Source organism: Artemia sp. Qi Xiang Cuo, chromosome 19, assembly GCF_049724085.1.
Source record: "Artemia sp. Qi Xiang Cuo chromosome 19, ASM4972408v1, whole genome shotgun sequence".
Classification (NCBI taxonomy): Eukaryota; Metazoa; Arthropoda; class Branchiopoda; order Anostraca; family Artemiidae; genus Artemia; species Artemia sp. Qi Xiang Cuo.
The window spans coordinates 29,161,037-29,221,984 of record NC_142812.1 but is presented as its reverse complement, the minus strand read 5'-3'; the positions used below and the strand labels follow the sequence as shown (position 1 = coordinate 29,221,984).

The window sequence follows — 60,948 nt, the reverse complement described above, 5'->3', positions numbered from 1 at the left end:
CATTTCTCTTTTTTTTATATGAAGCTGCTACAGGACCCAGTTGGCAAAGGATTCGGGTGACTGAGGACTCATTCGAAGAGGAATTTGACCTGTTAGGGTCTTTTTATATTTTCCGACCAAAAACATTTTCCCCCGACGTATATTTACGAAAAACTTTGTTTGCCTCTAAGAGCCCATGTTAATTTTTCCTACCACAACCCCCTTTAACGTTGTCCGATCGGGTTGAAATTTAGAGGATAAGCTTTGCTGTGGCCTGGGAGCTTATCCTCAAAATTTCAGCTCAATCCGATCCTTCCTTCTCTATTTTTCAAAAACCAAATATCAAGTTTTGTGGGGATTTGCTTGCGTCAAAAATAGATACGAGAGACTAAAACAATAGAACTACCGTCTCTGAGGTACAATGGTCGCTGTTCCTTACTGTCAGGCGGAAGATCCTGGTTCGATTCCCTGTGAGAGAAAAATTTTTATATACTGAATTTAAAGTTTAAAAAAGAAACTCAGTTTCTTTTTTAAATCCAATCTATTAAATCCTTCGGCTCAACAGGCGTCTCCAGAAGAATATCACAGTCGGCCTTCAGGTTACAGGTAAGTAACCTGCTAATCCCTGCACGTTTTACGGTTCGAACTTGTGACTCAGCCTCTTTAAATCTTTAGAAAACGTAGTTTTTTTTCAAATAATTTTACAATAAGATTTGGTTGTATTAGTTGCTTTTACAAAATCTTCTGTTTCTGTAAATACTGTTAGATAATAAAAAAAAACTTTGAACTTTTATTTGTGTATCCTCTATTTCAATTCCTTTTATTTACCCTTCAATATACTTAAGCATGGGATCGGCATATGCTTCAAATAAAAGTAGACTCAAAGGAAAAAAATAACTATTCTTCACTTGGTATCTCTTATTCACCTGAAGAGCTGATGATGGGGTTCATAAAGACTGTCATTATGGCACAAACAGTCCACATCTGATTCAGAACTGGAACAAGGTTAACTGGGATTGTTTCTCTTAAGATCCCATAGCACTTAATTCGCATTATGAGTCTCTCAACATGTATTCGGAGGCGGGCAATCTTCTGTGTTTCAATCACATCAGAAGCTGCAATTGCCCAGCATTTTGAAGAAACGGGGGAATATTTAGGCTTACGCAAGAAGGCAAGTCAGTCTGTATGCGGAAACCCTTATCAGCCATTATACTATCACCGTCACCATATGGCATCTTCAGGATTCCACATCTTTTGGCAAGTTCTACATCAGAGATGGACCGGTCGTACAACTCAGATACAAACGTCACAATGCCATTTGGGGCAATGCCAATGAGACCTTTTTTAGTCTGCTGAGTTTTGTATGACGAATAAGACACAGTTTTATTTAGGAATGACAAAGGAACTTAACACTGAATTTCAGTTGCATCGATCACAACACGAGTTGTGGGATATTCAGCTTTAAAGTCATATGGCATATTTCTGTCGTCATAGTGTCTTGCCGGCCAGAGAACAAGTCTTCCCAACTGTATATATAAGAAATTGATCCAGCTCTCAAGGATTTTGCTAACGGTCCCCTGACTAATTGACAAACGGAGTGCCAGGTCTTGTTTGTATAATCCCACTTTTAGCCTGCAAATGACAAGAAGCAACTGATCACGACCAGAGAGCTTTCTGTTGCGTCTCTTAGCTGAACCTTTGGGATCTCTCACATGAGCTTCAGTGATTCTCACATTTTCACCACAGTTGATGAATTCAAAAAAAGACTCAAAGTTAGATGAACAGGTGAACCCAGTATAGACCTGCAGTAGTTTGTTATCCTTTTTCACGTTATCATAAGTAAATGTACTATCTTTAAAAGCTTGATCAGAGGCAACGAGTTTGCTTTTTATGTCCATATTAATGTGCTGCAGTTTTTCCATCTCTTTCTTTTTATCTTGCAGTTCAATTTGCAAATACCTTGCCTTTGCTTCTAGTTCTCTAACTCTTGATAATAAACTGGCAGTCACATTATTGCTGGTACTGCTAACAGTCCCTGAGCTAGTTATTTCACCAATTTCGCAAGGTTCATTGCCTTCACCACTTCCAAAAAGGTCCTCGCTTGTTATAGTGTGCAGTATCCCACTGGCAGACACATCTTCAACTTGAGTAATCTCAGCACTGAGTTTTTTCCGGCCTTTGTGATGTTTCTCACTAACTTGTCTTTCTTTAGGAGCTTTTCGCCTGAACAATGATTCATTTGTCCAAGGAACAATACTTGGGATAGATCCTGGTTTGAGTTCTCTTCTTCCGGATGCAAAACCAGCATAGAAGTCCTCAGTGTTGAAATGTCTAGAACATACTCTAGTGTAGGCATCTGAGATTTGGAACAAGGGACCTTCATCTCTTCGAATCTTCACAAGCCACTCCTTTCTCAGATCCTTATCACTTGGAAGCTTGTCAAAGGAAACCTGAAATATAATTCCACTATTAGAATGATATTTGTAACAAGGGCTGATGAGCGGTCAGATTTTCCACAATCCTCCGAGCTTATCACTTCCCAAAATCTCTCAAGTGGCCTTTGTATCCCAAATCAGTTAATTAAAAATAGAACTGCAAGCTTGAATCCTCTCCAGGGGGAGGAAAACTAATTTTTGACCTGGAACATATTCTGCATTGAAGGGTAGGAAGTGATAGCCCCTAAGGATTGTGAAAACTCTGATTGGATCATTGACTCTTGATTGTAGTAGTGTCCGTGCTCTGCTCACCGACCATGCAAGTCCAGTGACAACCAAAAGGATGAAGGGTAAAAAGTATGGATACCTCTGGGTTTTTCAGAAATATAATTTTTTTCATTCCGTTGAATGGAGATTTTGGTAACAGAGATTTGAAGGGGACTATCTGGTGAGTCTACAAGGGAAAAATTCGTAGTGATTGCAAACTACCGTAAAGAGGCGAATGCAGTGGCGTAAATAAGGGGACAATACGGGGCCAAGGTCCCCCTAAGGACTTTTGTTAGGACATTGCTACTGAGGATTTTTTTTGTTTTTTGCAATAAAGATACTTTTAAGCTTTGTGGCACTAACAGGACAATTTATTAGCAATCTTTGCCATCCAGTGGTCGTCAAAATAGTATGATCGGCACCAAAGAATATAATCTCACTAAAGCACAGGAGGTTGGGTGGGTAGATGAGAAGGTCTTTATAAAATTAGGAAATTACAGCACAGCCAATTCAAGAAAATTTGGGAGGGGGACAAAAACTTCACTTCGGTTTTCTTTTTTGATTTATATACTAAAATTGTAATTTTTCAAAACAAATTCACATCTGTTCCCAAATTATACAAAGAACTTGATAGAACTTTTTTTTTAGAAAAAATGGAGCAATTTTTAGAGCAAGTCACAGATCAAGATGGATCTTAATTTGCTCTGACGTGTAAATTTAGATAACTAATGTAAAGAATAAAAAGATACTTTCAAATTCTCCTCTTTTGATTTAAAAGTAATATTGTAAGATAAAGGTAACACAACTTCATCAGAACCCATCAGCATTCAATTAGATAGATGAGTGAATCAAACATTCAATTGTGGTACTCTTTTATCTTACAATGTCAACTGGGTAATTTAGAATAAGTTCTAACTCCCTCACATCAATCAAATCATCCCCTTCCCACAACAAATCCAACATAGGGTACAAGCACAAAAAATGATAAATATGGCTGCAACTGGCACTATTCATTTTTAAAATGAACAGAGGTTGATTGAGATGCTTAACCCCAATGGTTTTCAATTATATTTAATAGGTACCAAATTTTCTTAATATGATATGAAGGTAGATTTCAAATATATCTAGCTAAGATACACAGTTGTTTAGTATTGAAACACTAGTAAATTGAACAGAGTGAAATGATAAAAAGGATAAAGCTTCAAAGTGAAGTTACTATCAAAGTTAAAGAGAGATGTGAACCAAAACCAGTCGTACTGAATCATTCCCGTCTTAACAACAAAACTATACTTCATTCTCCGGGGGTGGTGGGGGGGGGGGGGGGCCCCCCCCCAATAATGTGGAGAAACACATAGTAGATAGCCCAGGCCCCGTGACTATATGGATATATACCTCTCGTGGACCCCCTCCCCCATAAAAAAAAAGTAGTTCATAAATTATGTTAAATTTAAACAGTAATTTCTTAATTATAAAGGACAAGAAAGTTTTATAATAATTGTTAATACTTGGAAGGCTATGGAGGAGGGTCCTATACCAGTGGTGCTTAAGGCTAAATCTTCCATTCATTTTAAGTAACATTCAAGGGGAGAATTTATCTTTCAGTTTTCTTAAGAGGTTTTACAATGCTAACTGACAGAAATGTAAGTAAATTGTTGAAACTTTTTGCTATCTTGAAAAGGGGTTAGGTTAGGAAAATGAAACTTTCAGTTATGAATCCAGGTACAAAACCATACTTTGGGAAGGTATTACCAAGCTTCCACATTAACCATCTTATGATTTCTAAGTCTTAGAAATTTGCCTGCTTGACAGGTCTATGGTCTATACCATTTGAAATTTCAACAAAACAACATTTTACCTCAGGGACGACAGGTAGATTAAAGTATGTCATAGAAAGGTATTTTGAAGTTCCTGCCTCCACTCCTTCCCCCTCTAGAGAGCAGTGACCTTTGATGACCTTTCAAAATCTTTGTGCTCTAACACCGAAACCATGCAAAACAGATCTTCTGCTTTAATTAAGTACATGAAAACTATTTTCACCTTCAGAACTTAACTCAATCCAAATTCATGAGGTTTCAACGATCTGCAAATATATTTCCTAAATTTAGAAAAAACGCATTGATATGGCTTAAAATTCTGCTCAAATAATAAGATTTCCATTTTAATAATTAAAACTACAGAAAAAGAAACTGATGACTGAAAATTAGGGTAATATGTTGTTTTGTCAAAATTTCAATAGTTATAACCTGCCAAGTAGGCAAATTTTTAAGACTTTGAAATCAGAAGAGGGTTAACATGGAAGCTTAGTAATACCTTCTTAGATTGTGTTTTTGGTATTGGATTCATTACTGAATGTTTTATTTACCTAACCCCTTTCCAAGACACCAACAAGCAGTTAAACTAGAATTTTACTATTAATTTTTCTTTCGGATAAAAACTAGTGGATGTTGTTTGAGGATGGCAGGGGAAAAAAGAAAACACTAAGACCATAACATCCTTTCTTTATAAAGGACAATACACTTTAATGATTAGCCTACATTAACATATTTTTTTCCCATAAATTGGACAAAATAAAATCTCCTTTCGCCCCGGCCTCTGGCCGTTTTGCCCCCCCCCAATAAAGTGCTGGAATAAAATTATACTTTAGCTACTTTTGGCTATCTTGGACAGGAGTTAGGTTCGGACAATGAAAATTTGTTTGATGGGTGGATCTACAGGATGAAGTACGTGCCAGGAGGGTATTTTGGAGTAGCCTACCTACCTTTGCTCGTTCTCTCTCTAGAGGGTCCTGAAATTTGCCTAAATGACATGTATATGCTTATTGAACTTTAGAGAATACAACATTTTACATTAATTTTTAGTTATCAGTTTCTTTTTCTCTGTCTTTAGTTCTTAAAATGCAATTTTTTTTATTTGATTATAATTTTAAGCCATTGTTTTTTTTTCAAAATTTACGAAATGTATTTTCATTACTTTAAGACCTTATAAATTTGGATTGATCAAAGTTGTTAAGCTAAAAAAATCTTTGTTTTACTTGATTTATGCAGAAGAAATATTGTGCAAGTTTTCAATTTTATAACACAGATTTTGAAAGGTCATCAAAGGTCAGGACTCTCTAGAGGGGGGAGTGAAGGTAGGTACTCCATAATATCTTCCCATGACACATTTAATCCTGTAGACACATCCCTGAAAGTTTCTTTTTCCTAACCAAAACCCGCTCCAATATAGTCAAAAGTAGCTAAAGTAGAATTTTACTAAAAAGACAGATGGATCTACAGGCTAAGGTATGTCCTGGGATGGTATTTTGAATTACCTGCTTCCACTCCTTCTCCAACTAAAGGGTCCTGAAATTTGCCTACATAAAAGGTAGAACCTATTGAAATTTTACAAAACAAGTCTTTACCTTAATTTTAATTTATTTGTTTATTTTTCTCTTTCTTTAGTTCTGAAAATACAAGTCATATTAATTTAGTATAATTTTAATCCCTATATATGGTTTTTTTTTAACAGTAAACATATGTGTTTATATTTAAAAAATTAATAATTGTTATTGAGCACAGTTGTGAAGCTGAATATCTTGTTGTTGCAATTCATTTAAGCATAAGATCTATTTTACAAGGATTCACTCAAAATCAAAGGTCAGGGCCCTCGAGAGGGAGGAGTGGAGGTAGGAACTTCAGAACACCGTCCCAGGACATACTTTAGCCTGTAGACCCAGCACTGAAAGTTTCATTGTCCTACCCGCTCCCCTGACCAAAATATCCAAAAGTAATTTATGTATAATTTTATCAAATTATGGAGCTATTTCACTCATTGTAACAATGTTAAAAAAAAGAAATTTATAACATAGTAAAACGTTTTTACTATTCCTAAATGTAAGAAAAAGTCATATTACAACTAAATAATGACAAATGTCTTTACAACTTGACATTTTAGATTCCTGACTTTATGCTTTCTCATCATAATAGTTGTCGCACTGACAATAAACCTCTCATTCTGAGTGGGCAAATTTTTGACAATTCATATCATTGACTTACATATAAAGTAAACATACTAGATGATGCCTTTTTTATGCTCTTTCCAAATATAACAATAATTTTTTTCAGAAATGAATTTTACCCCCACATTTATATTGAATAATTCAGGGTATATATTTGAACAGGAGGGCCGTGGGGGTCCAGTTTATTTCTGATACAAATGAGAGGTAAGTTTAAAATCTACCCCCCCTTCCTCTAATGTGCAAATATATACCCTGAATTGGTATATATAGCCTAGGGATGAGGGTAAGATTCATTTTGACAAAAATGATCATTATATTTGTTAAGAGCATAAAAAGGGCATAAAGTAGTATGTTTACTTTATTTGTAAGTCAATAATATGAACTGCTGAACATTTACCTCTGAGTGTCTATCAGATATATTGTATAATGGGTCGGCCTACAAAAAGAAAACAATAATACAGTAACATTCTTCCTTTGTAAAGTGTAATTCACTTTATTAATTAAATGACCATAGTTTTATTACGATTTATCTACGTCTTAAAAAATATTTATTCAACTATTCCTTTGAAGTTCATATATAGGCAAGAACCATATTTGGAGCCACTAGGAGAGGGTGCATTGCCTGCACAGCATAGGCCTTAACAAGTTTATCAGGCAATACCACAAAGATAGCCCTTTTAACTACTAGTATTACCAGCCCAAGGTTAAACACATTTAAAAAAATACTTATTCAATAACTTCTTTGAAATCCCTTACAGCCTACAGTGATTTTTATGGTTACAGCAAACCTGTATTCTCAAAGGGACACTAACAAATGGCCTATATAGTTCAGGACCATATCTGAACCATTGGGAGCGAGGTGCATTGTTTGCATAGCATAGACATAAGCATAACTTATCAGGCACTACCATGTAGATAGCCATTATAAACACTAGTATTACCAACACCAGTTTAAATTACAGTATAGTCTACTTTTTATAATTTGACTTATTTACAAGTCAATCAGGCTTTTTATAACCTATAACTCACAAAATACTTCACCAGGCTTTGGTGCTGAAAATGCTATGTTAGGGCTAAATGCTAAAAGAAGTTGTTTTTACTCACTCTGTCTGGTCGTTTAGGTCTCGTGATTTTTTCAAAGATTCTTTGCACCAGGGACCACAACATTATGGTCCTTCCATTGATAAGACTCAAAAAAGACCACAAAAAGTACAAATTAGTTGTTATTTTCTTCTTTATTCCTATTAGAGATGAGCGATTTTTACCAACAACATGGCTGCCACGAGTAGTTCTTTTTCTCTCCGAGGGTGGCGCTTCAAAAACGAATAAGGTCTATACATCTCTTATACTGAGTCAATATCCAGCTTATACTGAGGAGCTGAAGACAGTAACACAAGGCTTGATAAAGAGTCAGAATAAAATATAATATTATTTGAATTAGCAATCAAGGGTTTATTTTCCATAAGGTGTTCTAATGCCATGATTATGGCATTTAACTCTGCAGACATTATTGATACATTGTTATACAATCTCTCACCCATTGCAATTTTCAGGTGAGGAAGGAAGGCACCACTTTCTAACTTCTCATTCATTTTGGACCCATCAATAAATATTTGGAAATGGTTTTTATAAGTAATTGTATTAAGTTCAGCAAATTTTTTCTGGACAAAATCAATGGGGGTTAAATCTTTAGTCTACTTTGAGAAATCAGTATTTATTATGAAGATTGACCAATTCCATGGAGGGGATTGGGGGAAAGTAGGTGCAATAGACTTTGCGGGTACAAGGAACTTCTTCTGAATATTGGCATACTCATCTGCAATGCCTCTATACATTGCTGGATTTCTTAACCAATTATGTAGGGTGTGTGAGCTATTTGATTCAATTTTTGTAAGATGTTTTATCAAGAGAAAGCTACGTCTCTCCCTTATTGTTGTTAATCCACTCTCTATAATCAGAAAATTGGTGCTTGTGGGTTTCCTAAGACCATATATGAGACGTATTATATCGTTTTGTATTGTTTCAATTTTTTCATCTGGGTCTTTGCACATGCACCATAGACGATGAGCCCATAGTCAATATGGGGTCTTATATGTGATTTATAAAATTGGAGAAAGATTTTCTCCTTACAGCCCAAGGGTGTAGAAAGAAGTCTTTTTAGTATAATTGATATTCTATAGCATTTTTTATTGTGTTTGAAATGTAGAGGTGGAAATTAAGTTTTTGGTCAAGCATGAGACCTAGGTAATTAATATGATTATCATCTGGAATAGTTGTTCCATTTAGAGTTAGTCTTGCATTAACATGATCTCACTTTCGGTGAAACTGGATTATTTTTGACTTGGTAGGTGCAATGGGTAAATCTGAATGTTGAGAAAAATTTTCAAATTGGAAAAGTGACTTTTGCAGCTTTGACTGTGCAATCTCAAAGGTCTTGCCAGATGACCATAGTACAAGATCATCAGCATATTGTAGACTTGTATAGGGGAGATTCATGTCCCAGAGATACAGCGCAAAAAGGAGGCAGCTGAGGAATGCTCCCTTAAGAAGATCTTGGGTTATTGTATTTCGGGGTGAAAAGGCTGGACCTACACAAACAATGAGACTTTGCAATTCTATGAAAGATTTTATAAAAGATACTAGCTTCGGGGGTAGTCCAAGGTTTGCAAGTTTAATTAAAAGGATTTGGTGGTTCACATTGTCATATGCCCCTTCAAAATCTAGGAAAGCTACAACTAGGACATTATTTTTTGAGAATGATTCATTCATTGCATTTGTTAACAATATGAAAGCATCTGTCGAGGAATGGTGTTTCCTGAAGCCACTTTGAGTGTTAGGGATCATATTATTTTTTTCAACAAACCAGAGGAGTCGGTAATAGATCATTTTCTCCATTATTTTCCCCATCACAGGAGTAATCATTATGGGCCTATAAGACTCCGGGTTATTTTTGGGTTTATTTTTCTTTAAGATTGGTAAGAGGGACGAACATTTATAGATATTGGGGAACATAGATGAAGCCCAAGCATGATCATAACAATTTAGAAGTTCCTATTTGTATGAAGGGGTGAGATTCTTTATCCATGTATGGTGTACATTGTCATAGCTGCCGCTAGTCTTGGTCCTAATATGATGTATTGCATTTTTCATTTCCTGGATTGAAAATGGGCTGGTTATATACTCGGATCCTGGGCGAGGTCGGTAACTTGGGTTCATAGGAATTGAGGGTATTTTGCTACAATTATTTGATGTTAACTTATTAACAAAAAGAGTGGGAAATAGCTTAACTTTTTCATTATTGTTGCCTTAATGGGTATTATTATGTATAAGCTCATACAGGAGTGGGTTGGGGGAAGTATTTTTCCCACAGATGTGGTTTATAACTTTATGTATTATTGTATTATGTGTTTCTCTGGAGAGATTATTTGCAAAATTATTCCAGTAGTTATATTTAGCATTTATTATGGTCCTTTTTAGATTAGATTTTGCTTGAAATTTTTTTAGATATGTAGTAGGTGATGGTTTATTTAAGAATGTTCTCCAAGCTGCCTTTTTGTTCTCCATTTATGTTGGCACTCATTTGTCCACCATACTTTGGGAATATGTTTAGGGAAGGTTTTCCTGAGTGTGGTCATGGGGATAGCATGATTAGCTGTATTTATTATCAACGATGCCAAAACTTCAGCATGTGTGTCAGCTGTTGCGTTTGAACTGCATGAATTTTGGGTGAAACTTGTAATTTCATCATTTAGCTGATTTTGGAACATAGGCCAATTTGCTTTAGTGTTGATATATTTGGAGGTATGTGATAGGGTTTCAGCAGGTTTGTTTAGGGAGCAAACTATGGCAAAGTGGTCAGTACATAGACTATCAATTTTATTTATATAAATTTTATTCAAAATATTTAAAGACACAATTTGTAGGTCAATTGTTGAGAAACTGTCACTTTTGGGGTTGAAATATGTTTTCAGGTTTGGAGGGGTAGCAACAGCTAATTCATTATTATTTGAAGTCATATGCTCAATGAACTTAGCAGCTTTTTTTGCTTGATTATTCCCCCAAAGAAGGCTCTGGGCATTAAAGTCTCCACAAATAATGATATTTTTCAACATATTAGAATTATTTATATAGTTGAAGAAATCCATGGCATATGTAGTTTGGCCATTAAGGTTATAAATGCTTATTTTGTAAGTTTTTGTATTATTCAGCCGAACACTGATACCAATTGCATCAACATCATTTACAAAATCTGGAAAAATGATGCCATTGAATTTTATATTATTATTAACTATTAAAGCTACTCCACCTCCTTTCTCTCTGATGATCTATCCTTTCTCAGGATAGTGTATCCCAGAGACTTAATTTGTTGATTTTGGGTTAAATGAGTTTCCTGGAGGCAAGCAATATTGATGGAATTATTATTCATAAAAGATATTAGTTCATTTACTTATTTTTTGTAAGTGATCTTACGTTCCACTGGAGTATTGATATGTGTTGTGTTGTTGTTTTATTTTTCATATGACTGTGTATCAATGTTCAGCTTTGTTAATAGTAGAGCAAGATCTTTTTTTGCTTGAATGAGCATATGATTAGGGATGTAGATTTTTGCCGATTCAGCAATGATTTTTGTTTTCTGTTGTTGTTGTATATTCATGGCCTGAACTGCATTGAAGTCTAGAATGAATAAGCATATATTTGGGGTTTGCATGTTTAGCTGTGCATCCAGTTAGTGAGTTAAGGGATTAATTCCTGGTAGTGTTTCTGGTTTGTTTCTTGTTGGGAGGGGGTGCCAGGCCGACCTTATCTCACTAGGCAAGGAGGCTTATTGGCTTGGTGATTCTTTCTGATAGAGATGTGAGCTGGGGGGCTTAATGGATGGTGCTTTGTAAGGAGTACTTGATGCATTGGGAGTGTTTGACTTGGGAGTTTTGTTTAATTTCAATATAGGTTTTATTTGGTGTGATTGGGCAGCATTTGCTTCCATAGCTGCAAAAGGGTATGGAATGGCCTTCTCTGTTGCTATTTGGAGTGTTAGTGCTCTTTTCGTATATGCAGGGCATTGTGATTTATTGGTGGATTCATGTGGGCCTTTACAATTGATACATGTAGGCTGAGTGTTGTTGCAAGTCGTCAACTCTTTAGGATGGGAGCCTTTACAATTACTACAGGTTAGGAGAATTTCATTGCATTTATTTGTTGTGTGTGCCCGTTTCAGACACTTCTGACACTGGATAGGCTTTGGCTTGTTTTCCTTGTGCGGTTTGATTTGCCCAAATAGGAATAACTTTTCTGGGGTATTAATTTTTTCCTTCAGTGTAAATAGGAAAGATCTACTTGTTTTTAATCCATTAGAGTTGGGTTTACCCAGTTGGTTGACATCTTCTACAGGGATTGTGTTACCAGCCCTATCTGAGAGAATTTTTTCACTAGCTAACTTATAACCTTATAGTATCACACACTTCAAGATTTAAATCAATAACCAGAGTTAGGATTGCCAGAGTCAGAATTCGTGGCTGTTTCAGTCAATCAGAATTATACTCCAAAAATATTATTATTTGTTCATAAACAGCCGTGATTGGTCAAAAGTTCTCTTCTCCCAGGCATATAAACATCGCCATCGACTGATTATAATAGCCTAATTTACCTTTCTCACATCCAGCCAACCCCAATTTTAGTCCTCTTATTGGGTTTAATTATTATTATTTAGTTTTTTTACTGATGCAAAGACAATGCAAAAGACGATGCAACAGTGCTGGTAAATCTCTTCGTCTAACCCTTTCCCTCTAACCCTCCACAATTTTAAAGACCGTTTAAAGTCAAAAAACCTCACTTTTTTTCAAAAATTAGAGTTTGGCCGCTGCTTAAAGCAGGCCAGATATGGACATCGTCAGATGTTAATTATATTCACCAAGTCAAACCAAATCCAACTAGATAATTCTTTTATTAGCTTTATCATTATTATTTAACGTTTTTTGCATGCCTAGTTTTTATTTTATAATCATCGTTATAATAAAGCGGAATAAATAAGCAATTCCGTCATTGAGCAGGATCATTCAACTAAGCTAAACTAATTTTGTAGGTTTTTGGGTTTCTTCATTAAGAACCATTTTAGTCAAAATACCTGAACAGCAGTTACAATACATGTGTATTTTGCAATGGATATATAGTCCACTGTCAATCCGAAAGCCATTTGGTAGATAGTTATAGCTAGCTATATGAAACAGATCTCGATTTTTATAATACAAGAATAATATATATATATATATATATTTACTTACAATCAAGATTCTTTTAGAGTTCTCCATTGAAAATGGATAAATTTAACAATAAAAGTGTTATTTCAAGTTGTTTTTTCAACTGATCCAGAAAGAGTAATTACATCTTTATTTATAGTGAAAAAACATGATTATAAGCCCTCCAGGTGAAAACCAGTATTTTTACAAAGAGGTCATCTTTGAACACATAATTTCAGGAAGTTTAATTTTGACTATTGAACCTAGAAAAACATGGCTGACAATGCCTATAGTTGTGAAATATATAGATACCCATGGTAGGGCATGAACCCGTGAAACTACAAAAAGGTTCTTGTGTAAACCCCTATGCATCTCTGATTGCTCCTAGAAAATGGGTGTTAACCGTCTGGTAAGGCATATACCACTAGTGCTAATAGATGAATGACCAAAGTGCTAGAAGAATAGATGAAGTGCTAAAAGACGAAAAGAGTGAACGACCATAATTTATAACAGAAGGAGTGAGTACGCTAAAAGACATCTATGGTGATGAAATAGGTGTGAATTTGCATATGTTACATTTTAATAACTTCGATAACTTAAACATTCCAATATCCTATCATTAATATTACATAGCAAACATTCCCAATGAAAGTGTTCTATTTTGTAGAAACAAGATTTTATATTTCTGGTTACTATGGGCTGTTTTGAGCCCTTTTAGAGCAGTGGCCAGCATTTACCCCCTCCCCAAAAAAATGGTTCTTTCATTAAATAACACCCCCCTACAGCTGGTTTGTCTAAAATCACTTTTGACTTTAAAAAAGGACTTGAACTTTCAATTTCTGATCTAATGAGCACCCTTTGCATTAGGTTGAGGTGTGGATGATGAAGGGGCAGTCCCCCTTCTATACAGAATAAAGTCTGCTCTTTTTGGAGTTTAATGTTACCCATGACTTTCATAACAAGAGAGTAGACCAGAAATATTCAATAAAAGCATAAAGGGAGTAGGTATAAATTTCATATTTTTATGCATTTTTTAAGATTTCTTTTGTACTCCTTCCCTAAAAAAATGGTAAATATCTACCAAATCATATTATTGACTTGCACATAAAGTGAATATAGCCTACCACTTGATGCATTTTTTATGCTGATTACAAATATAATAATCATTTCTATTGGAAATGAATTTCAGCCCCCCCCCCCTATATATGCCAATTCAGGGTATATATTTCTACATTAGGGGGGTAGGGGTAAAGTTTAAACTTACCTCCCATTTACATCAGAAACAAAATTTGCCCCCCCTTAATGTAGAATTATATACCCTGAATTGGCACATATAGGGGGGGGCTGAAATTCATTTATGATAGAAATGATTATTATATTTGTAATCAGCATAAAAAAAGGCATTGAGTGGTATATTCACTTTATGCACGAGTCAATAATATGATTTGGTAGATATTTACCCAAAAAATATCTTAATTGTGGCTTTGGGGTTATATACCAAGTTCTACCTTTGCACCCCCCCCCCCCCCTTAGACTAATTCTACATTTATCTGATGTAAATTTTAAGGTATCTCGCTCCCTCCCAAACTACAAAAAATCAGAGAACCATATTGTAGAGGTTCTAAGTGCCCTTTTAAGTTATATAATTTGTCAATTGCTTACAGTTAGTATTTGTTATTGGGAAACATGTGGACATTTTTGATGGAGTATTCTCCATTGGGGGGTTTGATTGTCAGGGGGAATTTTCAGTAGGGAGTAATTTTTTTGGAATAAATTCCTTTCAACAAGGATATATTTTCTGGGGGGTAAATGCCTAGAACCATGTTAGCTAATTAATTGCTTGAAATATAATTTTCCCCAGAAGCAATTACTAGATTAGGAAAGAGTATATAAAGGGCATCTAGCCATTTATTAACATTTTTCCTAGCTAATTTTGTAAACTTAAATAATTTTTACCACACTGCTTTTCCATTTATGAAAAAATAAGCAAGAAAAAAGAGGTTTTAATTATAATAAAGTAGTGAAACAAAAATAAATACAAACAATTCAACACTTTAATTAAAAAAATATTCTGAATATTCCAGCCATATGTCCAGGAGCAGTTCTCAACAGGGGAAAAAAAATGAAAAACAACAAATAAATTTTTTTTTTTTTTAAGTAACACACATAAAAGGAAATACAACAACTAAACACACAAAGAATTTTTTTTAATAAATAAATAAGAAAACAACTCACAATAAGAGTTTGTTTTCTTATTTACATATATATATATATATATATATATATATATATATATATATATATATATATATATATATATATATATATATATATATATATATATATATATATATATATATATATATATATATATATATATATATATATATATATATATATATATATATATATATATATATATATATATATATATATAAAAAAAAAAATATATATATATATATATATATATATATATATATATATATATATATATATATATATATATATATATATATATATATATATATATATATATATATATATATATATATATATATATATATATATATATATATATATATATATATATATATATATATATATATATATATATATATATATATATATATATATATAGTAAGAATACCAAGATTAGGATATTAGAAGCTACAGTGATGACAGTGGTCAAATATAGCTCTGAAGCATGGGCGCTCCAAAAAGCAGATGAAGAATTGCTAGATGTTTTTCAGAGAAATTGCTTAAGGATTGTTATGGGTACCTGGCTGACTGACTGTATTTGAAACAATAGGCTATACAAAAAATGTGGTTCAATACTGCTCTCTTGGGCTATAATGAAAGAAAGGTTCAGGTGGCTAGGGCATGTTGTGCAGATGAAGGATGACAGATTGCCAAAGATTGTTCTTTTTGGCCAATTGTCTAGGGCTAAATGGAAAGCAGGTTGTCCTTGTCTGGGGTGGGAGGACATCATAAAGAAAGATTTAAAGGAAATTGGAACTTCATGGGCAGGAGTAAAAAGGGAGGCTTTGAATAGATTGGGATGAAGGAGGAGCATGAGTAGCTGTGTTGGCCTCAGGCAGCTTGGTGCTGTGGTGAGTTGTTAGTAGTAGTAGTATATTTGTAAATGTTGTAAACTGTAAATTTACCCTTTTATATTAATTGATGATTTGCATTTTTTTTTTATTTGCTTCAATCTTAACAAAACCTTTCTTTGCATTTTTTCAAAGTACTTATTTGTTTTCTATAACAAAAAGATTCTAATTAATGTGTTAATACCATCTGTCTTTTTTCAAATAAATTATACCATTAGTCTAAACATCTAGAAGAAGCTAAAGTAAGAAGCTAATGACATCAGTCAGCATTTAAGAGGCCAAACTGTTTATATAACTCCAAAATTATTAATCCAAATACTAAGATTTTTAATCACTTGCTCTTTTGGTAACACTTAATAATCTAAATCTGAAAAAAAAATTAACTGGGTTCCTTTTGTTTTCACTAGTCATTGCTAGATGACAGTAATAATTAAGGTAAGGTAGGGAAAGAGATATTCCTTAGGCATTCTCATACCTTGTATATTATAATGGCTTTAGATTCAATGAAATCCATTTCTGATTTTCATTTTCAAGGCAAATTCTAGTATATTATTTTATTCTAGTCAAGACTATTTTTTCATAGGAGCAATAGCTGTGTTTTTGCTATCTTGAGGGATCAGCAGCTTTGGGAAGATGTAGCATTAAGGATAAAAGATTATTATATTTAATGACATTTCATTTGAGTGGGGTCTTTCATACCAGGTAAACCAGTTGTTGAACAATCAATAGTCTGGGTAATGTATTTCCTCTGATCCAAATCAATTTTGACCTCTGGTTGGCAGCAGAAATAATACTAACCTCCATTAATACCCTGCTTTTTTCAGAAAGAAGAGAAAAATGTGAGTCTGCCCAATCGTTGGTCAAAAGGAAAGGTAGAAGGGCCAGATTGCCTTGGTAAAGCACATGTTGCTTGTTGATGACAAGGAAAAATTTTTAAACTATACAAGGATCACAAAATATAAGTATTTTTAAGTATTATTAAAAGTAAAAGACAAGCTAACAAGAAATCATACTAAATTTTGGAAGCCAATATCACCTGAAATAAATTTGGCATTAACATTTAGATATATTGCCACAGGTATGTCAATGACATCATAACAGTATGACTTTAGAGTTGGCCTGTCAACAGTATCTGGTATAATAAGAAACGTTTTCAATGCCATTTATGAAGCTTTTAAGGATGAGCATTTAAGACTGCCTGACAGAAGAGATAGAGAAAAAATAATTTAAACATTCAAAAAAAAACATCACTTCCAAACTGTGTGGGAGCCATGGATGGTAAACACATAAGAACTCAGTGTCCATATGATGTAGGCTCCCAATTTTACAACTATAAGGACCATCACAATATAATTCTGCTAGCTACATGCAATGCAAATTGCCAGTTTAAGTTTATAGATGTTGGTGTATATGGGAGTGAGAGTGATAGTGGGATATCTTCAACATCAAAATTTGACAACAAATAGAAAGTGGTCAAATTAAACTTCCAGACCCCAGCCCATTGCCAGGAACTAATGAAAATTTTCCTCATTACTTTGGTACTGGTGAGGTCTTTCCTCTAAAAGACTACATAATGCACCTATACCCTGGGAATAGGCTTTCTGAAGAGCAAAAAGTCTACAACTACAGAATATCAAGTGCCCAGCAATTAATTGAGAATACATTTGGTATTTTTGCACAAAGATTTAGAATATTTTAGACTGAGATCATTCTCCAGCCAGAAAATAAAAAATTACTGGTTTCAACATGTCTATGTTTGCAAAATTTTCTTATCCAGACTTGTGGAACTCAGACTGATCAACAAGAAACAGTAACTAGCTCTGTCTTATCCTAAGGAAGCTGGTTTGGAAGCAATAATGCATCAAGAAATTCCCAATTTCTTAGAGGTAATCTGGCTAGACATTTAGTTTCATCTTCTGGAAGTGTACCCTGGCAAAGGGAAATGGCATTGTATGTCTGTTGCTAAATTTTTGATGGTCTTCTTTTTAGTTACAGTTTCATGGCAGGCATGTCTTTTTACACATTTTTATTTACTTTATGTTAAAAAGTGCCTCTTTACCTTGTTTTTTGCCATCTCCAATAGAATTAAGATGCCTAATTATAGCTGTTAGATTTTTATTTTCAAAGAAAATCTAAAACCAATTACTACATTTCAAAACAAAGTCATAAAAATATTAAAACTATTTTCTCAGATCATGTTTTTATTGTGGTACTTTTGTTATTATTGTTAATTATTAAGATTGCTGGAATATCTGTCATTTTTTAGACAATTTAATGCTTACCAAAGAGAAAAAAGAAAAAGCTTTATTGAGTTTGCCTAAAAAACTGAAAATACACTGAATGATTAAATATTTTTTTAATTGCTTTCATACTTTACATCTGGCACTCTAACTTTGAGTCCTCTGGTACTTTTTTTTGATTGGGTAAGAGTGATTGAAGAAAGTACCACTCTGGATCATGCTGATCATCACCTGGCTTATCTTTTTTTCTATTGTTTGCTGTCTAAAATAATCAGCAAGAGCTTCTTTCAGATCTGTTTGATCTCCAGGCCCAGTTTCTCTTCTTTTCTGAGTTTCATTTTGGCTTGTAGATGCATATATTTGTTGCCTACTAGACGTTTCAGAACTTGGGATATTGTTGATAATATTTTCTGCACTAGGTGCAATAAAATTAATGTTATTCACATCATAATAGTTATTTTGTTGGCCCCTAACTGGAGCCTCTGAAACATCCATATCAATAGAATTGGCAAAAACACTTGTAGTATAGTCCAAAGGATTCTCACTACAGACACTTCCTGTTTGCTCTGAATAAATTTCCCCTGAAATGTTCTGATCTTGATCACTATTTCCTTTTGTTTTACGTTTCCTTTCAATTATGTGCTCAGAAAGGAAATTCATTCCTTGCACAAGCTTTAGTTCTTTTGGCTTTAAGCTTGCACTTGTACCAGAGCCACTTGGAAGAGATCTCCCTTTTAGGTGGACATAGCAGTCTCTCAAGTTTCCCCATCTTTTCATAAGCTCAGTAACTAGAAAAAATAACAATTATTACTAAATTTTTTAATTCTTAAATTTTAAACATGCTCATTTTATTCCCCACTTTTTATTGCAGCTTATTTGTGAAAAGTATTGAGAAAATTTTTTTCAGGAGTATAATTTTATTACTTTTATATTGTAATATTTGTATGATAATTCTTATGTGCTTATTAAGTGGATGTCACATATTTCTGATTTGGTAGTTGTTAGGAAAGGCGTTAGACAGGGAGGTGTTTAATCTCCTTAAATATTTAAATGTGTCCTTGCTACTTGTTTAAAACATCTATTTCCTACTGTATTTTTTTCATTATATCAGTTTAAGTCAGATTGCGCACGCCAACAATGTCCTTTTAGTTAGTTTTTCTTGTCAAGGGCTGGCTCAAGATTTCTGTAAGCTGTCTTCTTTACTTAGTGATATTAGCCTATCTGTTAGTGTGGGAATGTGTGAGTTTAAGTGCTTTAATAGTAGAGTTTCTGTATCTCCACTAAACCTTGGTTTGATTTCTTTACCTTGTTTGGATAATGTTAAGTGGCTTGGTATATTATTTTGCCCCTCTGTTTCTGAAACTTGCTGAAACTAATGCATTAAAAAATATTTGTGTGTTTTATGGTAAGATATCTCCAAATAGAGGGTGTTATAACTGTAAAGGTCTAGCTCAGCTTTATAATAGTTTTTGCTCTCCAGGAGTAAATTTCCTATCTGGATTCCACCACCTGCTGAGAAAAAAATTATTTATGGAGGCTTAGAAGTGGTTACTTTAGATACTATAAATATCTGATGCATTTACCTGGTCATTTCCAAATAGAAATATTGTATCCCATTATGGTGTCATTGATGCTTGAGCGCGACTGGTCAGTGTGGCTTCTAATATGACTACGAATATTTGTAAGGTTAAATTGTATTTTTGTTGTTTTTTGTTTGTTTTTGTATTGATGTTGTTTTTTTTTCTTCTGTATCTTCTTTTACTCTGCAGTGTCATTTCTAATGTTAATTTGTGGGTTATAACTAAATTATTATTGTTATACTATTCATTGATATTGAGTTAAAGTGTTTATTGCAAGAATTATTTTTTTTGAAAAGAGCAAGATGCATCCTTCTGCTTTTGTTTCTTAGCACTGTGCTTGGTAAAATTTTTGTAAAGTGTTATAAATCAGTTTTTTAGTTATTATATGTTTTTACAATCAAAATGTATGATATTAGCAAATAAAGCATGATGAGTCAATGTAACTGTGTTAGTTTCTGATTTAAAGGGGGTAAACTTGCCAAAAGGATGGGGAGAACTTATCCTTGGGCTGGCTGGGCTCAAAATTTGAGCCCCCACCCCTCACCCCAATTCAGCCAAAATTCAGTTTCTATACAGAAAAAGCGAAAAAAGCAGATATGAGGATACCCATATCTCTTTTAGGCTCTTTGACATAAAGGTACATATCTCAATAGGCCCTACATACTTTACCAAATTCACCTTTATTACTTTCTTCACAATATTAAACACAAAAATTATGCCAACAGTAAGTGGAACAATAGAAGTATAGAGGAAAAAGATATTACTACTCTCAGCATATCTGCAAATAGGGAGATAGATAGGGGAAGTGAACTATCACAATTTTTAAAGAATATGCTATATCCTCCTTAGACCTTTACAGTTAGGCAAGGAAGCAGTATACAAACTTGTTTGTTGTGAAACTATATTTTTCTTGAACAGCCTTGGAAAGAACTAATAAAATTAAACTGAATATTTGATGCATAACAATATTAATTAATGAAAGCTCATCAGTTAAAAGCTTAATTTTACTCTAGTTTTTGTTTATTTTCAATGTTGTAATAAGTACAAAAGAAAATATTTGTAATATAATTCGTTTTCAGTAAAGTGCCAATGATTCAGTAGGTTTTAGAATTTTACAGCGAGTGAAGGAGGCAATACCCAAACTCTTGTTTGTAGTAATTTTTGTTCGCTTGATTTTCACATTCAATTTAAGTTTTGCTCGTTTTAAAATTTACTTATTCATTTATATTTAAACCTATTGTATATTTTTTTGCTATGATTGTTTATTTAATTTTTGTTCATTTTGGTTTCATTTATTCTTTAGTAGTAATCTCTGGTCGTTTTGAGTTTGAGTTATTGTAGGTTTCTATTTTTTCTAATCTAAGTTTAATATGGCCTTTACTTTTCTTTGAAAATATTATTTTTTTGGAAAGCCATTTTTTATTAATTTCTGTTCGTTTTTGATCGCCAAAGTTTCAAGTTTTTCAAAATTCCCTATTTCAAAATACTTTTTTATGACAAAATAAATTCCTAAATAAAACTATGTGTCTAGAACAGAATTGGCAAGAACTAATAAAATTAAAATATCTGATATATAATTATATTAATCGCTGAAAGCTCATCAGCTCTAAGATTTTATTTCACTCCAGTTATCATTTTATCTTCAGTGTAACAAGTCCAGAAGAAAATATTTGCAGTATAATGCGCTTTAGTAAAGCGCCATATATGCAATAGACTTTATGCTTTTACCATCAGGGCAGTACCCTAACTCTTGTTTTTAGTGAAAATTATAGGTGTCTTGAAAAATCTTGGAATGAGCTAGTAAAATTAAACTGGATTCCCATGATTTTTGGAATAAAATATTGTTAAAAAGTTTTTTGTGTGTGAGGGGGGTTGGGCCATCAAGGGAGTGCCAGGGGTCAGCTTCTATGATTTTTGGAATACAAAATCGTTAATTAGTTGTTTTTTTTTTGGGGGGGGGAGGAGTTGGCCGAGGAGGGAAAACCAGGTGTCAGCTCTGATGGTATTTGCAATAAAATGTTGATTTTTTTTGTAGAGGGGGGAAAATCGAGACAGGGGTCAGCTTCCTTGATTTTTGGAATAAAATATCGTTAAGAAGTTATTTTTTGGATGGAAGAGGGGGGCATGGAAGGAAGCCGAGGGGACAGATCGCATGGCTATTGGTATAAAGTATCGTTCATAGGTTGTTTGTTTGGGTGGGGATGAGGGGACATGGAGAGAGGGCCAGGGGTCAGCTCCCATGATTTCTGGAATAAAGAATCTTGAATAATATTTTTGGGGGTGAGGCGTCGGGCCAGAAAAGGAGGGCCAGGGGTCTGCTTCCGTCTTTTTGGAATAAAATATCATTAATAAGTTTGTTTTTTTTTGGGGGGGGGGATCCAACCATGGAGGTAGGACAAGGGGTTAGCTCACATGATTTATTATTGATAAGTTCTTTCGAGAGGGAGGATCTGGCTACGGATGACCAAGGGTGAGTTCCCGTAATTTTTTATTCCTATAATTGGAGGGCCAGGGGTCAGCTCCCATGATTTTTGGAGGGGGTCGGGCCATGGAGGGAGGACAGGGGTCAGCTTCCATGATTTTTAGGAATAATGAATCGTTAATAAGTTTAGTTGCGGGGGGGGGGGAGATAGGTCCCATATTTTTGGAATAAAATTCGTTAATAGCTTTTTTGTAGGCAGTTGGGCCATGGAGGGAGGACCAGGGGTCAGCTCCCATGATTTATCAGTGAAAAGTTTCTTAGGGGGAAAGGAGAAAGATCGGGCTATAGAGGAACAGGGGTCAGCTTCCATAAGTTTCGGAATGAAATATTATTAATAAGGTTTTTGAGGGGGGGGGGGCGTCAGGCTTATCAGTAGGAACCTATCATGAATTCCGACGAGTACATAATTTATGCATGTTTTTATGGTTTTTCTCACTGAGGATGTTTTTTCATGGTTTTTCTCACTGAGGATGTTTTTTCATGATTTTCCTCACTGTTGATGGATGTAGACATCTGTTTGTCGATGTTTCTTGGATGGTTATGAGTGTTGGTCAATTTATTTGTTGTTTTCTTGGATGTCATCAACAATTGCTGAATTATCGGGTCTAACGGGTCAATGACACCTCTTTCAAGGTCAATTTGTTTGTTGTTTCTAAGCGTATTGATAGAGTCTAACGGTCCTGGGTCACTTGTCTCTTTCTAAGCCAATCAGGGAGTCGGAAATATTAACGGGACAGGATTGCAGTGAATATAAGGAAGGATTTTTTCTATAGTTGTTATTAGTGTGAGAATGGAATTCAAGGAGCGAGAACAGTTTGACTTTGCTCAATAGGATATATTTGTAATAATGAGTGGAATGTTTACACTATTAGAAGTTGATAATGGAGTTGGTAGCAATGACACAAGAGCCCCAAACATTGCGGTGGAAATCACGAGAGGATCACGGCTTTGTCTGGAATGAGAAGAACTATATTCAAGATTTGTGTTATCTTTGAGCAAATTTAAAATGTAGGGTCGATTATACTTCGCTGCAAAAGTTGATATAGCGCATCGGAATAGACTTCAAAGTGCTTTAAAGGCAATAGTGAAACATATCGAAGATAATAAGCTGTATCGCTAATTGCACATGTGTAATAGTATTGTTGTAATTATACAATAAAATTGTTTCGAAATCGAAAATGTTCCCTTTCTTTTTGTTAGAATGTTAGGCTAACGAATCATGGTCAGTCTAGAGTCAGCAGTGAGATTGATAGGAATAAAAAATGAATAAATTCGAGAAAGAGAGAATTAGATCGAATCTTATGATTATGGAAAAACAATTGATTTTGGATGATGATTTTCTCGAGTTATCCCTTCAACGGGACATATTCTTACAGGGAGCACTTGACAATATAATGAAAACTGATTCTCCCCCATTGGACTATTTAATGAAACTTTTACAATGTGACTCAAATGCTTATACTCAATTTATTGATATATTAATTGGGACAAAGCAGAATAATATCGTGGATATACTTTTGAAAACGTTGCCATAGATTCAATGTAGATGGCTGCCCCTTCGAAAGAGGTAACGTCACAGAGTTACTCCTCTCTCTATTCCTCCCTCTGAATTTATCGAACGAGGATCAGTTTCGTTTTAGCTGTGAGAGAGTTGAAATCGGAAACCAAAAATGTTCTGTACATGTCCACTATGCATGTACACTCTTGGCACAGTTGGTCATCATGTACACAGTTGGTCATCATGTGAGAATTGTACAATTATTGATGACTATAAGGAAAAGTGCAAATTATGTAATCCTTGTAAATTAAATAGAGGATATGCAGTACAAATTAAAGGATGTAATTCATGTCTTGAAGAGATTTGTAACTCTCACCCTAGAGGATATCTATGCTGCAATTGTCACCATGACAAATGTGATCAGTGGGAGAATTCTTACCCCGGTATGATTGGAAAGAATCCCAAACGTGATTGTAGTTTATTTTTACGAGATTGGTATCGTCGTGGATTTAAATTATTTTGGGATGAAGAATCTGGTCTACGATTCAACTGTTGGGGTAAGATGACAAATTGTTTTCTATATGATTGTTTTAACAACACTGACTATTATGATTATAAGCCTAGTGATTTTTATTTGACAGTTACTGAACGTAATTCACCATTTGAAAACATTGTATGTAATATTGCATCAAATAGACATAATTAATCTCATGAATTTCATAATATGAATGCGAATGGTATCATTGACTATACAAAGAGATATGACAAGAGTGAAGTTACATTATACTGTAGAAAATGTGACCCTGACTTTGCAGCCAATCAAGATCAATATATAGTGATTTCAAATGATCTGCCGGCATTAGTGGTTCACGACAGTTGCCTATACACCAAATAAGAATAAATCTAAAGTGAAGAATAAAGACATTGTCGTATATACATTTTATTAATAAACAAATTCACATACATTTTTTAAGCACTTTACTCGTGGTGCACTAAAATCAATATTATACAGGTCAGGTAGGATATTTTCCACCATAAAGTCGTTCAGACGTGGATTGTCTACATAAATGTTGAGAAACTGCTTGTAAGTATAGCCGCGACATCGGAACACAAAATATAGTAGTGCATGGAAGCCACAGCTTTTAGTCGTCAGATCCTGCACTCTCTTCTAATTTTGAATAATAGTTACAGCTCTCAATATAGTTGCTGATGTGGGGAGTATAAAATGTATAGGGTAGACCAAAAGGATCCAAAAATTCTATATTCTTTGCTGTTTGAAAGATGCACAACCAATGGCCTGTCTGCACAGTCGTCGGACTGCTATTAACAATGATTAGGGTATTGTTGGCACTTTGAATTTTTCCAAGAAAGTCTGAGGGCAGATAGTAGGATCTGTATTTGGACATGTAGGGATCCATATTAAATATATTGATTATTTGACTGGTGTTCATGGTGCCAAGTCTAGTAGAATACTGCCTTCAGGAGTGATTTCCCAATAGGTTTCAAATTGATTTAGCGAGATTAGTGCAATACTCTCCGGTAATGGGTCGGCAAATGTACACTCTAAACGCACACTCCCCATACCTACTATACCCATATCCTGGGTGCCAGACAAATCCAATACAATGATACCATGTGTTTTAGCAAACATTTCTTCGGTTATACCATTTTCAAATAGCTGTGAATCATGATCTAGGGTTTGCATGGTCAACTCATACAATGTCCTATATGATTTATCGAAAGATAGATTGTAGAGTGGGATGCAATTTACTTTGCAGAGAAGAGATCAAAGCCCAAACCTTTCAAATTTATGTGGGCAGCCAGTCCACGATCCTATTGCACTAGCGCTTTTTACAAATGCCAATTCCAGTTTTGACGGAATTTCGCCATTGATAAAGGATGAGTCGGTGAAGGTGCGTGAGCCTGTGGCCATATGACGCTGATCGATGATTGCATTAGGAACAAGTCTTTTAACATTATTTCTACTGGCTCTTCGTTTTTATAAATCCAAGGCAACAGAACTCATGACTTACTGCAGGTAAGAATGTAAGTCCACCAAAGCGAGAGAAAGAGTCACATCTGGGTTGATAGCTAGTTCCTTTCGTAAAATGAATTTAGATAGAGCACACTTCAATTTTATATCCGCTTTGACACCGCGTAGCAATTGTTGGGGTATATTAAATATTTCATGATATATTTTTCCAACTAGATGTAATTCTTTAGTTGTAGCATTTTTAAGTGCATCTGTACTATCAGTATTAGTAATATATTCATGTCCATTGGAGGTGCCTCTCAATTCCTTGTATGACTTGGGTGTCATCACCATGAATTGTATATAGCTTGCATAATTTGGGAGATAGTTGCTTGTGCTCACCAACGTGCCATTTATGTAGACACTGATTTGACGAAATAAATTATGTCATATACAATTTTCATAGGATATTCCATCGGTAAGAATTGGTAATGTATTATCGGCTTTCCAGAGTTTCATTCGTAAATCTATAAATGTCGAAGACATGTTCATAAAGTAGTCTTCATTGGAATAGATTTAAAAGTGGATATTATTGGAGAGCGGTTTTTGTGGATAAAATTGTTCATAGTATCCATGTTTTACACTCGCATCAACATTTTCTGCATCGAATATATTCAATGAGGAGGTGATCGAAGGCTGGGAATCCTTATACGGTAGATATGACATCTTAGGAAAAGAAATCTAGTTTCGATCTAACAATTCTCTTCCTGGGGTTTCTTTTTCTGTTTACTACACGTGTCGGCTTTTTCTTTCTTTTCTTTGACAGGGGTGATGTCTTTCGTTTCTGACCTGAGTAGAGACTGATGAGTGGTGCACTGTTTCTCGACCTTTTGAACCTTTTCCATTTTGTTTTAATCTCTCCCAAAGGGTTCGCGCACTGGACCTAAGATTTCCCGAAGCACTTTTTTTAAAATCCTTGCCAGAGCTCCAATCGTACAGTGTAGAGGATGCAAAATCTGTCGCAGCCGGTACAATATATTTTCTAGCCAGAGGTAGTGCAGAGCGAAACAGCCTAGCAAACCAACTGCCAAGACCATAGCCAGACATCGACGAACGACCTTTGTACTAGTCCATTCCATTGCCCAGTTTTCTTTGGCCAAGAGTATTAACATAGCAGTCAATATCAGGACATATTAATAACACTTTTCTATTAGAAATCTTGTTGTTGTTGCTGAATGGGTCGAAAATAGCATGTAATCACAGCCAAACCTTTTGATATCGCCAGGGGATCACATAATTAAGTTCTTAGTTCTCAGTTCTTAGTGACAGAGTTCCAAATAGGAAAGTGTTTACGGGGATATTCTGAATATGCTTTATATTGTAGTGGTGAATATGTTCTTTTTTGGTTTTTTGCTTAAGAAGACGCAGGAGAGAGATATTTCTAGTGCCAGCCCGTAATGTTTCAAAAAATGTAGTGTAGAGAAACATAAATGCTTTCGTGAAAAAGGCAGGTAGATAGTCATAAAAAATAAAATAGGTGCTTTCAGTACTTTTACCGTTGATTGAATTGAGCTTAAAGCCAAGAACATCTCTCAGATTGTCATTGAAAACAACCTTTTCATTGGCAATAGGTGAACTAATGTAGATCTTGACTTCCTCCTTTGAATAGTTAAAATGAAAGGCACCTTTTTCACGAGCGGTAATTCTTTTATTGATAGAACGACATAAATCATTCATACAGGTGAGTTCTTCATAGGGTAATTAAATATATGGATAATTCATCCAATTGATCTTTTGAATTTGTTCTTGATCACCTGAGGGTGGGGGCCAATCATAGGGTCTAATTTTTATATCAGATTTGCGATCTTTTCTCAGGATATCATATGAATTTTTGAAAATACAGTCAACAAGAGCCACTTCATAGGCACCGTCGAATTTGATGGCGGGGGAGAGTTTAGTTCAAAAATCACTTGTTTTATTCAAATCGTTGTAGAGAGGATCAGAAACATTGAACATGAATGTCACATATAAATCATTGGGAACTTGGGTCAACACTGACCCAAGTATCAAAATCAGACTTGTATCCTAGCCAGCGAACAAGCAACTGTCTCTTGCCCCTGCGAGTACGAATCTTTAGTATTTTTTCAATTAGATAAATTTCACTAGTGTTTCTAACTCTTTGTAGTTCATATTCATTAAAACCGCCGAGAATCTCATCATCTTTGATGTCTCGCAGTCGACATGTTGTGGGTGTAGTGTCTAGTATTTTGGGCACTTTAAAAAGTTCAGTGCTCCATAGATATTTCCCTTTTTCAAAAATATTGGTGGTTCTATTAATTCGAACAGTATCACCAACATTGAATTTCTTCTTCACATTTTTTTTCACTGGTGTATTGCTTTAGAAAAGGATTAAATGTATTTTCACTGCAATGAACGTCCTGAGGGCTTGAGTTGGACAGGGATTGATGTGGTCGATGGTTTTATATTTGCATGATTTTATCTAAATCGTGAATATAAGCAGCAGTATTTTTCAGTGTACAATATCTTGAAATTAATAGACGAATCGTTCTTATCAACCGTTCAGCCAATGCAGCCTTTATTAGGCTGTGACTATGATAAATTGTTGTATTATATTTCAATAGAACCTTTTGCACATGAGGATCAACAAATTTGCTACCGCAATCCGATTGAATTTTTTTATTGTAATCCTGTTCAGAATAATTTCTAAAGCATGAGCAACTTCGATACATCTCTTTGCCTACAATGGAATAGCCTACGAATATCAACTAAAGACATTGATTGCGAATGGAATTTATTTTTATGGTGTATTGTGACGTCGTTGAATCTCGTCTAAAATTAAAAGATCAATTTGCATTATATGCAGAGGGGAAAAGGCCTTAGTTTGTCGATATTGTTTGCCACGAAGCCTGCGATTCCGATGCAGTGTGTAACTCGGTTCATTTTCTAGATACTCGTTTGCTTTTTTTTTTAATGTGCTGCCATCTATGTCAGAGATAACTTTAGAAAGCGTTGTGGGGGAACTTAGACTTCCCGCTTCACCAATATTTTCATAGACATGTTTCAGAACTTCAACCATTTTGAACGCAAACACGTAGTGTAATGTCCAGTTTCCTTTTGCACACTGGAGGGTGAATCAATCCGTTCTCGATTTTGACTAGCCACCATCGTTGGTGTTATAAAATCATTTCTGCTGCTGGTGCTGCCACTAGTATTTTCCAATATTGAATCTTCTTCTTTTTTAAATGTTGGTGTTGGTGTTGTTGGAGAACTATATTCTTTTAGTTTCTTTAGAATTTGCTTATTGGCAATAAGACTTTTGGGGAATCTCGGTGCATTTAGAAAAGTATATAGATTATTGTCAAAGGATAAAAGTCTATTGTGATTTGTAACCATATCGAAAATTCAATCAACTAAATTACAACTTTTTCCCTGAATTATGATTCTTTTCCCAGTGTTGTCAACTTGAACTTGATGATCAGTTTCCAACATGAGATATGCTAATACTCTTTTACTCTGTTCTCGATAGGTCAATTGCAATAGGTTTCCAATTGTTGCCACTATTGAATTCAATTCCTTCTCCTTTGATTGTGCAGAATCTTGAGAACTTTCCTGTTTAGGGGGATCTGTGACCATAACGGCAGGTCGCTCACGATAAGGTTTATTTTTTTCTACGCGTCGCCATGTATCTAGAAGTAAAACTAGTTTTTTGTCATCAGCAATATTGTCATCATTAATGCATTTGCTTAGATTGTCTTCAAAATGTTCCACGGGCGAGAGGACAAGTTCAAATGATGTCAATTTATAGGGTTTAGCAATTCTCTAGAGTAAACTGTTTACAAGTCCTGCAATTATTGGCAGTAAAAGTGTGAAAAATCTACCGCCCGCTTGAAGGAGACGGTTTCTTTTAAAAATTTTCACTTGTTTTTGCAAGCCAAGGCACGTACAGTGGAACGATGTTGCTTTGTCTGTTGTCTAACACCTTCTGGCAAGTGTACATTGCCCTCAGTTAAATTTAAACAAAGTTCAGATATTAGATTAATGAAATCATTGTCAACACCATGTTTGAGGATGGCCTTCCTGAATGGAGGTTTTGAAGTGCCTAAAACGGAAAATAAATGCCGTTGTTCGTGTAATTTCTTCAGTGTACCCCTTCCATAAGAACCATATGTGGGCCTATGGCAAAACTTACAACGCCCGGGCTCGGCGGGGTTGTGCCGACTTCGGAGTTTTTGGTATCTGATCTTTGAATTATTTTTAACAAAATTTAATCTCAAAATTTTTATCTGATGCATTTGAAGAAAAAATGGCGTGGGTGGGGCTAGTTGTCCTCTGATCAATTTGTACTCTTTAAAAGAGCACTAGAACTTCAAATTTCCAATCGAAAGAGCACCCTCCGAAGTTTATACGACCACCCCTTCGATATGAAGTGCCTCTGGAAAAAAATAATAATAAAATGTTGGAGCCTTTTGGCTTTCACTTTAGGCACCGCAATAACATTGCCTCTGACTAAATTAATAAATCTCTATTCAATTTAAATAGCTTTTCTAATCCAAAATCCCAGATAAACAATGCACAAGATTCTCATACCTGTTAATTCATGAATATCCGCATAAAATAATCACAAGCCGCTTAGGCATACTAAGATAAACTGAGCCTATTCAATTGCAAATATTCAACATTGAGTGCACTTCGTTAAATCGTTTAAAAACACAACACTTAAGACGGCAATGGGATAATGAGGAATGATAAGACAAATACATGCTAAAATGGGCACATTTACAACAACGATTGCTACCATTAGGCCTAGTACCACTACTACTGCTACGAGTACTGTTTTCTACTTCCAAGACCACGCAACAACTACAACTACTCTGACTACTACTACTGTGACTACTACCACTATGACTAAATCTATTATGACTACCATTACTACAACTGCTTCTACTACGATTTACGATTACTGCTATTATAACTACAACTAATACGACTACTAACTGCTGTTACGACTACGCCAGCTACGACTACTACTACTACAAACACTATTAACACGAGTACTGCTACAAGCAGGGGTGTCCCGAAGGGGCCGGAGAGGGGCGCGCTGCCCCTCCAACGTTTATTGCATCCGGTAAAATTTTGCGCCGAAGGCAAAAATTTCGGCAGAAATTTTGCAAAATCGCCCGCAATTTAGGAAAATTCTTGATTTTTGCAGAAAATTTGGCATAAATTAGGTAGCGATTCGGTAAAATTTACGAAGATCGCCCTTCCAATGAAATGAGTCTTGGGACGCCCCTGGCTACAAGGACGACTACTAGTGCTACAATTCTTATGACTACTATGACGACGGCTGCAAATACAAGTAATGCTACTAAATCTACTAATATCACTGTTACTACTACTGCTATTACAACTGCCACTACTATTAGTAGTATTAGTAATAGCAATTTATTGTCCAGAAAAAAAAACAGAGACAAAATCACTCGGTAGCACACCAAAAGCTTCGCTTGCGAGTGTGTGGTACTAACAAATAATTAAACAAAAAAAAACAAAGCAAAAAACAGGTATAATATATATTAAGCAGAAGGGTAAAACCGTGTACCGAAAAATAAACTTGCATAAATAATTCATACACAATAAAACAACATAATATCATGATCCCGAAGCAAAAAAAAAGCAATAAACGATTACTGTCAAATTTAATTCCATCCACCTCAATCTGATTCGAAGGTATACTTCTCAAGCAAACTACACGTAGCTATGTTTTAAATTGACTAATGGGTAATTCCTTGGTACTTGGGACAAACTTATTCCACAGTTTAACCCCTCTATAAATAACTGAAAAAGCAGTCCTACTAGAAACTAGGCGAGGAACCTCAATATCTCCACTTGTCCCGAGTTCCGTGACACTGAAAATTGGACCTATCCCGAAATATTCCTGTAAAACAGTCTGGAAGGCACCCATAACAAGATTTGTACATTAGACGAACAGTAGAGAATATACAGGTGTATCAAAGAAAAAATATAATAACCATAAAACATAGGAAGGAAAAAAGTTCTTCAATTTAGGGGTAATCCCTTATTTCCGCGATGGTATTTTACTTATAGCTTTTACATGGTGGTTAGATAATAAAATTTCGTCAATAATAATCCCAAGGTACTTAACGGAACTTAACCGCTGAACAATTCATTCATACTACTATTCATTCATTCTTACTACTACATTTACTACAAATACTACTACAACTTACGAGAGTGGCTACTTGTGACTCTCGACTGACTGTGACTACTTGCAAGGCAGTACCCAGAGGGGGGTTTGACCCGCCCCCCCAAATGTTTGTCTGACTCGTAAAAACGTGTCAAAAATGGACATAAACAAATTTTGTATGAGTTTTTCTTATGTAACCCCCCCACCCTCCCGAAATTTTTTTTGAATGAAACCCCCTCCGAAAAAAAATCCGTAACTGCAACTACTTTTATTTACAAGTTTAACAACTCGTGATTATAACTGCAACTACTTGCAGCTGTGACATTTTTTACTGAGGTGGCAACTACTGGCAATTACTTCTGGACTGTGCCTACTTGCAACTGCATCTATAAGTACTTACGACGGCGGCTATTAGCAATCCCGACAAAGAATACTTTTGACTGCTACTGCATACGACTGTGACTTTAACTACTTGCGACTGCGACTACTTGTAACAACGTTTACTTGTGACTACTACTACTGTGATTTTGACCGTGACTGGTACTATTACTACAGCTCATGAACTACATCAAAAGGGTTTAAGTGTATGTAATTGCTTGCTACTGTGACTGTTATTGCATGTGACCGAGACTACGTGCGACTGTGACTACATATGACGTTGACTACTTTTGACTAAGACTGCATGAGACTGCGACTATCTGTGACTTTGACAGCATATGTCTGCAATTATTTGCAAATACGACCACTTGTAATTGCAACTACATGCGATTCTGAGAGTGACTACTTGCGTAAAATCTTGATTCATGAAGAGAAAACCTGAAAAAAAGCTGTAAAAATGGTTTTTTATTAACCTGTAAAAAAAACATGACAATTAAAAAACGAACAGAAGATAGTTTTCCACACAAGAAAGTTTCCACACGAAAAGTTTTTCCAATAAAACTGAAAAGCTATATTAAGCCAAAGACGAGCAGAAATACAGTTACACATTAGTTCAAAAGTAAAACGAAAAATAATTCACTATCAATAAATAAATGAAATAAAAAACAAACTGAAGTCACGATAAATAGACCAGTCAGACTTAAAACGAACAAAAGCTACCACAAATAGGAGTAGGGCTAACACCCTCATCCCTTTTCATGACTTTAACATCATTTGCCATTTATTGGAAATCAATAAAGTGATAATTATTCAATAAATCAAATTTTAAACAAGTTTTAATCCTGATATAAATAGAGTTTAATTTTATAGCTCCTCAAGTTGACCTGAAAAATAAAACTTAATATTATTCCCAAAAAATTCTCTCAAAATTTTGACTGGATGTGTTTGAAAAATGAACACGCTTAGGAGGAGGACTGCTTACCCTCCAATTTCTTTTAACTCTTAAAAAGGCCACTAGAACCTTTAACTTCCAGTTGAATTAGTTCTTTTAAATTTTTCAATGATATTCCTAGCTATTACAGAGCAGCGCTGCCTATGATATTGCTTATTTTCCTTTTTGAAAACCTGCATGCACATAGTTTTTTCGTTTAATTGAAACGTTTCACCTTAATACCCCTAATGTCATTGGTTACAGTAACTGAAGTGGTAGTTTTAATATTATGCGTATAGTGCCTTCTGGCTATGTCAAAATCAGCTACAGCTTACCCTTGAAGGTCTAACTTAATAATGTAAGCTATTCTTGAGATATTTCTTTGTCACTTTTTTGAAAGTCTACATGCGCGTAGTTCATTTTGATTTAGTTCAACATCCACCTAAATATTCCTTGACAGCTTCGCTTTAATACTCTTATCTTGCGTAGTAGCAGTATGCGCACAACACCTTTGGTTTCTTCAACATCCCCTTCAACACATGCTGAAAGTTTCAACTTAATACCATCAACCGTTCCTGAAGCAGTTCTTACACGTACTCTTAAAAATCTGTTGGGCATAGTGTGTCTCAATCTAATTCCATACAGCTTCAATGTTTTCCAAACTTTTCGCCTTAATACTCTTAGCTTTAGTAGCGGTATTAGTAGTAGTTTCAGTAGAAATAATAGTAGTGGTCTTAGCTTTAGTGCCAGTAGTAGTTCTAGAAGTAGCAATAATAATAACGGTAGTGATAGTAGGAGTAGAAGCAGTAGTATTAGGATACAAATATTTCCTTTTTGTTGATTCAACGTCCTCCAAAACAAGCCCTGTTAGTTTCTATTTCACACACCAAACCGTTCGTAACTCCCTTTGATGAACTGCATACAGACTTTGTGAAGCGATTCAGTTCGCCTTCCCCCTCTAAATTCCATAAGAATTTAACCTTCATACCCTTAGGCATAGTCGTAATAGTAGTTATAGTAGTGGCATTGGTATTGCTTGTAGTAGCATTACTAGCAATGGTGGTAGTGCTAGTAGCAGCAGTAGTATTAACGTAATGCCTTTTGGTCAGTTGAACATTCTTCTTGTCAAGTCCAAAAAGTTTCAGCTTGATACAATAAGCCATTGCTATGATATTGCCGAAATGTCCTTTTAATAACCTGTATGCTGATATACTCCTTGAAATTTTCATCTGAATGCTTACAAGCAGTTGTAATAGAAGTAGTAGTAGTAAATGCAGCAGTGATAGTAGTACTAGGAGTAGTGTGCACATATTGCCTTTTGGTCAGATAATTTCTCACTTTAAGCACTCTATGAATATTTTAACTTAGTACCCAAACCAGTGCTTATGATATGATCTTTTAACAATGTACATGCACATAGCGTCTTTTGATTTGGTTCAAATTTTCCCTAAATATATTAAATGCAGTAGTGTGGTAGTAGCAGTAATAGTGGTAGCATGCAAATAATACCTTTTTGATCATCTCCCTTATCATTTCCTGAAAGTCCCAAATTAATATACTCAGTTATTCCTGGGTTACGACCTTTTGACACTTCGAATGTACATAACATGTTTTTATTTAGTTCAACACTCCCCTCAACATTCTCTGATAGGCTCACCTGAATGCCCTTCGCCTTTTTGGAAAGTAAAGTTCAAACATGCATACCTTTCTCAATAGCACATAGTATATGCACAACAATGTACGAATTGCTTAATTTACAGCCCTTGCCCTAAGGGCTGTGGGAAGGTTGATATCCCCAAAAACATAATTACTACACCTTACAACAATGCTGAGCCAGTGGCGGATCCAGGGGGCGCTCTCCCCCTAACGTACCCTAAAGTAGTGTAATTTACTTAATTAACGCAAGTTTTCGTTAATTAAACTTACTCCTAACGCAAGTTTATTGGATCAACCTATTTTGCCCCCCCCCTTAAAAAATCCTGGATTCACCCATGTGCTGAACAAAATAGTTCTCTTAAAAAATTGATCAGAAGTGTTTGGGGAATGATAGGCATGGGGAAGGTTTGCCTGGTTGGCCTACATTTGCATTTGACCCTGAAATAAGGGCACTAGAACTTCCAACTTCCAATGAACTGAGCCCCATCCGATCCAAAGTTTATACGACCACCATAAAAATTTCATAAAAACCTTATGTGCCCTGGAGCATAACTTACCACTCTTGCCCTTGGGCTTCTGGGGTTGTGTTTACCCTGAAGGTAACAATTTTGATTTGATGTGGTTGGGGAAAAGAGAGTGTCAGGGAAGGGGCTACTTGCCCTCCATAGCTTTTGATGGTTAAAGGGCAGCTAGAACTTTATATATTAAATAAAACCAGCCTGCTCTAAAGTTCACACGACCACCTCTTCCATAAAAACCTTATATGCCCCAGGGCACAACTTACAACCCTTGCCCCAAGACTCTGGGGTATTGTGTCAACCCTAGAGGCCTCTTTGGGTGATAATTTTTCTATTTTTGAACAAATTGCTATCTCAAACTTCTACTGAATGTAGTTGTGGAAAATTGGTTGTAAGAGAGGATGGCTAGTTGCCCTCCGATCAGTTTGATTTTTAAAATGGCACTAGAACTTCTGATTTTTAGTCCAATGACACCCCTCTGAAGTTTATGTTACCACCCGTTCCATAAAGACCCTATATGCCCCTAGGGCATAACTTATAACTCTTGCTCAAAGGGCTGTGGGGTGTTGTCATCCTAAAAGATGTAATTACTGGAACTTTCAATTACGTTGAACAAAATGGCTATCTCAAAATTTTGATTGGATTTGTTTGGTGAAAGAATGGGGCAAAAGTTTGCCTTCCAATCACTTTTGATTATTAAAATGGGCACTAAAACTCGCAAATTCAAATTTAATGAGCCCCTTTCGAAGTTTCTACGGCATCTCCTTCTATAAGAAGTGCCCTGGCCTAAAAAAAAAAAAAATAAAATAAAAAAAAAAAAATAAAAAAAAATAATAAAAAATTGCCCAAATTGCTCTTAATAGAATTGCCCAAATTTCACTGCCTAAGTACATGTTATGCCTAAGTATTCCTTATCAACAGTTTCCTTTTAAACGTCCATAATGCTGCCAAATTGGACTACGTCAAGAGCTTGTGCCTCACATGTAATGTTGTTTACGTCCAAGAACACCTGTTAACTACCGATAACTTTGGACTATTTCAGTCGATTCCAAATAAACCTGCGGATATTCATGAGGCAAAGCGCTGCAGTGCCAGGGATCGCCCTAGGGGGGGACTTGCGATATTCGTTGACGAAAACATTGACTGTCGCAAACTTGAGTCTTGCGATTTCTATATAGAAGTCGAGTTCCCAGGTCCCAGTGCTTTCGCGCAAGTCAATGTCTACCTATCGACTAACATGAACATGGATTGTAGTGAAAAACGATATGCTGGGGCTTGCGCTCGACTTGGAAGGCTACTCTGTAAGCTGGGAAGTTCACGCTTTTTAGTCTGCGGTGATTTCCAGTGTGATCCTTTCTCGAGAAGAAAGTTACAAGATGTTCTTATGGCATGAATTCCAAGTGACTGTCCCCCTTACATTAAAGATCAAAACTTCACACTCATTCACAATTCGGGAAGCACAAGCAATACTGATCACGTCTTTTCCAACTTTACCAGTCCCTCGCCTATCCATGTGGATTCAGTATATACCAGAAGTGATCATCTTAGTCTCAATTTTCATGTTGCTTTTGGTCGCGCTGAGAAATCAAAAAGCCCAGTTTACACAAATAGACACGAGTGGGAAAAGGTTAACCTCAGTTTGTACCAGTCGACGTGTGACGAAATTCTGTGCAAAATAAATATCCCGTTCCAGCTCCTTGTTCATGGGTGCGGTGACACGATTACACTCAATACATACTGCTCTGAAATCACTCACGCGCAAAAATTTACTGAGTCTGTAGCTGAATCTAGTGTACTTATTAGGAAAGGTACAAGGAAAAGCGGATGGAGTGACCATCCTTATGTGAATCATGCGAAAAAGAGGTCTAAGATGTGGTATTCCGTCTGGTGTGATTCCGGGAAGGCGAGGTCTGCTTTGATCTTCAATCTCTTTCGTTTAAACAAAAAGAGAATACAAAAAATTTGTGGATGAGCTGAAAGTGAAGGAAGCAGAAACTGCTTCGGAAGAGGCGATCCTGACTGTCGAAAAATAGGGAAAAGTTCGAAAGTTTAAAAATACAGCCGAGGCCTTGTGCCACGATACCAGAGGAGCAGTTGTTAAAACATTATTCGAAGGTTTTCGGGTCAAAAAATATTCCTTTGGAAAAGGAACATGATAAATCGCTTAAATTGCGTCTTGATTCGCATTTGAAGAAGATAAATCATTTTTGGTATCTAAGAGTGGTGTTTTGAGGGCTGTTCGCCAGTTGATGGGTAATAAGGCTCCCGGTTTTAATGGTGTCGATGGTGTCAATCTGCGTAATGGTTCCCCGCTTTTGCTTCAACATCTGCAACTAGTTTTTCAGATGTGTATTGACAGTGCCATCAAATGAGTGTGGAAGTTACAGGTCGATTACTGTTTCAAGCACGTTGAGTAAAGTGTTGGAAAGATTGGTTCTTAGCAAGTGCCTGATAGATTGTAGACAGTTTGAGTTCCGAAAACACCTCAGCTGGTCTTACGCCCATAGACTTCTAAAGCGTATCCTCGCCAAGGCCGAATCACTTGAGTTATCTGTCAATGTATGTTATGTCGATATTTCTGCTGCTTTTGACTCACTAATCCAATCTGCTGTTTTTCAGACGCTGCTGAAGGCTGGTGCTAACACCCAAATAGTAGCTAAGCTATCATACTGGTACTTCAATAGCTATATAAGAATGAAACATGGACTTAGCGCACCAGCTAAATTAAAGAGAGGACTCCAACAAGGTTCTGTTTTAAGTCCCGTACTATTTAACACTTTGATTTCTAAGGTTACAAAATGAATTTCTGGGGGGCTAAACCTTGATCTTTATGATCTGAGACAGATAAACTATGCTGACGATTTACTTGTGTTGAGTTTCTCTTTAAATGTTCTGCAGGATAATCTAGATAAGCTTGTATCTGATTACAGTGCTATTGGTCTACAGGTTAATGGCCTAAAATTGAATTTCTGGTTTTCAACTCTTCAAAACGAAAGAAACCAGTGCCATCTGTCTCCGTAGATGGTACTACTATCACGCCATCTTCTTCGCTTAAATATTTAGGTCCTCCATACGGCCGAGATAAGAAAACAACAAGAACTCTTTGCCGCCATACCCTTGTATCTAATTTGCGAGTGAGTTATAGTAAAGTGGTCCGCTGAAGTAACCAGCCTGAAGCAATTGCCCATCGCCCTATGTTCAGTGATGCCAAGTTTTGAAGAAAATATCCTTCGGTGATCGCCCAATCTTTCAAATTGAGTGTTTAGTTCCCAAATAAAGTTTAATTTAGTTCCCAAATAAAGTTTTCTAAGAATGTCGATATCCTTGTCTTGCAAAAAAGCGTTCGATGGCCTTGCTTTGGCTTATTATGCCCTATACAGTATTTTTAGGAAGTAAAAAACAATAGCTCTTAGATTTGTCATAAAATTCAATATTTTCTTCATTCCTATGACTCTTTGTGACTTTTTTAGTTCACCGTGGTAATTTTCTTATCGCCCTAGTCTTAAAATTCCATCTATAAGGTCAAAGAACGAGAAAAGGTTCCTATTCTTATTTAACCAGGGCGATTTTCTTATCGCCCTAGTCTTAAAATTCCATCTATAAGGTCAAAGAACGAGAAAAAGGTTCCTATTCTCGTCAAAAGGTGGAGTGCTATCATCAGAGAGATGAGACGTTTAAAATGAGCTGTCACTCGCCACAAATTGGAGCACAATCACAATTGGCTCACAGCAGAGGAGATTCTAAGGGGTCAGACACTATTTTTTGGGATTTAACAAAATATGCTTGACTAGTAGCTCATTTTAAAGTCCTTATTTTCTGATTCATAATAATACGTCTTATCGCGTTTAAAAGTCTCGAATTCAATTTAGTTCCCAAATAAAGTTGTTCTAAGAAATTCAAAATCCTTGTCTTACAAAAAAGCTTTCGATGGTATTGCTTTGGCTTATTATGCCCTATACAGTGTTGACATGAATATGAACCTTTTTCTCATTCTTTGACCTTATAGATGGAATTTTAAGACTAGGGCGATAAGAAAATCGCCCTGGTTAAATAAGAAAGTCGCAAAGAGTTGTAGTAACAAAACAAATATTGAATTTTATGACAAATCTAAGGGCTATTATTTTCACTTCATAAAAACACTGTATAGGGCATAATAAGCCAAAGCAATGCCATCGAAAGCTTTTTTTGTAAGACAAGGATTTTTAATATGTTATAAAAAATTATTTGGTGACTAAATTGAATTTGAGACTTTTAAACGCGATAAGACGTATATATTATGAATCAGAGAGATAAGGATTTTAAATGAGCTACTAGTCAAGCAGATATGGTTTAGTCTCCAAAAATAGTGTCTGACCCATTAGAATCTCCTCTGCTATCAGTCAATTGTGATTGTGCTCCGATTTGTGGTGATTGACAGCTCATTAGGAGAGTCTCATCTATCTGATAAAAGCACTCCACGTTTTGACATGAACAGGAACCTTTTTCTCATTCTTTGACGTTATAGATGGAATTTTAAGAATAGGGCGATAAAAAAAGAGCCCTGGTTAAATAAGAAAGTCACAAACAGTTGTAGCAATGAAGAAAATATTGAATTTTATGAAAAATCCAAGGGCCATTATTTTTCACTCAATACAAACATTTTACAGGGCATATTAGGCCAAAGCAAGGCCATTGTCCACTTTTTTGTAAGACAAGGATTTTGAACTTCTTAGAGAAACTTTATTTGGGAACTAAATCGAATTCAAGGCTTTTAAACGCGGTGATACATATATATTATGAGTCAGAGAAAAAAGAGCTTTAAAATGAGCTACTAGTCAAGCAGATATGGTTTAGTCCCAAACAATAATGTCTAACCCCTTAGAGTCTCCTCTGTTATGAGCCAATTGGGATTTGCTCCGATTAGTAGCAAATGACAGCTCAATTGAAGTATCTCATCTGTTTGATGATAGCAATCCACGTTTCGACATGAATAGGAGCCTTTTTCTCATTCTTTGACCTTATAGATTGAATTTTAAGACTAGGGCAATAAGAAAATCTTCCTGGTTAAATAAGAAAGTCACAAAGAGTTGTAGTATCGAAAAAAATATTGAATTTTATGACAAATCTAAGGGATATTATTTTTCACTTCATAAAAACATAGGGCAATATAAGCCAAAGCAATGTCATCGAAAGTTTTTTTGTAAGACAAGGATTTTGAATTTCTTAGTAAAACTTTATTTGGGAACTAAATTGAATTCAAGGCTTTTAAACGCGATAAGACGTATATATTATGAATAAGAGAAAAAAGGGCTTTAAAATGAGCTACTAGTCAAGCAGGTATGGTATAGTCTCCAAAAATAGTGTCTGACCCCTTAGAATCTCCTCTGCTGTGAGCCAATTGTGATTATGCTCCAATTATTGGTGAGTGACAGTTCATTTGAGACGTTTCATCTTTCTGATGACAGCACTCTACGTTTTGACAAGAATGTGAAACTTTTTCTCATTCTTTGACCTTATGGAGAGAACTTTAAGACTAGGGCGATAAGCAAATTGACGTGGTGAAATAAGAAAGTCACAAAGAGCTGTATTAAGGAAAAAAGTATTGAGTTTTATGAGAAATGTGAGGGCTATTATTTTTCATCTCATAAAAACACTGTATAGGGCATAATAAGCCAAAGCAATGCCATCGAAAGCGTTTTTGTAAGACAAGGATTTTGAATTTCTTATAAAAATTTTATTTGGGAACTAAATTGAATTTGAGACTCTTAAACGCGATAAGACGTATATATTATAAATCAGAGAAAAAAGGGCTTTAAAATGAGCTACTAGTCAAGCAGATCTGGTTTAATCCCTGAAAATAGTATCTGACCCCTTAGAATCTCCTCTGTTCTGAAGTAACTGTGTTAAAGTATTTTTAATAGTCCTTTAGGTTGTATCGACAAAATTTGGCAACACTGTACACAATTTGAAAGATTGGGCGATCACCGAAGGTTGTTGTCTTCAAAACTTGGCAACACTGAACATAGGGCGATGGGCTATTACTTAAGGCTGGTGCTGAAGTATTCGTATAACCGGCAAATTTTGGTGAGGCTGTACAGAGCAGTGCTATTGCCACATATTCTCTACCTTTCCCGCTTTGGGAATGGTTTACTGAAACAGAGCGGGTAAGATTTCGGTCCACGTTATGTAAATATTTAAAGCTTTTGGTATGTATACCACTTATCGAGAGGAATACGCTCCTCTTGAATAAGTATCAAATTCCAGGTTTGCGTGAAGTTGTGGTAGAGCAGCAAAGCGATGTTAGAAAAGATGCATTTGAGCACCTATATGATTTTCTGCCGTTGCATGTAATATACGAGCTATAAGTGTGTGTAGTGTATATAGTTTAGGCGTTTTGAAGTAACGTTTTTCGCGTTGTTCCTTTTTTGTGTCTTATACTCCACCATGTTTTGTTTAATGGTGGGCTAAAATAAATTATGTATCTGTCTCTCTATATCCTAAGTACAAACACTTACTTTGCCTAATACGCTACCTAAGTATTTGATAGGCTATAACGCTGAAAAAGCTTGAAATTGCTGTTATATCCTTTTGACAACCTGAACATATGTGACGTGTTGTGATTCAGTTCACCTTTGCCAGTTTAAATTCCTTGAAAGTTTCACCTTCATACCATATGGCATATTTGTAATAATTGTCAAATTAATCGCAGTAGTCACAATAACCTGCATACAGATGGTATGTTGTGATTTAGCTCACCTTCCTCCCTCAAAATTCCTTGAAAATTTTGCCTTCATGATATTAGGCATACTTGTATTAGTAGTCACTGTAGTAGTATTTGTATTACTAGTAGTAGTAGTAACTGTATTGGAGGGGGGAGTACGGGGGTCACCACTTTTTGAAGTCAAAAATGGCGCAAAGAGTTGCTATGCCACTTACGGCAGGGGGAGATCCCTCGTCGGCCCAAAATAGTGGGATTTCCGCGGTTATTCCAACGGTTCCGTAAGACACGCTATAAAAGAACTGAACTCAAAAAAGGAACTCTATCTTCCAGCCCGCTCCGCTAGCCGCGTGTCTGCGACGGGGTACGGGGTGGTAATGAATTTTTCTAGCCAATCCGAGGACTTAATAAGTTACTGGTCAACCTCCCTAACTGCACAATTTCTTACCTCGTGGTCTATTACGTAACTACGCAATTAGGAGGACCTAAAATGGCATCACAAAATAAAAGGAAAATTAATAATTATTACTCGGGGAAGGAAAATTATTAAGGGGCCAAAAGAAAGGAATCTGGGAGGGACATTTATCTGAACAAACTGGGACCAAGGGTTCCAACAAACAGTAATTGCAGTAGTCCAAGTAGCAGCAGTAGTACTCACGCGTTGCTTTTTGTCAGTTGAACATCCCTCTCATCAAGTCCTGGGAGTTTCAACTTAATACAATTAGCCATTGCTATGACATTGCTGATATATCCTTTTGATAACCTGTATGTTCACATACTTGAAAGTTTCATCTAAATGTTCTTAGATTTACAAATAGTTGGAATAGAGTAGAAATTGAAGTAATTGTAGTAGTAGCAGTAGCAAATGTAGCAGTGTTAGTAGTAGCGTGCGCATATTGCGTTTTGGCCAGATGATCTTCCCCTTTAAGCATTCTTTTAAAGTTTCAAATTAATACCCAAAATAATTCTCGAGATACGCTGTCTTTGCAATGAACATGCACATAGCGTCTTTTGATTTAGTTCTGAACTTCCCCTCAATATTGTAAATGGAGTAGTGTGGTAGTAGTGTTGGTAGCAGTAGAAGTGGCGGTAGCTGTAGTAGTGGTAGCATGCAGATGTCACCTTTTTGCTCATCTCCCTTATCTTTTCCTGAAAGTTCCAAATTAATATACTTAGTTATTTCTGAGTTACACCCTTTTGATAATCCATATACACATAACATGTTCCGATTTAGTTCAACACTCTACTCAACATTCTCTGAAAGGCTCACCATAATGCCCTTTGTCCTTTCGGAAAGTAAAGCTCAAAATGAATAGCTTTCTCAACAACATATACTATATGTAAACAATGAACGAATTTCTCTGAGGAATATGGGAGGTTGACATCCCCAAAGACATAATTACTGGATCTTGCCACTATTCTGAAATAGTTGCTCTCTCAAAGTTTGATCAGATGTGTTTTTGGGAATGATTGGCTTGGGGAGAATGGTTGCCCTTCATTTACTTTTTACTCTCAAAAAGGGCACTTGAACTTCCAATTTCTAATCAAATAAGCCCTCTCCGATCCGAAGTTTATGTGACCCATTAAACCCTTATATGCCCCGAAGCATAACTTAAAACCCTTGCCCCAGGGTTCTGGGGTGTTGTGTCCGCTCTGAAGACATTTGTAAATGCTTTTTGACTATCGTAGACTATCATATGCAACGATGTTGGCACAATGTATTATTTTTTTTGGGGGGGGGGCTTTTTGGTTTTAGACCAGGGCACTTTGTATCGAAGGAGCTGTCGTAGAAACTTCAAAAATTGCTAATTCGATTGGAAATTGGGTGGGTTTGTGCCCTTTTTAATAGCCTAAAGTAATTGCAAGGCAACTATCACCCCTTCCACGCCCACCATTTCCCCAAACACATCTAATAAAAATTTCTAGATAGCTATTTTGTTCAACGTAGTTTAAAGATCTGGAAATTATGTCTTTGGGGAAGACACTCCCCCCACAGCCCTCAGGGCAAGGGTTGTACGTTAAGCTCTCTGGGCATAAAAGGTTTTCAAAGAAAGCATTGTCGTAAAAACTTCAGAGAGAGCTCATTTGATTGGAAATTCAAAGGGATAGTGCTCTTTTTAATAGTCGAAAGTGATTGGAGGGCAACAAACCCTCTCTCACGACCACCTTTCCCCAAACACATCCAATCAAAATTTTGAGATACCTATTTTTCAACGTAGTTGAAAGTTCTGGAAATTAGGTCTTTGAAGATGGCACCCCCCCCCCCCAGGGCCTCAGTGCAAGGGCTGTAAGTTGTACCCTGGGGGCATATACGGTTTTTATAGAAATTCTTGTCGTAAAAACTTCAAAAAAGTCTCATTCAATCGGAAATTGAAAGGGCTAGTGCCATCCCTGTTCAATAGTTGAAAGTGATTGGAGGGCAACTAGCTCCCCTCTCACGCCCACCATTTCCCCAAACATATCCAATAAAAAATTTGATGTATTCATTTTATTCAACGTAGTTGAAAGTTCTAGAAATTAGGTCTTTGGTTGTAAGTTATGCCCTGGGAGCATATAAGGTTTTAATAGAAAACGTTGTCGCAGAAAACTTCAAAAATGGTTCATTTGATTGTAAATTGAAAGGGCTAGTGCCCTCTTTAATAGTAAAAAGTAATTGGAGGGCGACTAACGCCCACCATTTCCCCAAACACACCCAATCAAAATTTGAAAATAGGCATTTTTTAACGTAGTTGAAACCTCTCGAAATTATGTCTTTGAGGATGACAACCCCCCACAGCCCTCATGGAAGGGTTGTAAGTTATGACCAAGGGGCATATAAGGTTTTTATAGAAAGGGGTTTTCGTAGAAACTTAAAAGGTCTCATTCTATTGGAAATTATAAGGGCTACTGCCCTTTGTAACGGTAGAAAGTGTTTGGAGGGCAACTAACCCCCCTCTTACGCCCATCATTTCCCCAAACACATCCAATAAAAATTTTGAGATAGCCAATTTTTTCAACGTAGTTGAAAGTTCTGGAAATTTGGTATTTGTGGTTGACAACCCCCCCCCCCCAACAGACCTCAGGGTAAGGGTTGTAAGTTATGCCCGGGGGGTAGATTAGGTCTTATAGAAAGTGTTGTTGTAGGAAAGTGCCCTTTCAATAGTCGAAAGTGATTGAAGGGCAACTAACCCCTCTCTCACGCTCGCCATTTCCCCAAACACATCGAATCAAAATTTTGAGATAGCCATTTTGTTCAATGTAGTTTAAAGTTCTGGGAATTAGGTCTTTAAGGATGACACCCTCCCCCCAACAACCCCCAGGGCAAGCTATGCCCTGGGAACATATAAAGTTTGTTTTTTGTAGAAACTTCAAAAAGGGATCATTCGATTGGAAATTGAAGATTTTAGTGCCCTTTTTAATAGTCTAGAGTGATTGAAAGGCAACTAACCTCCCTCTCGCGTTCATCATTTCCCGAAAGATATCCAATCAAAATTTTGAGATAGTGATTTTGTTCAACGTAGTTGAAAGTTCTGGAAATCATGTGTCAGAGGATGGCAAATCCCCCACACCCCTCAGGGCAAGGGTTATAAGTTATGCCCTGGGGCCATATAAGGTTTTCATACATAGTGTTGTCGTAGAAACTTCAAAAAGGGTTCAGCTTATTGGAAATTGAAAGGGCTAGTAACCGCTTTAAAATCGAAAGTGATTGGAGGGTAACTATGTATTATTTTTGGGGGGGGGGCTTTTTGGTTTTAGACGAGGGCACTTTGTATCGAAGGAGCTGTCGTAGAAACTTCAAAAATTGCTAATTCGATTGGAAATTGGGTGGGTTTGTGCCCTTTTTAATAGCCTAAAGTAATTGCAAGGCAACTATCACCCCTTCCACGCCCACCATTTCCCCAAACACATCCAATAAAAATTTCTAGATAGCTATTTTGTTCAACGTAGTTTAAAGATCTGGAAATTATGTCTTTGGGGAAGACACTCCCCCACAGCCCTCAGGGCAAGGGTTGTACGTTAAGCCCTCTGGGCATAAAAGGTTTTCAAAGAAAGCATTGTCGTAAAAACTTCAGAGAGAGCTCATTTGATTGGAAATTCAAAGGGATAGTGCTCTTTTTAATAGTCGAAAGTGATTGGAGGGCAACAAACCCTCTCTCACGCCCACCATTTCCCCAAACACATCCAATCAAAATTTTGAGATACCTATTTTTCAACGTTGTTGAAAGTTCTGGAAATTAGGTCTTTTAAGATGGCACCCCCCCCCCCCAGGGCCTCAGTGCAAGGGCTGTAAGTTGTACCCTGGGGGCATATACGGTTTTTATAGAAATTCTTGTCGTAAAAACTTCAAAAAAGTCTCATTCAATCGGAAATTGAAAGGGCTAGTGCCATCCCTGTTCAATAGTTGAAAGTGATTGGAGGGCAACTAGCTCCCCTCTCACGCCCACCATTTCCCCAAACATATCCAATAAAAAATTTGATGTATTCATTTTATTCAACGTAGTTGAAAGTTCTAGAAATTAGGTCTTTGGTTGTAAGTTATGCCCTGGGAGCATATAAGGTTTTAATAGAAAACGTTGTCGCAGAAAACTTCAAAAATGGTTCATTTGATTGTAAATTGAAAGGGCTAGTGCCCTCTTTAATAGTAAAAAGTAATTGGAGGGCGACTAACGCCCACCATTTCCCCAAACACACCCAATCAAAATTTGAAAATAGGCATTTTTTAACGTAGTTGAAACCTCTCGAAATTATGTCTTTGAGGATGACAACCCCCCACAGCCCTCAGGGAAGGGTTGTAAGTTATGACCAAGGGGCATATAAGGTTTTTATAGAAAGGGGTTTTCGTAGAAACTTAAAAGGTCTCATTCTATTGGAAATTATAAGGGCTACTGCCCTTTGTAACGGTAGAAAGTGTTTGGAGGGCAACTAACCCCCCTCTTACGCCCATCATTTCCCCACACACATCCAATCAAAATTTTGAGATAGCCATTTTGTTAAAATTGGTTTAATATTGTGGAAATTTGGTCTTTGTGGATGACAACCCCCCCCCCCCAACAGACCTCAGGGTAAGGGTTGTAAGTTATGCCCGGGGGGTAGATTAGGTCTTATAGAAAGAGTTGTTGTAGGAAAGTGCCCTTTCAATAGTCGAAAGTGATTGAAGGGCAACTAACCCCTCTCTCACGCTCGCCATTTCCCCAAACACATCGAATCAAAATTTTGAGATAGCCATTTTGTTCAATGTAGTTTAAAGTTCTGGGAATTAGGTCTTTAAGGATGACACCCTCCCCCAACAACCCCCAGGGCAAGCTATGCCCTGGGAACATATAAAGTTTGTTTTTTGTAGAAACTTCAAAAAGGGATCATTCGATTGGAAATTGAAGATTTTAGTGCCCTTTTTAATAGTCTAGAGTGATTGAAAGGCAACTAACCTCCCTCTCGCGTTCATCATTTCCCGAAAGATATCCAATCAAAATTTTGAGATAGTGATTTTGTTCAACGTAGTTGAAAGTTCTGGAAATCATGTGTCAGAGGATGGCAAATCCCCCACACCCCTCAGGGCAAGGGTTATAAGTTATGCCCTGGGGCCATATAAGGTTTTCATACATAGTGTTGTCGTAGAAACTTCAAAAAGGGTTCAGCTTATTGGAAATTGAAAGGGCTAGTAACCGCTTTAAAATCGAAAGTGATTGGAGGGTAACTAACCCACCATTTCCCTCACGTCCTTCTCACGTCCACCATTTCCCTCAACACATTCAATCAAAATTTTAAGCTAGGCCTTTTTTTCAACGTAGTTGAAAGTTCTCGAAAGTATGACTTTGAGGATGACAGCCCCCCACACCCATCAGGGCAAGGGTTGTAAGTTATGCCCTGGGGACATATAAGGTTTTTATAGAAAGCGATGTTGTAGAAACTTCAAAACGGCTTATTCAATCGGAAATTGAAAGGTCTAGTGCTCTTTTTATTAGTCGAAAGTGATTGAAGGGCAACTAATCCCCTTCTCACGCTCACCATTTCCCCAAACACCAATCAAAGTTTTGAGATAGCCATTTTGTTCAAAGTAGTTGAAAGCTCTGGAAATTATGTCTTTGGGGATGACAAACCCCCCACACCCCTCAGGGCAAGAGTTGTAAGTCATGTCCTGGGGTCATAAAATGTTTTTATAGATAGTGTTGACGTAGAAACTTCAAAAAGGGCTCACTCAATTAGAATTGAAAGGGCCAGTGCCCTTTTTAAAAGTCGAAAGTGATTGGAGGGCAATTAGTCCCCCTCTTACGCCCGACATTACTCCAAACACATTCAACCAAAATTTTGAGATAGGTATTTTTCAACGTAGTTGAAAGCCCTCGAAATTATGTCTTTGAGGATGACAACCCCCCGCAATCCTCAGGGCAAGGGTTGTAAGTTTATGCCCTGGGGGTATATAAGGTTTTTACAGAAAGGATTGTCGTAAAAACTTCAAAAGGGCTCATTCGATTGGAAATTATAAGGGCTAGTGCACTTTATAATAGTAGAAAGTGATTGGAGGGCAACTAGCCCCCCAATTACGCACACTATTTCCCCAAACAAATCCAATCAAAATTTTTAGATAGCCATTTTGTTCAATGTATTTTAAAGTTCTGGAAATTAGGTTTGATTATGACAACCCCCGCTCCTCACAACCCACAGGGCAAGGGTTGTAGGCCATGCCCTGGGGACATATAATGTTTTTTATAGATATTGTTGTCGTAGAAACTTCAAAAAGTGCTCATTCAATTGGAAATTGATAGGGCTAGTGCCCTTTTTAATACTCGAAAGTGATTGGAGGGTAACTATAGTAGAAAGTGACTGGAGGGCAACTAACCCCCCTGTTACGCCTACCATCTCCCCAGACACATCCAATCAAAATTTCAAGATAGCCATTTTTTCAACGTAGTTGAAAGTTCTGCAAATTAGGTCTTTGAGGATGACAGCCCTCCCCCCACAGACATCAGGGTAAGGGTTGTAAGTTATGCCCATGGGAGATATAAGGTTTTTAGAGAAAGCGTTGTTATAGAAGCTTCAAAAGGGCTCATTCGATTGGAAATTGAAAGGCATAAGTAGTATGAGTATAAGGCTTTCAAATACATGCCCTCCCCAGTTTCAAAGACAAGCCCTTCCTTTTCCTATTGAGTTTCTATGACATATCCTCTGACGTCTCGGCAGCCATAGGGATATTAACACAGTGAAATTAACATATGATTCCTGATTACATTGATATTGTTTCTTGGTTATGTTTGATGGTTATTGTTGGTTAAGTTATGTTGATGTTGTTTGTTAGTTATTGATGCTTATGTTATGTTGATGTTGTTTGATGGTTATTGATGTTTATTTTATGTTGATGTTGTTTTATGGTTATGTTATGTTGATGGTTATGTTTTTTGTTGGTTATGAGTGTTATGTTGATGTTGTTTGTTGGTTATGTTTTGTTGATGTGTATGTTGTTTGATTTTTGTTGGTTATGTTATGTTGATGTTTTTTTATAGTTATTGATGGTTATGTTATGGTGATGTTGTTTCTTGGTTATGTTGTTATGTTATACTGAGTGTTATGTTGTTTGTTGATTATGAGTGTTATGTTATGTAATTTCAGTTAGCTATTAGTGGCCTTTCCCAGGCCACTCAGCGCGTCCCCAGGTGGCGGATAGGGGAACGTCCTGTAGATATGCAGGGCACCTCCCGGTAGGGAGGCGCGGACCAAGGGAGGACCCGGTCTCTGGGGGTCTTGAAATATAGCTGGAGCACCCACGTCTGGGGGCCATAAGTTCAGGCGGAGGAGGTGGAAGGACCCTCTGATGTGCACTGGGCAGGGCCCAACGGCGTATGGATACGTCCCGCCAGTCACAAACCTTCTCCCAGCACTGGGACAATTGCAGGTGATGCAGGACGCCAGAAGGGCGCATTATCGGTAGTAGATATAGCCGACCCCTGCTAGGGATGGAGAGGAGTGGCTTACCGCCGTCCTGAAATTAGCCAAGAAACCTCTTTTCCTATAAAATATGAAGTACAAACGATCAAGAACGAGAACCAATACTACCGCATCCGGGGCAACCGACGAAGTTACCGCGTCCGGGGCACCCGACGAAGTTACCGCGTCCGAGGCAACCGACGAAGTTACCGCGTCCGGAATAACCGACGAACTGACGACCCAGAATCTCCCTTTAACAGTGTTGAGAACTCCAAACCCGGAGGCTATGCTTTCTCCTAAATTTATTTTATATGTTGGAACCCTGAACGTTAGGACGCTTGCTAAACAAGGCAAAATAGATCTTGTCCTAAATGAACTAAACCGATATAAATGGGATATTGTGGGACTTTCCGAAACACATCTCCCTAGCACTAGCGAAGAAAGGATCGGCAACACTAGTCTGTTAGTGTCTGGGAGAACCGATGGCGTCCATTGCCAAGGTGTTGGCTTTTTGATGTCGACTAAGGCACGAAGATCCCTGATTTCTGTAACGCCTGTGTCAGAACGGTTGATTATGATACGAATGAAGGGATCCCCGATCAACATCACGATCATACAAGTCTACGCTCCTGACTGCAGCAAACCAGATGAAGAGTCTGACAATTTCTACCTTCAACTGCAAAGCTTAATTGACGCAGTTCCTAAAAAAGACCTTATTGTTGTCATTGGCGACTTCAATGCTATTGTTGGTAACGATTCTGCTCGAAATGAAGATTTTATGGGTAAATTTGGCCTTGGACGACTTAACAAGAGGGGCGAACGCCTCATTGAATTTTGCAGAGACAGTGATCTAGCCATTACCAATACTCTCTTCAAACATAGAGAACGTCGTAAGGTGACATGGACTTCGCCGGATGGAAAAACCCGAAATCTTATTGATTACGTGCTCGTCTCTAGGCGGTGGAAATCATCTGTGCTAGATACTGTCACCCTCGCAGGTGGCGATTTCGACAGCGACCATTCCCTGGTCATGTCTGCACTAAAGATACGCCTGAAATCCTCCTCAAAGCTGAATAATAGACCCGCTCGTTTCAACACACATCTTCTCAAAGACCCTCAAACTCGCCAAACCTACATCGATGAACTGTCTACTCAAATATCGGACCTTCTTTCTAACATTCCTGTAACTCTATCTAAAGAGGATATCGATAAACTGGTCACGGACTCCTCTAAGATCATCAGCAAAGTAGCGATGTCCACCCTAGGAACCAAAAAGGGTGATAAAAAGCCTTGGATAACAAATGAAATTATTTTATTATGTACTGAGAAACGAAAACACAATAACAGGTCAGACAGAGACAGCAGGGACAGATATAAGCAGTTGAAGCATGCTGTAGAAAAAGCCACCCGTAGAGCCCATCGCACCTACATTAAAGACAAATGTGAACAGTGTGAGGCTGATTTTAAGAGAGGCGATTCATACTTCATGTATAAGAGAGTTCGTGAGCTAACAAGCAAGAAAAGCCTCAGTTCTTGTACACTGCTAGATAAAAATGGCTCTCAGATACAAAGCACAGAAGGTATCCGATCGAGATGGATAGAGCATTTCAAAAAAAAGCTTAATCCTGATATCTTTCCAAACTCTGCTGTCCTGGACCTCTTGCCCGTTACTGTCTCAGATCCCAGCCCACCTCCTCTCCGTTCTGAGGTCGAAGATGCCATCCAAGCGCTGAAGACTAACAAGGCCTCTGGCCCGGACGGGATACAGGCAGAACTGCTGAAAGTCCGGTGTGAACCACTCATAGATCTTTTCCACAAGATTGTATCCGCTGCCTGGCAAAAGAGTCATTTCCCAACTTCTTGGTGCGAAGCCACAATTGTTCCACTACACATGAAGAGGTCAAAGGCAATATGTGATAATTACCGTCCTATTAGCCTAACAAGTCAAACTGCCAAGATCTTCACCCGAATTATACTCCAACGGATCAGAGCCGTGTCATCCTTAGTCATCCAAGAATACCAAATCGGGTTTCGCCCTGGGAGATTGACCGTTGATCAAATTTTCACTGTTCGCCAAATTTTAGAGAAATATCTGGAATTTGGTCGCGGCCTGTATCAGCTCTTCATCGACTTTAGGCAAGCATTTGACCTTATTTGGAGAAATAGCCTATGGCATATCCTCCTCCATTACAGAATCCCACGAAACCTAGTAGATCTTATCAAGGATATGTACTCAAAATTTGGGAGTCGTGTGATGACTAGTGAAGGTCTCACTGACAGTTTCCAGACTTCCGCAGGTGTCCTTCAAGGATGCCTTTTGTCTCCAGAGCTGTTCAACTTTTTCCTCACAGCAGTCTTATCCCTGGTAGAGACAACTTGTGGCACACATATAGGGGGTGTTCAGATAGATAAGCTAGCCTACGCCGACGATATCAACGAAATGGCTGAAACACCCGAGGATCTACAAGCCGTTCTTAACGACGTCTTCGAAGCCACTAGTTCTTTTGGAATGATCATAAATGTATCAAAAACAAAGGCTATGTGCTGCTCACGAAAGCCAAAGGATACAGTTAAGCCAGACCTGAAAATTAACGGAGAGAGTATCCAGTGGGTTGACGAGTTCCCTTACCTCGGTAGTCTGATCACCAGCGACAACAGTCCATCAAAAGACATCAAAAGACGTCTTGCCCTCGCGAGTTCCAGTTTCAAGGCCCTTATGCCCATATGGCGAAGCAAGGATTTGTCTCTGCGGCTTAAGACGCGACTTTTTGATACCCTGATCATCCCCATCGCAATCTACTCATGTGAAACATGGACACTGAAGGTAAATGACAACCGTCGACTTGCAGCATTTGAAACTAAGTGCCTCCGCCGCATCGGCGGGATCACTTACCTTGATAGAATCTCAAATTTCGAACTTCTCGAGCGCCTTAAAGTACAACAAACAATTCTCATGAAGATCCAGCTCCAGCGACTTCGATGGCTCGGTCACGTACAACGGATGAGTCGGTCCCGTCTCCAAAAAATCACCTTTGAAGGCCAAATTCACGGTTCTCGTCCTCGTGGTCGTCCCTCAAAAAGGTGGAAGGAAAACTTTGCACCTCACCGCCTCTCGGACCTTCTTCGCCTAGCAAAAGACCGTGAAGCATACAGAAGGCACATCCACGCCGTTACGAAGAAAAAGGCCCCAAGACGACCTTCAAGGACGGATGGGACTTAAGTAGTAAGTAAGTAATCACTTTGGACTATAAAAAAAGGCTCTAGTCCTTTCAATTTCCAATCGAATGAGTCCTTTTTGAAGTTTCTACGACAACTCCTTCGGTACAAAGTGCCTAAGACAAAAAAACTCGTGAGACAAAAAAAAATTATACATTGTACCCACATCGCTATTTACTTAGGGAGCAGTATTGCGCTGCCTATCATAGTGATTTATATTGTTTACGATTAAATTATTATTTGACTGCGTTTTTGCTCGTCTTGGTATTAATTTTAGCTATTTATTTTTATTTGAACCACTCCTCTTGTAGATTTTTTTAGTTATCATTATTAAGCCTATGTTTACACCGTACAATTTTCATTTTTCATTATTTATGGCCTTTGTTACAGGGGTTGTGGGGGTCTTGTCATCCCATAGGCACATTTTCAAAACCTCTCAACTATTTTGAATAGAATGACTAACTCCAAATTTGGATCAGATGTCTTAGGGCGCTATGGAGGGTAGGTTGCAAAAAACCTTGAAAGGGAAGCTGTTTGCATTTCAATTAATTTTCATACAAAAAAGATATCTCAAAATTTTGATCAAAAGTATTTAGGGAAAAAGGGGTGTGTGAGCTTGTTTTATTGCACTCTACATAAAGAAAGAAAAACGTGCAAAACTGGGGTTTTTATAGGCCAAATGAAAATACGGAAAAAACACAACAAAGCGAATATTTCGAGAGGACAAACGCCTCTCTTCTTTAGCACGAAACGAAATAATGTATCCAAGGAAAGTGCCGAAGAAAAAAAAAACAACAAAAAACAAGCGCGGAAAGTCAATGAGAAAAGAACCAAAAAAAACAAAATAAAAAACCGAAAACTTAAAAGATGAACAAAATTCAATAAAAGCCAAAAATTATAAGAATTAATACCAAATATCTAACAACCATAGAAGCGAGTTATTCGCTAGTTATTTAAGAAATTATCGTTGCACTCTAATCTTTTTGGTCGCTTAAAAATTGTACTAGAACTTTAAATTTCCGTTCTAATGAGCCCTCTCCCCATATTCTAGGACCATTGGCTCCATATGATCACCCCTGAAAAAAAAACACACATCAGTGATTTTTCTTCGGGCAAAAATTACAAAACTCCATATTTTTATAGACGGGAGTTTGAAACCACTATGGCATGGTTTTCTGATACGCTGAATCCGATGGTACAATTTTCATTAGAATTCATTGAGTTTTTGAATTTTTTCTTCCCTTTTTTGAAATTTGTGCAAATTTTCTCAAGCTCGTGGCTTTTGAAGTGTAGCATTAAACTTAATAAGTTTTATATATTTTGACTCAGCATAAAAAAACAGTTCTTTTGATGTATCTATTGTTATTAAGATTCTCGTGTTGGAGTTTTAGTTACTATTATGGCGAGTCATTCCTTACTAAAGCTTGTTACCATGTACTCTTTGATAAATACACTTTTCAAAATGTCCATTATTTTCAGTAAAGTAAAAATGGCACTCTAGCCTTTCAAAGTCTTAGAAGGCAGTAGTCGTACTTTTCTTTGTGGTAGTTTCTTTTCGTTTCAAGTTTGAATTGATTATTCATTTGAAATTTTCTTCGTTTTAGGATGAATTTATTCGTTCTTGGTAATTTTAGGATTTAATATCGCTCTTTACTTTTATTGAAAACATTTTCCTAATTAATTATTGAACATAATACGAAAAGTAACATCTCGTTATTTGTAAAGAGATATAAGGAAACGCAAGTGGTTTCGTTTTTTCACATTCAAACTAGCAGACTATTGCTTTTTTACCAAGTGATTTGAAATTCGATTGCAACCGTTCAAATACTGCTTTTCTTTCAAAAAATGTTTGTAAAATTTCTAAATTTAAGAAGTTGGGATTTTCTGTTTCTTTTTACTTTAGTATGTTCAATGCAGATTTGCCTTTAATCTGTTCACCAATAAAAATTCAGTTTTAACTTAAACCCATTAATGCCCAATAATAGATCCGGTTGGGCATTCATGCTGAATTTTTCCAAGGGAAGTCATTGGGGTGAATTTAGAAGCTATTAGTGCAAACAAAAAATCAGCACTTTCATCATTGGTGCTACGGTGTGTTCCCATTTGGGGACAATTTGCAAATCCTGGTTTAATCTTTATTTATCACCTTCGATTATAACGTAAGAAAAAGTAGCAAAAAGTACAAGAAAACAAGAAAAATTCGATTTTTATTCATGAAATGATTCATAAAAAGATTGAATGTGGGGTTTCACCTCCCAGTTTCGACACTGTAGACGTGTGTTCTTACGAAAACCTGTGCATCGGCCTTTCTTTGGAGCAGGCTCAATTATTTAGATAGCAGCCATCTTCCGAAAAATATGTATCACTCCAGAACCCCTCCCCCTCTGTTGACTGGCCAAAAGTCTAGTTGCTAAAAAGACCATCCACCTTTTTCTTAGTGAAACTTTTTCTACTCATGGCTTTGGCTACGTTGGGGACACCCAAGTCATTTGAATTGGACCAATATAAGCGTTCACTTGGAAGCTTATGATACCCAGACAGCATAGGCGCCCATAGGCTGAATTTTAGGGCTGGGGGGCTTACCTGGTCTAATTGGCACTTCCAGTACTGTATAATTGAAATATCAAGACAAAATATCAAAAGCAGTCCGATAGCGCTGCCTAAGTTAAGAGCGACGTGGGCCCAATATATTGTTTTGTTTTTTAGACCAGGTCACTTCTTATAGAAAGAAATGCCATAAGAGCTTCAAAAAGAGCTCATGGAGGGCAACCAGTTATAGTGCTTTTTTATGTTATAGTGTTAGTTATAGTGCTTTTTTAAGAGTCAAAGTGATCAGAAGGCAAATATAACCCCCCCCCCACCCACACACACACGTTGCATTTTCCCGAAACGTATCTGATAGAAATTTTAAGATGGCCATTTGTTGTAGTAGAAACTTCGAAAAGGGCTCAGTCGGTTGGTAATTGAGAGGGCTAGTGCCGTCTTTAATAGTCAAAAGTGAGTGGAGGGCAACCTTCCCCCTCCCACGCCCATCATTTCCCCAAACGCTTCCAGTCAAAATTTCGAGACAGTTATTTTTTTTACGTAGTTTAAAAGTCCAGAAATCATGTCTTTGAGGATGAGAACCCCCTCAAAGTCCTCAGGGCAAGGGTTGTAAGGTATGCCCCATGGGCATTTAAGGTTTTTATGGAAACGGTGGTTGTATAAACTTCAGAGGGGGCTCATTGGATAATGGGAAGTTGAAGAGCCATTTTTAAGATTCAAATTTATCGGAAGGCAGCTATACCCCCAACCCCACGTCATATTTCCCCAAATGTATCTAAAATAACTAAATCTAGAACATTCGCATTAACATGTTAACATGCTTTCGGCCTTTAAAAAATGATTGCTAGTTTTTTCTCGAGGACACACATAAAACCAAACAGTACCATAAGGAAACTAGAAAAAATTCCTAGCCCCTAGACCGATCGCTACTAACGGAAAAACCGATTGGTTTTCCTATAGAGCTTATTCGTTATTCCCTGATTTTGTGCGTGGTAACGTCGCAGCCGCCATTGTAGGACTGGCTCTCGATACCAACGATACTTTAAAGCCCAGCGCCCGCTAGTGCCCAAAGAACCCAAATTCATTAATACTTTAGCGCCCAGCGCCCAGAACCCACAGCTCCCAACTTCAAAAATAAATACTAGCATTACCTATACCTATAGCACAGCAAATTTATAGTCCATTTCCTCTTTAAATAATGGTTTAAAAAAGTAACATATCTAAAGTTCGGAAATCACAGATGGTGCGGGCATACACAAAAGAATTCTACTACTCACAACGATATATTCAATTTATGTCAGCAAGTGCCTTGTGTCGGCAAGGTGAATATGGCAAAGCGAGATCATTATCAATTACAGGAGGGGAGACTTTTCTTCTGTTGGCAAATGTATTTCGCAAAAAGGCAAGTTCCATTTTACAAATATTTAAGATATGTCATTCAGTCTTCGCTCCTTACAAATTCAAATGCTTTCATTACATACATGCGGACTTTGGCCTTGCTTGGCCCCTCTTGGGCTTATTATGCCATATACAACATTTTTATTAAGTGAAAAACAATGTCCCAGGAATTTACCATAAAATGTAATAGGTGCCCCACAGTTAAAAGACTTCGTGACTTTTTTATTCAACAAAACCAGTTGCCCAGCGCCCAAGAACCCAAACAAATATAGATCATATCAAGTTACAGGAGGGGCAATTTGACTTCTGTCGGCAAACTCATTTCACAGAGACGTACCAAGTTACAAGAAAGATTAGCTTTCGGTTATTCGAATATTAAAAATATTTCATTCAGTGTTGGGTTATACAGACATCTTATTAAATGGATAGCAGATAGCATGGGATTTTGTGATCTCGCAAGTTCCTTGCCCTTTTTCTTCTCCGCCTCCAGTAAACATGTTAATTTTGACGTTTGATTTCATTGAGATAAAGAAAGAAAACGAGCAAAAATGGGGTTTTTTATAGGCCAAACCCCATTTTTGCTCGTTTTTCTTTCTTTATGTGATGTCAGGCCAATGTGGTTTAAGAAATTATTTCATTGAGATTTTGAGAATTGTTATTTCATGTTGCAAGAAAAGACTTGGCGACAAGCTGAATTTGCCTTTACACAGGTATGTTATTTTTATAAGATGCTTTCTTCTGATATTATTTTAGATGGAGAGATTTTAAGGGGAATTTTCACCAGGTTGGAATTGTCTAGAGTATCTTTCCGTTGGGGGGGGGGGGGGGGGTTTCACGGGAGAAATTCTATCGGGAAAATTTTCTCCGGGATCAACTTTATACTAGGAATTGGGTATTTGCGAGAAAACTTTTCCACAGAGAAGGGGATTTTATGCATGATTTAAAAACAAACAGATATTCTTGCATATGAAAGTGCGCTACAAAAAAAAAAAATCATTCGAAATTGACCTCAAGAATTTTTCTTGGTGGAGTGGGGGACTATTTTACATGAGAAGAACTTTCCATGGAGGGGAGCCGGATTTCCCGCCATTATTTCGTAACCATCAGAAATCAAATAAAAAAACATTTTTTTTCCATCTTTCCATCTTTTTTAAATCCAAGTAATAGATCGGATTTAGAAAAGAAACTGAGTTTCTTTTTTAAACTTTAAATTCAGTATATGAAAAATTTTATCTGACAGGGAATCGAACCCGTTTCTCCCGCCTGACAGTGAGGAACAGCGACCAATGTACCACCGAGACGCTTACGGACATTATTTTAGAATCCATTATCTATTTTTGACGCAAGTAAATCCCCACAAAACTTGATATTTGGTTTTTGGAAAATAGGGAAGGAAGGATCGGATTGAGCTTAAATTTTGAGGATAAGCTCCCAGGCCCAAAGTCCAAAGCTCTTTTTTGATCCTGGGCGCTTGGACTCTGGAAGCTGAGGAGCTAAAGTATCAAATCTTTGATCCTGGAAACTAGATTCAGTTTCAGCTAAGGTTTATATTTACCTTTAAATCTGGTGCCCATGTTAAAGATCAAGTTATACTGACAATAAATTGATTATTTTAATATTTATTTGGCCGAAAATATAAGTAAGAATTATTTTTCACTTAATAAAAACACTGTACAGGGCATCATAAGCCCAAGCAAGGCTAACGCCCGCATGCATGTAATACAAACATTTTTAATTTATCAGAACCCAAAAATGAATGACATATTTGAAATATTTCTGAACGCCCAGAAGGAACCCAAAGTTGATCTCTCATGTAACTTGATATGTCTCTGCGAAATGTGTTTGCCGACAGAAGCCAAATATCATATCTAAAGTTAGCAAATCACAGATGGTGCGGGTATGCACAAAAGAATTCTACTAGTCACAAAGATATATTCAATTTATGTCAGCAAGTGCACTGTGTCGGCAAGGGACTTTTTTATTTAACAAAACCAGTTGCCCAGCGCCCAAGAACCCAAACAAAGATAGATCATATCAAGTTACAGGAGGGGAGATTTGACTTCTGTCAGCAAAACCATTTCACAGAGACATATCAAGTTACCGGAAAGATAAACATTGGGTGTTATAAGTGTTCAAAATACTTCATTCAGTGTTGGGTCTCATAGACATACTATTAAATAAGCACCAGATCGCCAGGGATTTTTTGAGTTTGTGAGTTCCTTGCGCTTTTTCTTCTTTGCCTCCAGTAAAAATAGCTATTTAAAGAAGAAAGAAGAATATGGTGTACCAAGGTAAAACAACTTAATGTTTGGTATTATAAATTTATACTTGGTTTTGCTTTCTTAAAGGAGTTACTCTTGTGTCAATACCTCTTTCTTGATGCTGAATTCTTGGTTTTCAAGAATATTTTTAAAGGGTTATTATTACGATTAAACAGCCCTTGGGTTTTATGAGTATTTTTAAAGAACTGGGACAAAAAGGCAAACTTCATTGCAAAAAGCAAGGTTTTAAGAAGGGCGCTACCCCCCTCCCCCCTTATATACGTAATAATTTCTGTTCGTTTTAAGTTTTGATGTTCCTCCTTACTTTCAGCTGAAAAAAAAAAAAAAATTATTTGATTTCTGATTGTTACGAAATAATGGCGGGAAATCCGGCTCCCCCTCAGTAAAATTCTTATGTGTATACCCGCACCATCTGTGATTTGCTAACTTTAGATATGATATTTGGCTTCTGTCGGCAAACACATTTCGCATAGACATATCAAGTTACAGGAGAGATCAAGTTTCGGTTCTTTCTTGGCGTCCAGAAATACTTCAAATATGTCATTCATTTTTCGGTTCTGATAAATTAAAAATGCTGGAATTACATACATGAGGGCGTCATCCTTGTTTGGGCTTATGATACACCATACATCACTTTAATCAATCAAAAAATAATTCATGCTGATGTTGTCAACCAAATAGATATTCAAATAATCAATTTATTGTCAGTATAATTTTATTTTTAACTTGGTCATCAGATTCAAAGGTAAATAAACACCAGATCGCATGGGATTTTGCGAGTTCGCGAGTTTCTTGCGCTTTTTCTTCTTTGCCTCCAGTAAAAATCGCTATTTAAAGAAGAAAGAAGAATTTGCTGTACCAAAGGTAAAATAACAAAAATGAATGAGAAGGTTGCAAGTGGTGTTTTCCTTCCTCACCTGAAAATTGCAATGGGCGAGAGATTATTTAATAATTTATCTATAATGTCTGCTGAGTGAAATGCCATAATCATGGCATTAGAACACCTTAAGCAAAACCAACCTTTGATCGCAAATTCGAGTAATAGTATCATCTAGTCAGACTCTCTATCATGCCTTGAGTTGCTTGCCTCAGCTCCTCAATATAAGTTGGACATTGACACTTATCATTGTCTCAATATAATTGATAATCTTGCTTCATGTGGCATAAAAATTTATTTTCAGTACATTCCTAGCCACTCTGGCATAAGTGGTAATCATCAGATTAATGAAATGGCAAAAAATACTATAAATAATGACCAGCCAAGTGGGAAGCCAATCCCAATTAGAGATGTCTACTAATGGCGCCTATCAGATATTAATTTTGGCAAGATTAATCCTACCCTACCCCCCTTTCGCAATAAGCATCTTTCTAAAATGTATAATAGAATTCGTTCTGGAACAAATAGATTAAATT

At 36.7% G+C, this 60,948-nt stretch overlaps 1 protein-coding gene and 1 pseudogene across 1 annotated transcript; one reads left to right on the top strand and one right to left on the bottom strand.

Annotated features, from left to right (window-relative positions):
- Nucleotides 1-1,385: 1,385 nt before the first annotated feature.
- LOC148940700 (uncharacterized) lies at nucleotides 1,386-12,868 on the bottom strand. Its single transcript, XM_089105044.1, has 3 exons — nucleotides 12,800-12,868; nucleotides 7,076-7,114; nucleotides 1,386-2,429 (listed from the first exon to the last, which is right to left on the bottom strand). The coding sequence occupies exons 1-3, from the start codon at nucleotides 12,866-12,868 to the stop codon at nucleotides 1,386-1,388; spliced, it is 1,152 nt and encodes a 383-aa protein (XP_088961170.1).
- A 4,056-nt stretch (nucleotides 12,869-16,924) lies between these two features.
- On the top strand, nucleotides 16,925-17,987 carry LOC148940699 (uncharacterized; annotated as a pseudogene).
- The last annotated feature ends 42,961 nt before the right edge of the window (nucleotides 17,988-60,948 follow it).

Coding starts and splice junctions, on each gene's coding strand:
- LOC148940700 (XM_089105044.1), bottom strand. CDS start 12,868: ATGGCTTTCGGATTGACAGTGGACTATATATCCATTGCAAAATACACA. Junction 7,115..12,799: donor GTATTGTAACTGCTGTTCAG/GTATTTTGACTA, acceptor TTCTTTTTGTAG/GCCGACCCATTATACAATAT. Junction 2,430..7,075: donor TATCTGATAGACACTCAGAG/GTAAATGTTCAG, acceptor ATTATATTTCAG/GTTTCCTTTGACAAGCTTCC.